The sequence below is a fragment of the Ostrinia furnacalis genome, unplaced genomic scaffold (genome assembly GCF_004193835.3).
Source record: "Ostrinia furnacalis isolate ACB-3 unplaced genomic scaffold, ASM419383v2 OfSCF7013, whole genome shotgun sequence".
In the NCBI taxonomy this organism is placed as follows: Eukaryota; Metazoa; Arthropoda; class Insecta; order Lepidoptera; family Crambidae; genus Ostrinia; species Ostrinia furnacalis.
In genome coordinates, this window is record NW_021137252.1 from 494,104 (window position 1) to 562,800 (window position 68,697).

The window sequence follows — 68,697 nt, forward strand, 5'->3', positions numbered from 1 at the left end:
TAGTAACAATAAGTATTTAGTTAAGTATTGATGGCAGGAGTCATTGATTTAATAGGGCAGTATTAAGTATACTTCACTTACTAATATTACTCGTACCTATAGATACCTATATTGATGAAATCATTTCGTAGCTTCAAGTAAGGCTTCAAATATTATTATGTTTTTTTTTAATCTATTCACCATACCTACTAAAATGACAAACGTTTCTGGTTTATGTTTTCAGGAATTTGGTTATCTGTGTAGACCATTTAAGTAGAATAAGTGTCTCGAATTAAAATATAACATTCACCAAAAATCTAATACAAACAAAACACGCTAAAATTACACATGGGATATAATGTAAACGAGACCATGAAATTAGTCAGAAGAATATTTCTCAGCGGGGTTTCCTTTTAAGCCAAATGAATGTATCTTCAAATCGTAGGTATGTTGACAATCCATCTGACGCTGAGACCCTTGGCTGGGTTCCAATCTTTGTAAGGACACAGCCTAAAGATACCAGCTAGTTTACTGAGACCAGTTTTTCTAGGAACTCCTGAGGACCCACGTACATATTACCTATCCTAGGAAGTCTGCTAACAAATCTGGGGAAACCATACTATTTTTTTCATATTCACAAACGATGCTTGTTTATGTGAAGCAGCAAATCGAACGCACAGCGTTGAAAAGAACACGTTAATATACCTTATTAATATTTAGTCGATTTTTGGGTGTGTGGGTTAGGCCGGCAATACACGGACCGCTTGAAGCAGTCAGGGTCGACAGCTTCAAGCTACGACTGCACAGTGAACTGCAGAATTCTATGGACGCACATACACAAACCGCTCGAGCAGTTGCAACTGATTCGGGCGGTCGACAGCACGGTGAATTTTCATTGTGCGGTCAAGCAGTCGCCAGCCATACACTGACTACTCGAGCTGTCGACCTCCGCCCACTTTCTTCATTCCACGGCGCGCGCGCTTGTGATTTGTTGAGCAGTTAATACCAACTGCTCGAGCAGTTATCACTGGCAGCTTCAAGCTGTTGACTCTTGACTGCAAGAGCGGTCCGTGTATGTTGATCACTGACTAACTGCTTGAGCTGTCCGTGTATTGCCGGCCTAAATGACATCGTTGATTGAAAACACATTTCATAACGAATTAAGTTACCTACATATGTTTCATTGAAAAACAATGTATTCTGCTGAGATACCATAAATTACGTACTGACCCCCTTATTAATAACAAGTTGTAACCTAGTTGAACACTGTTTTAAAGTGACATTTTCATACTAAACGTCACTTCATCACACTAATTTATTACTAACAAAAAAAATCTACCGAATTGAGTATCTCCTCCTTTTGTTGAAGTCGGTTAATAAAGTACGATAAGGTTACTTTCACTGTGATAATAATTAATATGCGCTGGCTGTCCTCATTATACTGTGTTATGACGCTAACTAATATTAAATGTGACCTTTTACATAAAGCTTTTGTTCCGTATCCGGTACAATGTTTCAGGGGAAATTATTTATTTCTCTGTCAAGGCTACATACATACATAAGTAATACATATCACTGTATAAAATCATTGATAGCTCGTTATGGGACAGAAATGCCTGTATTTTTTTTTTTGGAAATGGAAACCCTAATAAAAAGATAATACAGGGTGTTATCTAATTTGCGAAATTTTCCGACAATAATTTGTGTTTGAATGTGCGAAATAATTTCGATGGGTTTCTTTTTGTTTATTCTGATAAAAGATAAAATTACCAGGAATAGGAACAATAAAATTAATAGATGTAGATAAGTACCTACTGCTGTAAATACTTGTATTAGACACTAAGTAAGTAAGTAATATTAAGGCTGAGTTGCACCATCTAACCTAACTTTGACCGTAACTATAACGATAACCGGTATTTTTTGTATGAAGTTTGAAAGATTTTTAACATTTGTCAAAGTTAAAGTAAGTTGGTGCAACCAGCCTTAGTAAATAAACAAATAATAATTGTTTTTGTAAAATGTTTTACAGTATTAAACATATTTTTCCTTAAACGAGTATACTCCCTGTATACTACCTTTTTTGGGTCGTACTTTTTAGGGTTCCGTAGTCCTGACAAGAAACCCTTATTTCATTTTGTAAGACCTAGTTTCATTAGAAGTACTAACTTTATAAACCAATTTAATTGGTCAGCATTCAGCGTGGCATCCGCCAAGTCACGCTCAGCCCTTGTCATCCCAACCTTCAAAACGAATACCCATTTAACTTCAACCAAGACAGTAAACAAGAGTTTTAACGTAAATTGTATTATTTACAAAGATCCATTATGTACTTTCGAGTTGTACGGAAGCGAATTTTCATTAGGGCTTTTGCTTTGAAGATAATTAACTCAATGTGGCATGTTTATATTAATATTAATGGTTGTGTTTGTACGAAAAAGGGCGATTATAATAAATACTTCTACGACAGAAAGCTTTTGCAAGAAGTATCAAGCGCGTAAAATTCAATTTGTCACAGAAAGACTTATTTCATCATCATCATCATCATTTGGGCGTCCACTGCTGAACATAGGCCTCCCCCAGTGACTGCCACATCGTTTACTTTACTCTTATTGTAATTTGTGTCAGGCGCATTAACTCAATATCTTTACAAATTATATCATCTAGGTTATTCTGCTGTAGAAACAATAATGGTGCAAATTTTCAACAAAATCTTATCAGTACTTTGTGTAAAAGAGAAACAAACATCCATTCTTAAAAACTTTTACATATATAACATTACTAGCGGCCACCCGCGACTTCGTACGCGTGGATTCCGTTTTACCCCCTTAGGGGTGGAGTTTCGTAAAATCCTTTCTTAGCGGATTCCTACATCATAACATCTACCTGCTTGCCAAATTTCAGCCCGATCCGTCCAGTGGTTTGAGCTGTGCGTTGATAGATCACTATATCAGTCAGTCAGTCAGTCACCTTTGAGTTTTATATATTTAGATTAGAAACAGAATATTAATGCTACTTCTTCATAAAATAGCGCTTTATTGACAAACTGCTACGTTGTCCTTTCATAAGTAGCCACTGTAGGTATCCAGTTAATTCTGAAAGCAAACTCAGCCATCAAATAGTAACTTCAGCTTTGCTGAATCAAATATTTACTCAAACCAGTAAACAGCAGCAGGAATTTGTACCGACGAGGGTTACCACACGTTCAGAAACCTTGGAATTGATGGAGACAGCGATTTCAATAGTGTCTTAAATCCTCTTGAGGTTTGTCTAGATACTATTGTTCTCTATACAAACAGCTAGAGACTGGAATTCACTGCCTGTTACTGTCATTCCCGAGCATTATAGGTGATTCGGGCCTCTTCAAGGCGAAAATGAATAGACACTTGCAGGGAAAATAATGCAAATATGTACCATCCTAGACTGCATCTCTCTCATTTAACATCAAGTGTAATTGGCAAGCAAATACCTGCTTTGTGTTGCATAAATAATGCGTCTACTGCTTGCAAGGAGGCGCAGTGTAAAAAATATCAAAGTAAAAAAAATGCCTCATAAAGGTAGCAGGAAGGCGCTGGATGCAGGCCGCTCCAATCGGTCATTATGGAAATCATTGGGGAGGCCTATGTTCAGCAGCGGACGTCCTATGGCTGAAATGATGATGAAAAAATCTAAATCTTTATTTTGCATACATAAGTCTGTCAAAATTAACCTCTGCCACTGTCACCCTACTCTCCGGAACAGTTTATTGGCGTTTTACAGGTTATGTGGCCTATGTGTCAATCGGAGTGCCTCCATGGCCGGGTTATTACTATTATTGCCTCACAAACGAGGTGAGGTGTTGACAGTAAAATTTTACAGTCGCGTCGTGAGGCGGGAAGATAGGATCGTCAATATACAGGATGACTTTGTAAAGAGTCCTTTTTTTAATAAGCTCTATAGAACAATTTAACAATACAACTTTATCTTAATATTTTTAATTGTAGTATTTTTCGCAAAAAAAAATTAATTAAGACTTGTTTACGCGCACCATTATGTCTATTAAGCTTTGCAGTATGCAGTAGCATGAAAAACTTTCGAGTTCAAATCGTTTGCGTATTCGAATCGCCATCAAAAGATTTAGTACGAAAACTACAACAGCGCCCTTGTGAACGTGTCGTAAAATGAACTTAGTATGAGAAATGGTTTCACGAAACTTATTTTGAGAATCAAAATTGTCACGTTATCGTTTAATTCAAAGATTGAGTATCGATTTTTGTCGAATACGCAAACGATTCGAAGACGAAAGTTGTTCATGCTAGGGGTACTGTTAATTGTGTGTACTTACGTATTTTTGTATGAACGAAGTAAATGATCCACGTGTGCCAATTTTGAAATCACGCGCCGCGGATAAAAATAAAGAAAAATAAATTAAATTAACTACTGATTCTGAATCGCTCCTAAAGATTTGGACAGTGAAAAAATCACCCTGTATGGATGAACACAATCGACAATATACAGAGTTTATATTTTTTGCAATCGCACTACCTACATTATATCAAATGTGTTTAGGTTGATGTAACGTCATACTTGTGTGCCATAATGCACCATATAGATACTATTTGTTGTTTTATTGCCAGAGCCTAATCTATTAAAGTTTAATAAAATCTAAATCTTCTATATACTTATAATAAATCTGTAAGGAGGTCAATTCTGTACATGAAATATATTTACAAAATAACTATCAGGGGGTGATTAGTGATCGATACTGATGCCAAAAATGCAATCAGTAAAATTTTTGTCTGTCTGTCTGTCTGTCTGTCTGTCTGTCTGTATGTTCCTTATAGAAACAAAAACTACTCGACGGATTTTAACGAAACTTGGTACAATTATTCTTCATACTCCTGGGCAGGTTATAGGATACTTAGGAATTCCCACGGGAACGGGAATTAGCGGGAAAATCCTTTTGTATGAAAAATCCAAACCGCTTAAGTTAGACGCTTGAAATTTGGCATGCAGGTACCTTAGTAAACTTAAAGCTTAGTTACAACAGGATATTGAGGTACCTTAGTAAACCTAAAGCTTAGTTACAACAGGATATTGTAAAATTCCCACGGGAACGGGAGTTAGCGGGGAAAAAAAATTGTATGAAAAAATCTGAACCGCGTAAGATAGATGAAGGGGGGGTAAAACGAGATCCACGCGTACGAAGTCGCGGGCGGCCGCTAGTAATACATAAAATCAACGACTACAATTATTTATTTTATGAAATACAAAGTGCTTTTAATTTCAAATTTGACAACTGTTTTCCTCGGGTATATTATCCTAGAACTCTAAATTCATACGAGTTAAAAAAAACCGGCCAAGTGCGAGTCGGGCTCGCGCACAAAGGGTTCCGTAGCAGCAAATATAACCAAAATTACAGTTAAATCAACCTATCTCAAAAACTATAAGAGATACTTTGATCAAACCAAAAATCGTTGAAAGAGTTAATTAGCATGCATCACCTCTATTTTTTTTAGAATTTTATACCCCGTAGTTATAAAAATAGAGGGGGGGGGACATACTTTTTACGACTTTGAGAGCTGATATCTCAAAAACCGTTCACTTTAAGAAAAATGTTTTTTAGAAAACTTTATATCATTTTAAAAGACCTTTCCATTGATACCCCACACGGGTATGTACATCGAAAAAAAATTTTCATCCCTCAGTTACATGTATGGGGGGCCCCACCCCCAATTCTTTTTTTTACTATTTAGTGTCATAATTTTGTAGCGGTTCATACAACACATATTCCCATCAAATTTCATCACTGTAGTACTTATAGTTTCCGAGTAAATCGGCTGTGACAGACGGACAGACGGACAGACGGACAGACGGACATGACGAAACTATAAGGGTTCCGTTTTTGCCATTTTGGCTACGGAACCCTAAAAATTGTAGAGAACAAAAATTAAAGATAGTTAATTCGATTATGATATTTCATAGTAATGTAGGGGGAAGTACAGAAGCCTGGAAGTACCTACTGAACACATAGTTTTATGCTTGATTGCATTTCACATACTTTTAATATCTCAAACTAAAAAAAACGATTGCCCCTTATGGCAATTGAACCCACAACCTTTCGCTTAGCTAGCGACTGCTCTATCACTTCATACATACAATCCATTACTGTCACATATTTTCGTCATCATGCATCCTAATCTTCCATTGAAAGACACAGCTTAATCTTTCGATATCTTTTCAGATTCATATCCTCAAGAACCACCCGGTCGTTAATCTTCCGAGCCATCGCGACCAATAGCAATGGATTTATGATCGCATGCATGCATGTATGCTGTATACATTAGAAGCGAACAAGTATGTGGCAGGGAGTTAGTTGAAATTGGGCATTTGGGAAAATGTCTGACTTTCAATGTTGTTTTCTTGTTTTGCTTTTAAAAAGAACAAAAGTAGGGTTAAGTAGCTTGTTTCTGTTCTCTCCTATTTAGGTCTAAACTACAAATCAAAAAATTAAAACTCTTTTCTAAGAATGCTAGGACAGGTATCTCCCTGATCTGTCGTTTGAACACGAATAGTGTAGAAGTAGCGGAAGGGACTCAGAAAAGGACAAAGAAAAACCTCAGACTCTACTTTCGCCTTCTTTTTCTAAGGCTTACATAAATGTTAAAAGGGTCATTCTAGAAAATTAGTGCATCTTTTAAAAAAAATCTACTGCATCGTCTTTTTATTAACCCTTTAAATATCAGCTTATCGAGACAATAGAAATCAATTGTTATCGCGGTCTCAGGTGACTACTTAGGCTGGGTTGCACCATCTTATTTTAACTTTGACAAACGCCAAAAATCTGTCAATCTCCATACACAAAACACCGGTTATCTTTAAAGTTACGGTCAAAGCTAGGTGGTGCAACTCAGCCTTTGAGTTAAAGCACTTTTAACATTTGATTTTGACTTACGAATAATCTTCACAAATGTGATATAATCTCCGTTTCAACCATTACTAATTACCGGCCAGTCCAGCCCATCAGATGGTATAATTAATCCTGCAATTAAAGCATGGACAGAGATAACATATCAATGGATTATTACGACTGAATACCTCCGCTCGTGGCATTTGACATGTTGTTGCATTAGACTAATAATAATAATGGTATCTAATTAATGTTAGGTTATCTGCTAATTAAAGGGAGTCATGAAAAGGACTATGGATTTATGTACAACCAATGTCTTAATGTGTGTCAAAGCCACATTACACTAATTATTGTAAATCGAAATCAATAAATATTCGTATATTTTTTTAACATTACACCATTCGTTCGTTCGTTTCAGCCAAATGACGTCCACTGCTAGACAAAGGCCTCCTCCAAGGTTTTCCACAATGCACGGTCCAGCGCTGCCCGCATCCAGGCTCTTCCCGCGACCTTTACCAGATCCTCGGTCCACCTAGTAGGAGGCCTGCCCACGCTACGTCTTCCAGCCCGTGGTCGCCACTCGAGAACTTTTCTGCCCCAACGGCCATCGTCTCTACGAGCTATGTGCCCCGCCCACTGCCACTTGATTTTAGCAATTCTGCGAGCTATGTCGGTCACTTTGGTTCTCCTGCGGATCTCCTCATTTCTGAATCGATCACGCAGGGAAACTCCAAGCATTATTACACCATTATTGCGTTGAATTGAAGAGACTTAAAGTAAAAGAGTATTTTTCTAAAATCGGTTTTGTTTTAGAATAGTTTTTATTTGAAAGAAAGGCATACAAGCAGTCAAGACATAGATACATTAGTAATGAAAGAGATACACAAATGGACAAATAAGTAGCTGCTTGTGCCCCTCTGACAAAAAGGCAACCGCTCAGCATTCATCAAGACCTCGCCACGGCTTGTCTCGACACTGATTTAGTTTTCTACAATAACACCAAAAAATACACCATTTTTAACGGGACAACCACTTTAACCCTACATTATTGCTGAGAGTCTGTGCTCTAGCACAGATTACAATACTAGTATTAATAGGTACTACGAGTATGTATTACCCCACCGAACCGAGTTCAAGAGTCACCAAAAAATACTGGCCATTACACAAAATGCCCAATTTCCCAGTTCCGCTGTAACCCATTCGAGTGCAACACAGAAGTTCATTGGCTCTGTGCCAAACGTGTGCATTTTTTACGACGTGCAGCATCGGAGGGTGGCGTTGAGTTTGGGGTTCCATAAAAGTAGGAGTAAAGGTAAGGTGTCAGAAAAGCATTCTGAATCATCATCATCAATGACTTTGTTTGATTCTCGCCTCCGTGGTGGATATGGATTTTCGTGACTAGCGATTTGGGTTCGACTCTTCGATGTGACACACACGCTTGACGCTTGTAGATCTAGGATGCATGCTGTGATAAGCTTCTATCGCGCTATTTTATGGATTTTACGCGACAAACCCATACGTTAGTCGTCATAAATCATCCATAAGATTTTATAACGTCGCGCATCCTATCCCGACTGGTCTATGACAGTGATCACGCGCTTAATCACAGCACAAAACAGAAATTTGCATTTTATGAAAAATCTGTTTTGTTTTGGTCTGGATCTTCTATAAATCTTTTTCAGCCCCTTTAGTTTATTAATAAAGTATGCTTAATGGACTGACGACCATAGGAAGAGAAAGCATTATAAAGCTTGTAATAATGTTCAACGTCTATTTCTATGTTGTTAAGAGCTCAACAATAACTAAAAACCTCTATTTATTTCCTCACAAACCATTAAGTTTTCTACAGAACCCTTCGTGCCCAGACACGTTATTTTCAATGGGTTTTGTATGTTACGATAATCGTATAGTTCCATACAAGTTTTTACTACTATGTAACTGCTAAGAATACTGTTTGTTTGTTGAAGCGTGCTAAATGTTACACGAAAGAAATGGCGTCATATTTCTTCGCCAGTTTTGGAAATGGTCCCTGTTATGGCACATTTCGAGAACAATGGCAAAGGTCAGTCACACTAGGAGCTAGGCTAAAATTTATTTAGTTACCTTCTTTATCCTTATAGTGGATCCCTATACAAATAGAATAGAGAGAATAATAGTGACTGAGTTTCTTGCGAAACTTCTTCTCAGCACTGGCCTATTTATTGTCCTGTAGCAGTGGTAGGGTTAATACTGAGACGTGTAAAAGTGCTTTTGAAAGTCTATTGCATAAATAAATGAATTTTTATGAGAGAAGTGACAATTTCCAAAATGTCACAGACTTTAAAGAACCACTTAAGTATTCCTTGTTGTTTTTACGACCGTAGAGTCACGAATTCTAAGCGCTCCTGCAAACGACGCCGTCATGTGCAGGAGCGCTAAGGATTTTTGATTTTTAAAGGCTTTAGTAATAAAACAAGGAGCTTATTCTTCAGTTTTAGTTTCAGAACCACTAGATTGTTTCATAGCGCCTTTCTAGTCTACAACATCTATTTTCTAAATTATTTAAATTATTTCCGCCTCTAGTAGATAGTTCCAGTTTTCCGAAGTTGACTAAGTGATTTTGGTTTCAAATAAAATTAATTGTATTTCATTTCGAATAAAGCCAGTTAGTTTTTCTTACTTAATTTTAGTTCACATAAGCTACTTTAACAGACACGGGGTAATAATAGAGCCAAGTTAAACGTTGTAGTAACCGAACTATGTCACGCTCGTACACGACGTAAGCTGAGTTAAGCCGAGTTGTGTGACAAGTACGAGCATTCGTACTTACCGAATGACTCTACATAGCTTATAAGTTAGTTAAAAATGTAAGAGACAAAACCTTAAAAGAAGTCCATTGACTCAAATCTAAATAAACAAAACAAATCTCAGTCCGCCTGGCTAGCTAGGTACAACCATCTTACCTAAGTATGTCGCCATGACAACAATGTTAACAGCATTGTTGTATTCCGGCAGTTAGAGAAAGCTATTTCACCTTGCAAATGCAGGTTGTATACCATTCATTAGCTATTTAAAGTAACTAACACACAAAAATAACCATGTACAGTCAGTGTCAAAGAGTTCGTGACACCAAAGTGGCCAAAAACTTCACAAAACGTCATTGTTATACATTGTGTTGCTAACTTTGTGGCCATTTTGTGACTGTTACCATCTGGGAATTAATACAAAACTCTTTTTCCGTTACACACATAGGATTACACCCATGTTAAATAAAATTTTCTACACCATACCCCAAATTGCACATTCGTCGGCCGCTGCATCGACAAATTGGTTTCATTCGTACCAATGTCAATACAATTCAATTCATTATAAGACGTGCGTACATTGTAATAAAATGAATGAAACTCCCTTCCACTTCCCTTTCTTTCTGTCGTTCGACATGCGTTGTCAGTGCAATGCGGGACAAAATTTGTGGTCACAAGGAAAAAAAAATTTTTTTATTCTAAATAATAATATCAAAACAGTTCGCTTTTGTTATAATAAAGGTTTGATCCGATTCACACTTGGCCGGTTTTTAAAACTCTATCAATAAAGCAGTTTTTATGGTTTTGTTTTAATAATTTTTCAAATAAAAATATCAAAAATGTTTGGTTCCGATTCCGATTCACGATTCCGCTTTTTAAATTGTTTTTATTTATTCAGAAACCACAGCTCTAGAAAATATTACAAACACGCAAAACCAAATAATTTTAACAACTGAATCACCACAGCCCGCGTCAAAATCCATGCATTTCAATTCCATTATTCTATTTGATTCTGCTCATATGAAGTTTGAAAGCAAACAATATTATCTGTTTATTTATTGCGCTAGTGACGGCCTTTGTATATGAAAAATCGATATATCGAAGCTTAGCTTCCAGCTCGAAATATGGACGCAGAATATTCAGTTTCGACAACCGGCCTAGTGGTTGGCCTATTGGATTACAATATTAATACATACTTACATTTGGATTTGAACCCCGCCACAGCTTGACTATTGTGGTAAAGTCTCTCTTATCACAGGTCTGTGAGTTTTCTATGTAACCTATTATGTTTTTACCTACATATTTTCAAAAATAATTATTTAAAATAGGTCTATATCCATTGTATGGTACCCTTTTTACTGCGTAGCACGTGGAACTACAGATGACGCAATCCAAGTCAAATGTCCAATCCTAAGATTTTAATTAATTTTCTTATCTATAGTTTTAGAACTATTAGCGATTAGTCGCTCGATAAAGTGCCTGTGTTTGAGGCGACTTTAACCTGAATTTTCCTTATTTTAGTTCGTATCGCTTTAACTTTCCCTGGATACCTCTTTTAGGCATTTTTAGGAAAAATTGTTGTGCATTCGTTGCCGACGAAAAACTCAAACATGGCCGACCTAGGGAGGAGCGAGCGGCAGTGCATACTATTAAGTTAAAAGATCGGCTGTCGACCTGTAACTTTTTGCTTGCCAGGTGATGAAGGGCGAAGGGCTCTGACCACAGAACTACGGAGTCATCAAATAACTTGTCAAAATGTACATTCGTTAAGCTGTTAGCCAGTGTCGATTTTTTTCACGTAGAGTCATCAATGTATTCTTATATCGATAGTGTAACAACACTACACAAATCCATGGCTAATAATTCCGTTTCTATTATTAGGGATTATATGCACCTGACAACTGGCGTTTCAATTATGATTTATTCAGAGCTATTATTATTCCTCTCTAATCTAATGCAATAGTTAACACAACTTAGATGCAGTTATTCACGCATCAGTTGAGTTTAATTTGCAGTTTTGAGTATTCAATTCTTAAAATTCCTTAAAACCTTACCACAATATTTCATAGCCTTAAATAGACAGATGATATGGCAAAAATATTTACACCTACTTCATGTTTTTGTTCGAAATATAAATCTCTCGTATAAAGTAGCGAGAAACTTACTGCACTCTCTCGAAATGAACATTCTTATCTGTGCGAGCCTGTCTTGCTTGTCTTGTCTGAGAAAAACCATTGACTTCGGAAATTTCAATAAAAAAGCCTATAATTTCAAAACTTCATTCTAAAATATACCAAAATATATTATGAAAACGTTACAAACAAACCAACAATAAAGTTTCTCCATTAAAATGCTTATTCAGTAAGTCAGTTATAAATAGATAAGACCACATTATGACAGCCTTTCAACAGCCACGAGAGGTGGACAGTATGACACGTCTGAAATTCTGAATTGCATGAATATATGCACTGTATTGTTGGAATATTTGATGCATGCTGCTGCATTCCATCAGTCAATACTGGTATGGTAATACTATGGCGTTTGCATGACCAAATTATACACATACAATTAATGCTCTTACTTACAATAGCTATTACGTATTTACATTGTATTTTGATTTTTTTTTAAACATTGGTACTTTATCATAGGAATAGGCTAGTTGCCTTAAAAATTTTTTTNATGGTAATACTATGGCGTTTGCATGACCAAATTATACACATACAATTAATGCTCTTACTTACAATAGCTATTACGTATTTACATTGTATTTTGATTTTTTTTTAAACATTGGTACTTTATCATAGGAATAGGCTAGTTGCCTTAAAAATTTTTTTAGTCCGTAATGTTTAATATCAAAAAATATTGGACACATATATTTTTATTTGTCAATCTAACAAATAATTACATAGTTATGGTGCGTTGAAGTTGCGCACGACGTCACAACGTGCGGCATTTTTAAGCAAGCGTTGACGTCACGGGCCTCTTCTTATGAACTTTGGGGCACTTTATCTCTTTAAATTTTCATTAGTTTGAAAAAGTGAAAAATACGTGTAGAGTATTTTTTGATAAGTTAACTGACGGACTAATTAAAACTCTTGCTTTTTGACCCAGGCAACATCCCCATTACAATAAAAGAGATTAACTTTATTATTGTATTTTTTTATTTCATTAATATCATAACCAAGAAGATAACAACTGTCACGGGTTATGCATAGCTTATTTTTATTGCTTTAATACCTAGAAATAAGAATAACAACAAAAAATGTTCTGAATTTGCTTTTATGTGTAAAAAATAGAAAAAATCATATCAATGAATGTATGAAACATGAACATAGAGATGACTTAATTTGTTGCCCAACATATTTTTTTCTTTCTTTCTTTCATTCTTTCTAATTATTAAAACATACCAAACATCCATTTAAGATTCATTCGCACAAGAGAAAATTTAAAATAGAGTCCAAATATTTATTAAAAATGAAAAGTTCTTATTTCCTGTCATGATCCATAGAAGATTTTTCTCATAAAAATCTAACCCTATCGTGCTTTCAGTATACTGGCCTTCGTAACGTCGTCTCTCAAATCCCACTATATTTTGATGAAAGCGTGTCCCTTGTTCTTGCGAATAAGCCCCCATAATTGTCTTTAAATATATCCCAATGAGAATGTGACGTGCATCTTTAGAGACTATGAGACATTCTACTATGAAGATGGAAAATTCAAATCGCTATAACTTCTTAAAAAGCAAATATTTTCGATTTGTAATCGCACTTTTTTTATATAAATTTGCTTATGTAATCAGAATATAATAAGTAAAATCCATGCGCAAAAAAAAATTTTTTTTTTGTTGACCGGTGTAATATACACTAAAACAATCTTTGCAACGTTTTAAGAACTTAAACTAAGTGATTTTAAAAAAATTGCGCTGTTTCATTGCCAGCAAGTGTATCTCCTGAAAAAAAACCCATCTCACTAAAAGGTTGACAGAACAGAGTAATTTTCATTTCGAGGTGCTTGACAAAAGTGAGCACGTTCATATTATTTGTACGGGCTTTGTTTGGCTTTCCGTATAAAAAATATTACAGAAATATAATATGACTTCCGCCCCGGCTTCGCACGGGTGCTAAGTATACATGTCATAGTCAAAGGTCGATATGTAGTCTCTTCGCGGAATGACTGGTCTATCCTAGGTTTGACCAAGGCCTTCAGGCAAACCCCGAAGCGAATTCTCATTTCGGCCTTTGACTAAGTCAAACCTAGAAGTGCCTCAACTGTTCAGTCAAACGTCGAAACTATAATAATCTGTTTCGGGCTTTGCCTAGTCAATCCTAGAAACGACTAGCAGACTCGGTCAAAAGTAGACGGCAAATAGAAAACCAGCCAACTGCGAGTCGGATTCGCTCACGAAGGGTTCCGTGAGACTCTTTGTTGTATGGGAGTTGGGAGTTGTTTTTTATGTCCACAAATATTTGTTTTATTTTAATTTTATGATTTATTTTTAAAAAAGATATGCAACTAAATATTATGTGAATACTTCAAGGTTCCACCTGATTACGTTTTAATATCGAGTAGAAAACTGCAACAAGTCACGTTTGCTGCATGGGAACCCCCCCTTAAATATTTAAGTATTTTATTGAATAATTTATTTTTAAAGTGAATAAAAAACTAAATGTTTTGAGAATGATTCATGAGATACGAGCCTGCTGACAGACAACCTTTAGCGAAGTCATAGTAATAGGGTCCCGTTTTAACTCTTTATCCTTTAATTTAAGGTAACAGAACCCCTCAAAATTAGTCATTTCAAGATCGATATAGAAACACTGACAAACAAACAACCTCAGTAAATAAGTTTGGTTACTCGTACCTTCACCTAAAGAGAAACCGACCGTAACGCCTATGCAATAAGTTCGAGATCATAATGAAGTTTTAGTTTAAAGTCTTAATTGAGGTTTGACTAGTCAAACCCCGTTTTTATTAAATTGAGTTTCGACCTTTGCCTGACCAAATTAGTTACTCCTAGGTTTGACTAACATTATTTAGTCAAAGGCCGAAATGTTTGGGCTTAGACTAAGACTTCTAGTCAGACCTGAGGATTGACTAGTCAAACCTAGGAGTGCCAGAACTTCGAGGTTTGACCATAACATACATATAAACCTTCCTCTTGAATCACTCTACCTATTAAAAAAACCGCATGATAATCCGTTACGTAGTTTTAAAGATCAAAGCATACAAGGACAGACAGCGAAAAGCGTCTTTGTTTTATTACTACGTAGTGATGATACCTGTAAGAAAAAAATATCAATCATTTCAAGGTAAATTGATATGTACACTTATGTTGGTGAACTGTACGATCGTTATTCAATACAGAAGTCGGTGGAAGGTTGAAGGCCTATGTTTGAAGACGAACCCCAAAGGCTGATATAGATAGATAGATAAAAATTACATTTGACATTGATCATGTTGACATTTGTTTCAACCTAATGCCGTCCAACTACGAATACTGAAGTTCTTTGGTCACACGTCTCTAGAAATAGGAACTCGATGGAGAGACTGGTAGTTCAGGGCCAGGTGGAAGGCAAGAGAGCACGCGGTCGATCGCCAACCCGCTGGATAGACGCCATCACAAAGGCTACTGAGTCCACCACAGTCCAGTAAACTCCCGACGCCTCTAACCGTCAGAAATGGAAGCACATCGCTAGGAGAATACCCTCGAAGATGACATCGAACACCCCACCGTGTGCCTCGTCAGCGCAACCACGACCACTCTGACAAGAATGCCCGACTAAGAAGAAGATGATTAACTTTAAAAAAAAATAAAACCGACTTCAAATACGTGAACACAAAAAAAAACTAAAAATTAAAAATATTGCGTATAAAAAAGTTCATCCATAATTTTCCACCCTTGGGGGTAAAATATTTTCTTCAAATTCGCATGAAACCACCCTTTTGATAATACCTATTCAACAAAAAAATAATCGTTCAAATTGATTTATAATCGGCGGAGATATTGCGTATAAAAAAGTTCATCCCCAATTTTCCACCCTTGGGGGTTGTTTTTTCTATTATTAAATTTAAATGGGACCACCCTTGAGGTATTACCTATACGCCGAAAAAAGATTTGTTCAAATCGGTTCGTAATTGGCGGAGTTATCGCGTAACAAACATTTTTTTTTTTTTTTAATATATTAAATAATGCAATCTGTCTCCTTTATGGACATTTAGCAATATGTGTAATAAATAGTCGTCTTTTGTGGTCCAGGTCCAATGACAAGGCCACGTCAATATAAAAGGACAGATTCGCACATGTCCCTGTCCTGCTTGAAATTTGCCGTATTAGGTATTATTGACACAAATCTAGAGGCGTTCTTCTTTTCAGTCTTGAGAATACCACTCTCGGTTTCATTAGCTCCACTGCAAGCTCGTTTACGTGGTTTAGAATACGGTCTCTGTATTTAGGCATAACTTTTAATATCTCTTCCTTTACTGTGGGAATTCCTAAGTCATGGTGTAACCTCTCATTGGTTATGTACCAGGGCGAGCCAGTTATAATTCTCAGAAGCTTCGATTGAAATCTTTGCAATATCTCTAGGTTGGAACAAACATAGAAAAAAAAAACATACGGGTCGAATTGAGAACCTCCTCCTTTTTTGAAGTCGTTTGAGAAATGTTGTCCACTGCTGGACAAAGGCCTCCCCAAGGATTTCCACAGCGACCGGTCCTACGCTGTCCGCATCCAGGTGATTCCCGCGACCTTCACTAGATCATTCGTCCACCGAGTACAACACTACGTTTTCCGATTCAAACACTTAAACAAATAGTTTTCTTTCGTGACATCCAAAATACAGGGTGTTAGGTAAATGGGTATATGAGCCGACACTAGCCCATGTTAACATGGTCATATAAATGGTATGGTGAAGTCAGAAAATTGATATATTCATTTTAATTATTTAAATTTTCATACAAATCGGATTTTATAAAATTAATTTTGTATGAAAATTAAAAAAAAATTAAATGTATCAAATTTCTGACTTCACCATACCATTTCTATGACCAAATGACCATGTTAACATGGGCTAGTGTCGGTTCATATACCCATTTACCTAACACCCTGTATAAAACATACTTTCCGAAAATTATTTTTACTCGACTGCGCCAAATGACGGCTATGTTTTTTAATTCTCAGTAATCTCAGTTGCTAATTAGTGTAATAAACAGCTTTTTCGAGCAAATACTAGTACGAACACTAATCCGAAAAATGGCTGACTTTAATAAAAATACAGTACAGGCGACTGCACTTCATGCTCTACATTTTCGTAGCAAAATGATCTCTATTACAACTACATAATATCCAACTACAACTATTCTGGAAATTTTCCATAGGCCTTTAATGAAAATATGGGAAAACGGCCAATGCGTTTCAAAGGAAAAGTTTTGAGTGAATTATTTTAAAAGTTAATTAGTGAAGAAAATCTGCGGTCCCACAATCAGGATTATTCCTACATTTCACAAACATTACTATGAGGTCTCACAGTGCGGGTGAACGCACAGGGTGACACACGAACCGATCACAGAGCTCTATTCAACGCTGTCCGTTCGATTTGCTGCTTCACATAAGCAAGCATCGTTGTTAATACGGGCGAAAATCTGGAACAAGAGTTTTTTTAGCATCGAACGAGGAAGCTCTTGCCTTGCATCTCACCTGATGGAAAGTGATGATCAGGCCGAATGTGGAAACGAGCTTCACCCGGAATCCTCAACCACAGAGGAAGGCTATCTGACCTTCAACTAACGGAACACAACAATGCTATTAACATTGTTGTTATAGTGACAGACTTAGATAAGATGATGGTAGCTAGCCAGGTGAACTTAGAACAAGCCCTACCAACTAAACCAAGTAGAAAATTTTACCCCCACTGGGAATCGAACCCGGGACCTCTGGGTCTGAAGCCGGTGGTCTTGCTAGACCACAGTTACTACTTACTTTCACCACTTCGCGACAACGTGATACGTTCCTGCTTTATTAAACTTTTTAACTCATTTTGCCTAGAATTTTACGCCGCTCACAAACGATGCTTGCATAAGTAAAACAGCAAATCGAACGCAAATTCGTTGAATGGAGCTCTGTGATTGGTTCGTGTGTGACCCCGTGCGTCCACGCGCACTGTGAGACCTCATAGTAATGTTTGGGCGTCACAGCTCAATGACATGTATTAATGTTGCTCGTATTGGTCACACTTTCCTAATTCCCTTTGCCCTCTGAATTGTAACCTACAAAGTCCATTGTATTTTTACGTCTTTCACACACGAGCCGTCCGGCGCGTCCGCCCCATCAAATTTAATTTCATTGACTTCTACCCTAATATAACCGAACAAACACTCACACACTCAATATATTAATGGAATACCGTTCGGGAATCACTCAGGAGTGCTCCGAGCGATGAGCAGTAACAAATAGAGACGCATTTACCTCAATAGGCGCCTTCTAGCTTTAATAATGGCGGATATTTGTCAAGTCACAGAGCATACCTTGGGTTAGGAGCTGCGAAACGGGGTGAAGGTTCAATCAAGTTTATTATTGTTTTTTATGGGACAGGAGGGGAAACGAACAGACGGATCACCTGATGGTAAGTGATTACCGTCGCCCATAGATACCTGTAGTCCCTGGGGCGTTACAAGTGCGTTGCCGGCCTATAAGATGTAGATACGCTCTCTTCTTAAAAGTGTTCTAGAGATATCCATGCACTAAATTAAAAGGCCTTTAATGAGGTCGTCTGTCCACCTTGTAGGTGGACGTCCCATGCTGCACTTTCCGGTGTTTAGGCGATCCTAACCAACATAAGGACAATACACAAATAATCTTCAATTTGCTAGTCGCATCTTAGAATCAAACCTAGTAAGAAGGATCTAAAAAATATCAAATTCTAACTACTAGACCCTGAAGACGTTATATGTAATAATAATAATAAATAATAAATAAATCTTCGGACAATTTCACACAGCGCCAGCTAGCCCCAAAGTAAGCAACTTAATGCTTGTGTTATGGGTGCTAGCTTAACGGATATACTACTTATATACTTTTTTTTTAAATACATACATATTATACATAGTAACACCCAGACCCGTCACAGAAATTAAAATTCATAATTTCAATTTCTGCCCGGCCGGGAATCGAACCCGAGACCTCTCGGCATAGTAGTCCGCTCTGAACCACTACACCGACCGGCCGACTGTGTGTGATATGTATTTTCCATCAAAACGGAAATTCCTCAAAGACCGCAAAATTAAATAACAAACTTTAAAACCTGCAACTGCAACCAGTCTGCAACATGATTACTTTTGTATGATTTGTTACTTTAACATGCTTTTAGCATGGAGAACTTCGCAAAATGAGTTCTGAACTCGCATAGCTCGAGGCACATAAAATAAGCATAGAAAAACCTCATACGGGAAACTCGCAGCAATTCCTTCAAAGAAATGAAATTAACAGTAGCTTAAGGCTATGGAAAAGAAATTTTGTTCCTGGAAATATAATGTTATCTTCGAGTAAACTGCATTGAAATAATGATAAATATAAAGGTTCGTATAACTGGTAAGGTTGGTATTATGGTAAGGTAACGGCCGATGGGGCAGCAAGGTTCTGAAGTGGAGGCCGCGTACCGGAAAATGCAGCGTGGGACGTCCACCCACAAGGTGGACCGACGACATCGTAAAGGTAGCAGGAAGGCGCAGGACGCAAACCCGACAGCATGGAAAGCATTAGGGGAGGCCTATGTTCAGCAGTGGACGTCCTATGGCTGAGATGATGATGATGATAACTGGTATAACAAAGTAAGGACTCGATTTACTCTCAGTCATACATATATTGTCCTGTGAATAAACCTCTAAATCAGACCTGGGACAGCAAAAGTTCATCAATATTAACAGAGTTGGTTATTGTCATCATCATCTGGTAATTTAATCTCCACTCCACTACAGAAAGACCTTCTATAATCCACCATAGGCAAAGTGGAGGTTTGGCCTACAACCCCCTGCTGTCCAGCCATGTTGGGGAGGCCTGATGTTCGCATATTTATCCTTTAGTCCCCTCCTACAACATCCACGGGAAGAGTGAGAGCGGATACCCCATTGGGTATGGAATCCTAATGCCTTTTAGTTGTGCTAATCATCCTTCTATGTTTTTTGCTTTCATTAGCAGTCGAATTCAGGTGCACGTAGCAAACCTTTGAGACGATCCCGGGAGGATGCCAATGAACTTGCAAAGAAATTAATACAGTACAGTTTGAGCTGGGCGGAACATAGGCGGAGGCGATTAGCGATTTTTGAAGGTAATGCGTATCTTAGGAGGAAGATCCTACCTGGAAAACAGTGATCTGGGATATTTACCTAGCTACCAAATGCGTTGCCTACCCATAGCCAAATAAATGTGACTAAATATTTGTTGTCATTTTAATATACAAACCGTATACGATAGAAACGTAGACCAAATACGCCCAGTTGCCTCTTATTTAACACTCGAAATGAATTAATAAAACTGTTTTATGTAGTTAATCATTGAATACGTTTGTGTTGGCTAGAACAAGGATGGCTCTTCTGGTGTCGGTATCAGAAGAATATAAATAAGTCCCTCTCATCCAAACACATAATAATACATCTGCTGTTTTTGTGATCCTAATGGATCGAGGTGCACTACATTCAAGCATGACACCGTTCATGATAAGTGACGATATGTTTGTATTTAAATCGCTACCGCTACCGCCTATGCCCAGCCGTGCGTATACCTGTGACCGCTTATTATCCAGTGACGAATATTTGCTCAGATATTTTCACTAAAGTTTTGACTTTTGAGTTATCATGCGAACTGGGTATTTAATTTATTTTATTTCTGACATTTGATGAATTCAATTTGCTCCATAGAGAATGGCAAAGATAACTCACAATCATTGAATTGAATCAGTGCAAAAGTTAGGTTCATCATCATCATCATCTTCAAAGCCATCCCAAGCAGCACGCAAGCGTTGCCGACATCAAATATACAGCACTATTAGAACTTAGAGTTCTACTGGCGATCTATAAAGGTGTCAAGAAAAGATTATTTACTTATAAAAGTGATTAAACCGTTATTATACAGATAAAGCTGTACTAAGTTTTTATAAAATACTCCGTGTAAACTTAAGGCTTTAAAATAGAATATTTGAACTCCACTTTAAAACCCTAAGCATTTTTGACACTTCAATCTAATGTTATCCTTCAAGCTGCATAGTGGCTGTATTTTGCATGTGATCACTTTCTTACTACAGCTATAAGTTTTAAAATGGTATCACTTTATACTTGTTTCTGTATAATGGTATATTAAAACTCCTTTCTAAAGCTTATTATTAATGCGTAATTGTACACTCTTGTCAGTGTAATAGTTTCATAACTACTGTCAAATATGATTCTATAGAACTATATTAATAAATGAATTCTGTAATACAGCTTTGATCTGTATTACTGACAGTTGTCCTTGATTTGTAGAAACGTTGTGTGGTGAATAGAAATATGTGGAAAAAAAGAAAAACATGTGGTGGAGTAAAAAGGAAAATTCAAAGAAAATAGCAAAACATAACTAATCATCAACAAAACCAGTGATACATGTGAAGACATTGAAAAGAACAAATTCATTGATAGAACAATCTATAGTCAAGCGCAAGTTCAGTCAACGTCTAATGAAGGGTCCGTAGCAAAAACGGCATACGATAATAAAAGTGAGGATTTAGAAAAGCCCCCCTTTTACATACGAGTACAGTTTAAAATAGAAATAAAAAAACTTGTCATTGAGAAAATATATTTTTATTCATTGAAAAACCAGTCTATACGGGTTTTCAATGGCACTTCAAACATAATAGAAATATCCATCAGTGGATATCTTAAGTAACTAAAAATAATCAAAGAGTTACTTATTTACTAGATACACAAGAAAAACAGTTACATAATTAACTGAATCAATTGGTTTTATGACAAAAGCTTCATTTTCGATTGGATTGCTGGTTTTACCCAATGCGACCACATCTGTGTTTTTGGTATTGTCACACTTGGAAAATTCGTATTCTATCTGCACAGTAGACTTGCCAATTTATGAAACATTTTTTTTGGCTGTCCATTAGAGCATTTATTGTTTGTGGGTTATTAATTTCACTGTCTAAAATCAATTTTAGATAATTTTCCATCTGATTTACATCAGTGTTTTGCTGTGGAACCGTTGCTGCCACATCAGATTCATCCACATATTAAATGACGTATTGTGCTGCAGATTTTGGAACTACTGGTGTAGATGTTGTTGCTCACGTTGCTGTAGATGAAATTGACGGCTTTTCTGGTTGACTGAATGCCTGAAATCACATATACAATTAATTAATGAGATAGTACAAGTCGAAATAAACAAATTTATATTTTATAAGTTTAACCGAAAGTTTAACTTGAAAATAGTTCAAATAAGCGTCACTTGTTTGCAAAACTTATTGATAAGAAATATGCTAGAAGGTTTTTCATTTTTAACACGTAACCCTAAAGAGCTGTATAATTTATTTGCTGAAAACTGATGTACAGCCTATATAATAAAAATATTCGATTATAACGGCTATTAAAGGGTAAAAGCTGTGTAATGGTATCCAGAAAGTGCGTAGTAAAACCACGGGATCTATAATACTCTCCAGATATCTTTTAGGCTGTATGAAATCTGTCGCCATTTTCGAACAAATAACAACAAAAGAAAATGTGACTTCTTACATTATTTTGAGTATTGCTGAAGATATAGTTATGATTTTCAGAGAAAAAAATTATAAGTGGTACCTGTTGTACAGTATTATTTAACAATCTTATGATTCTAACCTCAAATTCATAAACTTACTTACTTGTTTTGGTAATATTCCTCTTGAATTCTTCAGTATTTCGCGGGCGCGTGAATATTTTTCCACAAAACAATGCACTATTTCACAGTAAAAATGTGTCGGCACGTTGAATCTGCAATTATAGTGATAGATAGTGACCTAAAGTCCAAAATTTGTTCTTGACTTATTAACTTCACAGTAAATTGGCGGCCCACCATAACTAAAAACTAAAAAGATGCGATTGTTTCATAAATTTCACTTTGTAATCTTCTTAAAAAACCAATGAAGAACTATTATCTTTTTAAGAAACTTATAAGAGAATAACTATACGCATATTGTTTTCTTCAATACCATACTACAGCTCTTCTACAGCTATAGTACAGCCAATTTTTTTACTATACAGCTACTATACAGCTATAATAACGCATTAGGCTGTATAACAATGGGCCCAATTTTTACTTACAGAGGATGTATAAGCGCTTATACAGTCCTTGTACAGCCTCACTATACAGCCTGTGGCATATAAATAAACTAAAATACAGCTTCTATACAGCCTGTCGTGCTGCTTGGGATGGGACGTCCACTGCTGAACATATGCCTCCCCCAATGCTTTCTATGTTGCCCGGTTGGTAGCGGCCTGCGTTCAGCGCCTTCCTGCTACCTTTATGATGTCGTCGGTCCACCTTGTGGTTGGGTGGATTAGCAAGCTTAAGTGGAAATGGGCAGGGCACATAATACGCAGAACTGACGGCCGATGGGGCAGCAAGGTTCTGGAGAGAAGGCTGTGTACCGGAAAACGTAGCGTGGCGTCCACCACAAGGTTAATCAATAGTTAGATTTAATATTTAATTTATTATAATTTTAGATTGCTCTTACTAGCTTTCTTATCTACTATCTAAAAATCCATCTAAAATGTCCTTCGTTCGTTCGTTCGTTTCAGCCAAATGACGTCCACTGCTGGACAAAGGCCTCCCCCAAGGTTTTCCACAATGAACGGTCCTGCGCTGCCCGCATCCAGGCTCTTCCCGCGACCTTTACCAGATCGTCGGTCCACCTAGTAGGAGGCCTGCCCACGCTACGTTTTCCAGCCCGTGGTCGCCACTCGAGAACTTTCCTGCCCCAACGGCCATCGTCTCTACGAGCTATGTGCCCCGCCCACTGCCACTTGATTTTAGCAATTCTGCGAGCTATGTCGGTTNTGATTCGATCACGCAGGGAAACTCACTCAAAATGTCCTAAATCTTCAGTATTTGAATTTAATTCCGTTTAACGACCATCATCATAGCCTCATTTTTATAAAATGCAAATTTTTCTCTCATTAAAATATGGCCGTAACTCAGCTTATCTATTTTCTAAATTCTACAATTTTACGCCTGCCTAAGCCCATAATAAAAATACCGCCGACACATCGCAGCGTCATCGCGAGCGTTAGAGTCAGCGCACACTGTCCTGCCCTTTTTAAAATCGAAAATAAATAAATAAATAAATATCCTTGGACATTTTACACTGTGCGCTTCTAGTCCCAAACTAAGCAAAGCTTGTACTATGGGTACCTACTAGACAACGGATATAAACATACTTAAATACTTTTTTTTTTTGTAAATACAAATATGTTCATGCACACAAATGTTTGTACTGTGCGGGAATCGAACCCGCTACCTCCGGAATAGTAGTCCACTTCGAACCACTACACCAAACGGCCGAAAAGTTTATATTACGAGAAAGAGGGGGAGAAGTTAAAACCTTTTTTTTCCTTTTTCCTTTACACTTAGTATGCTTTACGCCTACTAAACTAGAATTAAGAACCGAACCGAAGATTATGTGGTAGAGAACAAGCTCTACCAAACACTAGAAGGCAACAAGCCTGCGGTACACCCACAGCATTATAGTGACTATCGCCTTTCCAACGACTAACGAACGACTCTAACCTAAACATTCACATCGCATTTTATTCCCTTCAAGTTTTATTTCACGACAAAAAGTAGCCCATGTCCTAATCCAAGTCCAATATCCTTACCTATGTACCAAAATTCAACAAAAGTACAATATGTCATGGTGATGGTTAAACGACGAATTATATCAAATTCTCATTAATTCTTGAGATTAACCTACCTGCTGGTGGTCTACCCTTTACTTCTTTAATTACAAACTAAAGGGCCCACCTTTAGAGTCCACTTGTGACAACAATATCGCCATACCATGCCTATTGCAGTAAAGTGTACCGGGACCCTTATTTAAAATTTTAGTGCCAATAAACTGGCAGTATCTCAGATGGTATAGGTTTTGTTACAGTAATTTGACGTGGTTTACGCTGATGGGGCATAAAGCGGATTGTGTTATCGTGAACAGCGTGCTTTAGGAGCATAACAGACACGCTACTTTTAGCTTCGGCGATCGGCCATTTTGCGACTCTATCGATGCAGCATCGCGACTTCGCGACCTCATGCGTTCGGACATGGTATTGAAATTGAATTAATTTAAACAGGTTTTAACGCGATACGCGGATTAGGTAACATTGAAATATTACCTGTATTTGCCTGACGTTTCGACCGGGTTGCACCGGCCGCGGTCACAGGCTGACTGGAGCGTCGCGTATCGCGTTAAAACCTGTTTAAATTAATTTAAATGCAACGCAAAAGTTAAAAATTAATTATGGTATAAGAATCGCGCGTTTTAGCCACTCTTTTGATGCAACATCGCAATTTTGCAACTACATGCGGTTGAATGGTAAAGGAATCGTCCGTTTCAGCGACTCTATCGATGCAGCATCGCGAATTTGCGACTTGATGCGTTCGGACGCGGTATCGGAATCTTAGAACACACATGCAACTTTTAGCGTCTGTGTTCAATTCTGTGTTCAGTGATTTAGCTGCTTTTTAGAAGCTGAATGCAGTGATCACACGTTCCACACACTGAAAAACGCCAAACGCTTTTAAAAAGCTCGACGCAGCGACTGCAGTCGCTAAAACGCACAATCCCGATACTGCAGTACGCATGGAGTTGCAAAATTGTGTGGCTACATCGATAGAGTTGCTAAAATGCTCGATCCCGATGCCGTGTCCTAACACATGAAGTCGCAAAATCACAATGCTGCAAAGATAATAGCTAAATCGCGTGATTTCTATACCTACCGCATCGAAACGCATGATGTCGCAAAATCCGATGCTGCATTTATAGAGTCGCAAAAACCCGCGATTCCGATACCGCTTCCGAACGCATGATGTCGCAAAATCGCGATGCTGTCACGATAGAGTTGCCAAAACGCGCGATTCCGATACCACGTCCGAATCGCGAAGCTGCATAGATACAGTCGCAAAATCTAAAAGTCGCATGTCTGTTGTGACCCTTATATTGGGCCTGTTGAGTCATTGCGAGCATTATCGTTTATAAAGAGTTTACGCAATTGTTGGGTATTCATAAAAAATGATGATGGTGTTTAGGGTTACGTGGGCGTGGTTTAAATTGAAAATAATGGGAAAAATTACGAGCCTGTTTAGAGGATGGTTTGGTAAATAGATAATCCACGACGGTTTAATAAACGTCATTATCTTTTTTTTAACCTCTAGATAACTATAGGCATGACTAGCTTCTTACCACATATCCACCATGTCTAAACCATGAATTTTATTATAGACTGTTTAATCCACGAAGACGCGCCCCACAAATTTTTAGTCGAGGGAAGCGCAGGGTGCGGGGAGTTTGATCCGAGCAATCCGCGCGTCATTATTATAGTGTGCGTGTGCACTCATGGATGATTTAGCGTGTACCGATAACACTCGAACATTAGCGGGAGAATGGTGGGGCGCGTCTTCGTGGATGGAGCGATATATGCTTATGAATTTGTGTTCCAATCCATTTCTATCTATATCTATACCATCATCAGGTAATGAAGTCTCTGCTGCAGGAGCACAACCCACTCCCTACCCTAGCCAGACCGTTTAGGGAGCATAATATTATGTTGGCATATTTACAGCTTAGTCGCCTTTTACGATATCCACAGGAGTTGATTCTATTACTACGTCAACTCTTCTGGAATCACAGACACAAAATACATTATTTAGATCATCATCATCATCATTTCAGCCACAGGACGTCCACTGCTGAACATAGGCCTCCCCCAATAACTGCCACATCCACGTCTACGTGGGACTTCCACCCACAAGGTGGACCGACGACCTGATAAAGGTAGCAGGAAGGCGCTGGATGCAGGTTTCTACCAACCGTGCGATGTGGAACAACGTGCGAACAACTTCATCAAAATATTTTGTGACAAATACCGTATCCACAGCAACATGCATCCTGTACGACACATAGTAGCACGTATATCTCGGCTAATACAAGCACTACACCCGGCTCCGCCCGCGATCAGTCAAGCCGCTACCTGTTTTAGAGACAATACAATCTGAAATATAAATGTGCTCGTGATGATATCATTTCATATGTTTCGTTGTTTTACCACGAAAAAAGATAAAAACGTACACACTTTATTTCTGACTTAGTATCTCAGGCTATCAATTTTCCAAGTCAAAAGACGTGTATGTGCTCTTAAGGGCTCGTTGGTTCGACAATCCAGTTTTGCAGGACCCAGTAATGCAGGATTCCGACTCTAACGCCCGTAGTCACAAACGATGCTTGCTTAAGTGAAGCAGCAAATCGAACGCACAGCGCGCAGCGTTGAATAGAGCTCTGTGATTGGTTCTTGTGTCACCCTGTGCGTCCACGCGCACTGTGAAACCTCACAGTAATGTTTGTGAATACGGGCGTAACTTGCTGAAGAGAAAATTTTGATTTTCATACTTTAAAAGTGACATTTGCATGCTTTTACCTGCGACCACATTATTGAGAGAATACGAGTAGAATAAGAAAGTTTTAAAGAACTGAAGATACTTTATATTGCATTCGAATAAATATGGAGCTAAAGTTATCGAACCTGCGTGGCAATGCAAATATCTTTCTGCGAATCGTATACGAGTATCTATCTAAGCGACTGACTGACCACTCACTCACTAGTCACGAAATCTCAGAAACGCGTCACGGTTTCCTTTTAGAACGTAGATGCTCACTAAGACGGGATTTTGCAAAATTCAACCCCTAAGGGGGTAAAACGGGATCCACGCGTACGAAGTCGCGGGCGGCCGCTAGTTTATTTTAATTAATACCACTCACTGATTGATCACGAAATCTCAGAATCTGTAACACCTACAAACTTGAAATTCGGCAGTCCATATATTATAGGGTGCAGACATCCGTTAAGAACGGATTTTACAAAACTCTACCTCTAAAGGAGTAAAACGGGATCCACGCGAACAAAATCGCGGGCAGCCGCTAGTAATAAGTGAAATTAGTTTTTTTACGTTGGTGTTTATGTTGTCCCTTTGGAATTTCGGGTACAGGAATTTGGGCCGCGAAATTTTTCGGGAGAATGTGATTTTATCGGGCAGGGATAATTATCTGGGAGACATTTTTGAGACTGAAAAGGACTGGGGTAATGTAGAGTGAATTATGGAATAATATGCATTTAAGAACGAAGTATTATGAGATGAATATTGTATAATATTCTATGAATCAAGCTTAGGCCTGTTTCAATGCTTGAAAAAGGTGACTGTCTTAGGTAGGATTTTCATCCATGAGCTTTCATTAACTAGGTACATACGTAACATAAACGTATCTAGATAATAACAGTAATCTGTAATTAATAAGTTACTAAGCAGGCCTTCCACTTGATGGACTGATGACCTGGAGAAGGCGAAAAGCACCTGGATGCGAGCAGCGCAAGACCGGTCTTTGTGGAAATCCTTTGTCCAGCAGTGGACGTCATTTGGCTGAAAAAAACGAACGAACTTACGAACGACGGGCTATGAGGCGCAAAGCATTTACTGTCACAGTGATTTTAAAATTTTACTGTTTCTAAATACACAATCCTAGAAAGTAAGTAGCGGAAAACGAAGGCGAATCCTCAAGAATAACTGGACTTTGACTACCCAATATCGTCCTTAAGGCTTGTTCCAGAAGGATCATTTCCGGTTGAAGATGGAATCGAAGCTGTTTACCTGAAACACAGGGGATTTCAGATCAATAGCATCTAAGTGCTGATGAAACGAAAGGAGGATTTGAGAGGATTTATTTCTTTATTCAACCTATAAGTAGTGACATTTCGCTTAGGGTTCAACGGTGTAATGGTTTCTCATTATCTTGTACAGTCACCGTCAAATTCTTGACACCCAACCATCCAAAAGTTCGCAATATAGCCCAAAAGTAAGCAACACGTCTTTGTTACGATTGGAATACGATAGTGTTGTCAACTTTTCGGTCACTTTGGATATCATGAACTATTTGTAGCTGACTGTTCTAGCTTTAACCCGTTAAATTCGGCCTGTCACAGAAAATCTATAGGAAACATAGGGTTTTTTTTTCTCTCGTAAATATATTCATATGATACATGTTGGGCGCCAAGAAAAAGATGGCGCCCAACGTGGTAATTAGAAACTTTAATACTTCGCACGAAATCATATTTATTTTCAGACAATGAGGTACTTATTTGCAATATCCCGACCAAAATGGGAACAATGATGCCTCATTTGGCAATTAAAGCTAAGATGTCTAAGAAAGTCCAACTTTCTCCTACTATAAATAATTTAAAAAAAAAAGAACAGAAGCCTATGCCGTAAAATTTTACTGTTACACAAATGTATAGAATTTAGTCCCAATAATGAACACAAAACGTATTGTTTTAGTTCATTAGCCGAAAATTGATTAGCACGGAACCATCCAATATTAAATCATTTCGTACGCACCCGATTTCGCAATATCCTGTTGGTTTGAATTTAGAACGGTGTTTTCGACTGAACAGTGCGTACACTTGACCTGAAATTACAATGCTAATATGAACCTTACTGCGTTGAAATAAAGGGTATTCATTCACTCATTCTTACTGGGGTAAGTTGTTCTGAATAAAGGATTGGAATTATGATATTGCGCGTTTTCAAAGCCTACGCAAATTGAACCATATTTATTGAAGCAAAAAGGTTATTTTTCGATAAGTCACTGTACAGTCGTAGGCGTGATGATATCTTCCCATTTTTAAGCCATTTAGATTGATTTTTATCTGCAACAAAAGATATAAAGATTGCCCAAATTCTTTGCGAAAATCTTGTAAATATTTATAGCTCGCTTCGGTTTGAAGTTAAGAAAATTTGATGAATTTATAGCTATGTAAGTAAACAAATCTTTATTTATAAAAGGTTACTGACTGACTCACTTATCACAATATCTCAGAAACTGCAAGTGCTAAGTCTCAAATTTTGTATAGGAGTTCCTTTTAGAACGTATGTGCTCACTAAGACGGGATTTTGCAAAATTCAACCCCAAAGGGGGTAAAACGTGGTCCACGCGTACGAAGTCGTGGGCGGCCGCTAGTTAAGAATAATAAAGTTCAGCTGATATCACGTTTAAAAGTACATAAAAATAAGCCATTTTCCGTTTAAAACGTCTTACAAAGTGGACGACCTCAACCTATTACCGCATAATTTACCTTAAAGCCTGGGAAATTTGACACTTATTGACATTCACTTAATAAACACACCCTCAGCTTAAGTGCTTCCAAATTAGTTATTCTGTTTCGCTGACAGATTTAAAGCAGCCGTTATTTGAATCTGTTTTCTTTCCGCATACAAACGATGACGAACATTAGAAAAAATAATAATATTGTTGGTAATAAATAATAGCTGTTTCAATTTAGGGAGAATAAGCATGTTTTTTTTGAGTTTTAACAATAAACATAAAACTCAAATCCTAAAGTAAACAGGGTGTTGATTTCAATGCTCGCCATATTTATTTTGGTGATCTATTATGAATTATATAAACGCATTATCAACCAAAAAAAATTACAAATGAAAGTGGGATTTTTAGCAAATATTTTCCGTGCGACATCAATTGTACTGTGGCTCGCTATACTGCAATAAGTCTACACTGCGGCACCATCGAGCCGTAATCGAGCTACGCAGATCGCTCGCTTATTATGTCGAATAGCCTACAGCTGAAGCACGCTGAAGGAAGCCACGTAAAGTAGGTAGTGTAAATAGGTATTTTTCTTTGACTAACTATAGTTAAAGTTCAATTGAATTTTTTTCGAAGTACGAATTTTACTGATTCGTGATCAGAATAAGCGTTTGTGAAATAACAAGTTACTAATAATCTTTTTAAAAAATTATTAACGCACCTAAAATTAAAATACATTTCACTCTCATAAAAACAGTCGCGCATAAATAAAATTTCTGCTCGTTGCAGCATTGTGGTCCAAATATTCGCGCACAATTCATCGAATCCCCGAATGATTTACCTTTTCCGGCTGGGAGATCAAGAAAAAATGTTTTATTAAGCAAAGGAAATACATTTTTGCGCATCAATTTTAAAGGGTCAACATTAATATGGCGCAGGTGGGGATATAAAAACGCCGGTCTCACGGTGGGGTCCCGTAATGGTTCATTTTATGGGTCCAACTTTATGGCCCGCACTGGCCCGTTTCGATTTATGGGTGATTTAGTGTTGTGTGGGCTATGTTGACTCGGATCGTGACTCGATTGTTGACATGAGTAAATAATCGATTGATAGATGTTGCCTATTCCTATGGCGTTGACTAATGTTCTGGCTGTGTCATAAAGTAGCTAAATACCGAACATTATCTGCCTATTTTTGACAAGGATGTTTCATTATTTGAATAATAGTACTTTTTTCACCTCTACAGCTCTTGTAAAACCAAGAAAGGACTTAATTATAGAATACATATAATTTATTTCCTTTGTGGTAACAAAGCTTCTCCAAACAAAGGTTTCAAACCTTTTAAATTAAAATAAATAATTGTCATACTATTTATTATGATGTTTAGTATTAAAATAGAGTATCAAATTTTCAAATGTCGCGTTGAGACCCGTGTTTTTCTATTTTACTTGAAATGGAACGCTAAAGTTTAAGATCTTATGTCCAGAATTTTCATTTAGGTATTTTAATGGTAATTTCTCATTGTTAAAGTAGTAGTACAATTCCAGTGGGACCGATCGAGGAAAGACAGTTCAGCCTGAAGGCCTCTTTGTAATCAAAAGGTATAGGGATGAATATTAAGTAGGTATTATTGATTTATTTAAGTTATAATTTTTAGAACAGATTACTTTGGCCAATCGATCATCAAGTTATTCGAGAAGCACACCGGTCAACGGATCACATCACTACACATACAATATATGAGCGTACGTGCTCATCGGTACTATGATATTGATTCTAATGCCGACCGTATGATAATATATGTTCGTGTATCACTTCACCTTACATAACAACATCATCTACATATCCAATGTTCTAGGAATATTTAATGGATCAAATGCGTATTGATATTGAATTCTAGTAACTGGGAACATGGCAGCCCAAATAGTATACTGACAACGTTACTTCATATTATGTTAGAAGATTGATACGTACTTTTTAAAGGTTTTTATATACCTTGAACTATATGGAAGGCTTTTGGTAGAAGCATAATTTTATACAGTGTCTACAATTATAATAGACATTTAAAAGGTCATAGCAGACTTATCAACTCGGAAAGCAACGCCGTATCATCTTTCACGAGCTGTCATCACGCGCGCTGTCAACCGCGAAACGATGCGTTTACGTTAAGGTGCTGATAAGTGCGCGTTGCATACAAAGAATACTGACCGCCCCGAGTTGATACGGTTAGAAATCTTTCCAGGTTGATAAATGTTCTACGACCTTACTTCAAATAACATCTAAATGTGTATAAAGTACTTACCATAGCTCTTCTGTCAGAAGTTTTATTTGCCCTGATAGAACAAAACATATTTTACCCACCAATATCCGACTAACAAGCAACCACTCCCAAAATTGCAGCTTTGTGTCCCAAAATGAAATTGTGTAGTGCACATATGAAAATCTCTACTACAAACGTGACGGCAAACGTAAAACCGGGACTTAGCGAAATAACTAAGGATTTGCCGCCGCAACGTTGAATTTTGCAAAATAGGGTAAAAGTACTGGTTTGGGCCGTCTTTACACCGTTTTTGACAACTATTTAACTAGAATTATAAATAACTTGAAAAAATCGAAGTGCCTAAGGCGGGAATTAAACCCACGACCTTTCGCTTGTCGGGCGACTGCTCTTCCATCTGAGCTACTTAGACATTGGATGAACCCGCCGAAATTTTTAAGTGTAATACCTAAGTTATTTATAATTCAGTTTGAGAAGCGACTCTAATCGCTAAGAAATTTTATTAACTATTTAACTAAAATTACAAAATATTTTTTATCACAAAACTAGCTGACCCGGCAAACTTCGTACCGTTTATGTTCATAAAAAATAATGTAGCAATGTTCTAATGGTGAAAGAATTTTTCAAATCGGTCCAATAGTTTTGTAGTCTCTTTAGAATAATAGTGTAGATTTATTTTATATTCATCTTAATTTTCAACTACGTATGAAGTCATTTTTGGATTTTTGATACACATTTCAACTTTTAGTAAGCAAAAAAATACAGGGGGATTACTCTGAAAAACGTTATCCTAAGTTTCGAATGTTGCCATCCCTTTCAGGCAACAGATAGACACGAAACTACGACGTAAACAGCGTTTCGGAGTAGCCCGCAGTGCCCACAAACGGGGTCTCTACCCTATTCGTATTTCTATTTTTTTGCAAACGAAATAATGGTTCAACGGGAATACGCAAATGAAAATAGGGGTATAGTTTTCCATTGTATTTTAATAAGCTTTTCAGTTATCATAAACCCAATATCCTTTGCAAATAATGGCGAGAAATTATGGAGAATAATTTAACGAAAACGCAAATTTCTGCTTTAAAATCATTGTATTCTTAATAATGATACCTATGTGTGGTTTGGAATAAAAATAGTTTTAAATTACCAGTTTAAGTGTATTAATTATTTATTTAAAAAACTGGATAAGCATGAGTCGTGACCGCGCGCCGTGTAGGGTTCCGTAGTTATTCACGCGTTATAAATAAGCAGTTACTTCATCTAAGTCACTTTTACTGTTTTCTTCTAAGGATTTTTATTAAGTCGGTACGATAACATCACATTAAGTCATAGTTCTAGGGCAGGGTTTCTCAAAGTTAGGTACGCGAACCCGGGTTTCGCAATTCGATGAAACGAGGTTCGCGAATAATATTTACGTAATGGTGCCAAACTAAGGCTGAGTTGCGCCATCTTACTTTAACTTTGACAAACGTCAAAAATCTCTCAAACTCCATACAAAAAGCAAATAACGGTTAAAATGAGGTAAATAACTTAACAAAATGGTCCAAAATTAGGTAGGGGAGACTGGGTACGGTTGAAACTAAGGACGGTTGAAACAGAGCAAATATCTCGTAAACGGTTCCGCGGGGAGTGAGGGGTCCTAGGGGAAAAAGAAGCGGAAGACAGGTCCGAACACGAATTTAGTGCCTAATAACTTCCTAACGCGTTGACGTTGTGTATAAAACACCATTTTGTTTTTTACTACCCAAAGTAAGTATTTTTCTTCAGACATTAACGCTTATACTACCTGTTCCTTTTATGTGAATGTATCGAGTGTGCGTTTGCGATTATAATGAAGCTTGTAGAATAAGGGACAGTAACTATTTTTAATGTGTGATTATTAGTGTCAAAACTATAAAGTATATTTTACCAAAAGTGGGGTTGGGGACGGTTGAAACATTTTTTTTGGGTACGGTTGAAACAGAAAATGTATTAATATTTATTTTTTGTAAATGCTGAGAGTTTGGGTAAGGAAGATTTCCAGGGAGGAAATTCACTTGGTAAAGCATAAAAGCTGGAGATTCACTGCGGAAAGCGGCGGAAAAGTATGGTTTGAAAAAAAAATAAAGATTTTCGTTAACTTTATTTAGAATGTTAATATTATTTTATTATTAATGTTTATTAGATTTGGAAATATCATTTATTTTATCATATTTCTGTAATTTTTTTAAATGTTTACTACTTATCAAAGGCTAATTAATGTTTTAGAAATATTAAATACTTAGACTGATTAATGTCGTCATGTGGTACCATAATTTTAATATTCGTAGTATTAATGATAAATAAAACACGTTTTATTAGTAATTATTGTATTATTTGTATGTATTTCAACAGACCCAAATCGCTGTTTCAACCGCCCCTGGCATGGGGACGGTTGAAACAAAATTTCTTTTTTTTTAAATTTCGTATATTTCCGAAAATAGTAACCCAGGAACTATAATGATACAGCCATATCATAGCTAAAACTTCAAATTTCAATTTCACGTATCGTAATCGTCACTTGGTTATTAAACAACAAAATTATAGACAATAACAGCAAAATTGTTTCAACCGTACCCAGTCTCCCCTACTCCTAAAATTGACTCCATTTGCGACAAGAAATTAATGTGAAGACACTGCTTTGTTTCTTCACATTAATATTAAAAAGATTTTTTTTTAATTTTATTATTTTCTTTGGGGTAAAACTCCCCTTGGTTTTCATTAGCTAGTTTTAAGAGGTTCGCTGTCACCTGGAAACTTTAACAGGGGTTTGTAGACCCGAAAGTTTGAGAAACCCTGTCCTAGAGATATTAGATACTACATATTTTGTGATTTGCTCATAATATTAGTGCTTTATTTTGAATAAAAGATCTCTCCAAATCCTTCGTAGCTGTTCACGTCACCTGCCATCCAGATCACCTTAAAACAAACAAAACAAACCAATAGGAATCAAATTTAGCATCCCCTCACTCTTCTTAACAAACGACTGAACATCCACCAACAATGGACTTTCTGTTTATAAAAATAGCGTTTGAATTTGAATGTTTTGTTTGTTTTTCAGGGATCTCTTTATCGAGAATGAAATGTCAAGTTGACAAGTACAGATTGCCTCCTGATCGAGGGCCTGGAAGTGTGTATTGAATTGAAATTCACTATGGTATTTGTACGTTTGTGAAGCGCTTAGACAATCGGTTCGTGAGGTAATTTGGTGGGGTGCAATTTATTTCAGAAGTTACTTACCAGGTGATACCAAGTAGATTTGGATAGAACAAGACATCTCATTTAATTTAAACTAGTTCTTCAGTAAAGGGGTCAAGGTATAACTCATGATTTACAAAATCTAAGATAAACTTTAAGGAAGGTAGGACTAGTTTTTTTTACGACTTTTCGTCATTGATTGTAAGTATATCAAAAAATTATAATTATGTTTCTTTTGATTTGATGAGGTTTACAAATAAAGCCTTAGATTTGTATTTCTGGAGATCACATCCTAGCAAACTATTGTCTATGATAGAGCTCAGTACATTAAAAACTCGCCCCCCCTACTCCAGAAAACACGTCTACTGAAAATTTTGAAAAAAAAAATCGACTTACCTACTTTAGTACTGAAAAACCGGCAAATAAAGCGAATAAAATTAAGAAAACATCACTGGTTTATTTAAAAGAGTAGTTTTTTCAAATGAAATAGGTATATCCTAGATTACGAATGCATAAACTATAATACCTTTTGTGTGATCAGTAAATCAACGTCCAAGCACAAGTTACCTTCATAGTGTCTCCATTATTCACCTTTTCATTAGCAGATAGCAATTTTTCGCCGAATGCTTTATGAGGTTTGAAACAGCCGGGGGCATAGTAAACATTTTATATAGGCTGTCTTCATTACGTATGGCGATGGACATTTTGAAATTTGTAACAATATGTATAAATTGAAATGAGAGAGAGTACGATAAGCCAAAAAACTAGGTAGGTACTTAAGTATAGATTTTATATCATTGTTAAGTGTTTCTTAATGTTAAAGTATATTTAATGTTTATGGTGAAATGCCAATGTCATTACGTCACTGGTGACGCTCTTTTCAAGGTAGTACCTACAAAATAGTAGCGTCATGTTCTGTACACTGAGTAGGTGCCATTTTGGTAGTACAATTTTATTCCGTCAAATATCTGATATTGTGTTAAACTGTATTTGAACCAATAAATTATGTTTATTTCTTTCTTTCTTTTAAATTGTTGTTTTATAATGTTTTTGTAAATTACTTTCTACACTAATTAAATCCAAACCCGTAATCGCAGTAAGGGGGCAAACGAGCCACCGGCCATAGCCATAAAACGACGCCACCGATTTTCCTGTAGTTTTCATACATTTTCGTGTGGCGGCCACCGGGATCAACCGTGTGCGGCGAGTCCATAACACCCTAATAATCCTCTAAAATTCAACTCATGTCATCACCATATTTATTTGTAATAGGTATACAAACAGTTTACAGTCTAAGCCTGATCGTAAAGAAAAATTACCTTATTACAATACTAACGGCCCCCGCGACTTCGTATCTACGCGTGGATCCCGTTTTACCCCGTGATTCCAAAAATATAAGAATTTCCAAAAAGGTTAAAGCGACTGCATAGGAACTCGCCTTCACAACAAGTAATTCAGTCCTAAGGCCAGTTTACAGATTTCACAGTAAAATTGTTTTTACTACAACTGAATAATAAACTTTAATAACATACCGAAAAATGTCTTTTAATTTTGTATCAAGGTGTTGCCATAAACAGGGAGATTTACGAGTACCCTTGTTGCTCTGGGAGAAATAAAAGGACTTTTGGAGACGCACACTTAATACTGTCCTGGATTATTCCACTTATTATACTGGGTGAATTACCCAGGTGAACAGATGCGAAGACCTGGATGAATTAATTCCTAGTTGAACCAGGTGGATCGACGACATCGTAAAGGTAGCAGGAAGCGCTGGACACAGGCCGCTACCAATCGATCAACATGGAAAGCATTGGGGGAGGCCTATGTTCAGCAGTGGACGTCCTATGGCTGAAATGATGATGATGATGAACAAAGGCGACTGCTTTAGTCGAATCAATATACCTGGGTGCAATGGTTCCGAGGTGATATGAGGACACTAAAAATTCCACTTTCTTCACCCAGGTGATAATCAAATGAAAGGTGTCTAGGTTTTGAAACATGACTTGTACCTTCGTTCTTTATATCAAAATATATTTTCTCGTGTACTTTTTTTTCATATTGTTAAAAACCCATCGGCAGAAAATTTAGAAAATGAGAACATTGCACAGCGACGCAAATTCAAAATTGCGTTAAGTCGTCATCCCACAGTCTGAAGTGTGCGCCATTCCTATCTCCAAATAATTTGCTGAATTTATACTGACATTCCAGTACAAAATTCTTTCCTTTTCTATAGGAAATATTGTGGACCACGTGTGTTTGTAAAAGCCAGTCTTTCTGTGAAACGAGGAAAAAGCTAGTAATGTTTAACTGAAATAAAATTGAGTTCTGAGTGTTATTTAAGTTTGTTATACTTTCCTACAGATTTCGCACAGTAACCGTTCTTAAGTGCCATCTCAAGAACTGCAGTGTTTATTATTGAAACTGCTCGATGCCTTGATGGCCAAGGAAGCTTTTGAGACTCGATCAAATCAAGGATTGAGTCCGTTGGGAGGTGAGTCCTCTAATAGAGTGCCCACTCAAAATGCCCCTTCATTTTCCCTCACGTATACAGGGTGGAATTTTGTAATGCCACCTGGAGGGAAAGTAAGTACATACTCTTAATACTGTAGATAGAATATTTTACTCAAAGAAAACATTCCTTTATTTTTGAAATAAAAGAGAACTGCATTCAAAGATTTCCGAAAATTTTTCGAAACTTTACCACCATACCATACAATTTTCTGTAAATAAATAAGTAATTACAATAATTTATGATTTCATGGTTTTCCTTTCATTTGATTTATCAAGTTTGTTTGAGAAATTTCATCCTTATAGGTACTTAACCCTAACGATCGATGCAATAAAAATTCAGGTGTCATTTTTAACATTTTTTTGTTGGTTCGATTCCCGGGTGTAGCAAGCAAACTTTTGGAAATCTTTGAATGCAGTTCTATTTCTACAGTATTAAGAGTACTTTCCCTTCATGTGGCTTTACAAAATTCCACCCTGTATACTCAGACTTTATAGAGAGCTTTAGTAGTAGTAGACAGGCACTTACGTCTTACAGGGCAGGTTAAAATTTATGACAGTCAAAGGATTTAATTGCAAAATATAGGTACAACAGTGTTTACATTTGCACTTAGGCTGTATTGCACCAACTTACTTTGACGGTAACTTTAACAGTAACCAGTGTTTTTGTATAGAGTTTGACAGATAAATGACATTTATCAAAGTTAAAGTACCTAAGATGGTGCAACTTCAATGGTTGCAATGATGGTTTAACTTCAATATTATCCAAAAGAAAATTAGTGCTTAACCCTAAGTTTGGGAGAGTTTGGGATTTGGATCATTAAAGTGAACATACCGTTTCTATGTATCTATTGTAATATTATCAACCGACTTCAAAAAAAAGGAGGAGGTTCTCAATTCGACCCGTATGTTTTTTTTTTTTTTTTTTTTTTTNCGAATTTGAAGAAAATATTTCACCCCCAAGGGTGGAAAATTGGGGATGAACTTTTTTATACGCAATATTTTTAATTTTTAGTTTTTTTTTGTGTTCACGCATTTGAAGTCGGTTTTATTTTTTTAAAAAGTTAATTATTTTGATCCGTCAGCAAGCAATTAAAATAGTGCTTTAATAAGTTAAAGCACTATTTTAATTGATTTTAATCGCTTACGATTCCATATAATTTATTTAACATTGCTTTTGATTGAAACGATATTTTTGGCATTTGTAATTAATGCAAAACCTGCGAATCAATTTCTACTTTGTTTATTGTACTACAAATAAATAAGTAACAAAACCATTATCCATATTATGAATATGGAAGTAACCCTGTAGGTATGTTTGTTTTTTACGGTTTCACTGAAACTGAACGTTGATTAAAATAAAATACCCGTAATATTTGTAGTAAAACACTTGTGGGGGTGACATCATACTTTAAATAGGGTTGATGTCAATATGGTGGACAATTAATTTCTCAATTAATTAATTTACTTGTTTCTTGTAAAAAGCATGAAAAATTCGTAGAAATAACATATTAATGGACTATAATTATTATTGTGCAACACCGAAATTCAAAGATTGAAGCCGCGGGTAGAAGCTACCAGGGAATAATTGTTTCTAATAGTCTTTGTAATCTGATCAATTATCTTATTTATTTATTTTAAAAAGAAGTAAAAGAGACACGTTAATGTCATTAATGATAACGAGTTACCAGAAATAAAAACACATTCAGTTTCACACAACCACAAAATAGATTTTTATATAGGTACCTTGAAAAAACCACACGGCTCTAAATTGGCACCGTTTATTCAGCACCTGTCTTCAGCTAGATAGACAGACTGACAGACAATCTAACTAAAAGGAAGGGAGACGAAAAAAGCCGAATAAATACTATTGGTGCAATCGAAATCTATCGTGAAAAGTAATTTAGTAATATACAAGGTGTTACATAAAAATACGTTTTTATTTACATTTTTCATACGGTCAGAGCAGTCGGCAAGCGAAAAGTCGTGATTTTGATTCCCAACTGAGGCAATTAATTTTCTAACTATAACACCTCTTATAAACGTGTAATATTATAATAGCATGGGACGTCCACCCACAAGGTGGACCGACGACCTGATAAAGATAGCAGGAAGGAGCTGGACGCAGGCCGCTACCAACCGTGCGATGTGGAAGTCATTGGGGGAGGCCTATGTTCAGCAGTGGACGTCCTGTGGCTGAAATGATGATGATGATGATGAATACCTCTTACATCAAATTATTAAAAACTATTCATTATACCACAATATTCATTACCTGTCCACAAACGATATGGACTACAATTCAATAATCTAGTATCGGTTGTAGTGGTTTTATCCCAAGTTTACTTAGCCTAAGCCTAACAATAGACTATTCACTTCAGACTAGACTATCTCTCAGCCAAAATGAAATCTTGTCTAGAATGTTACTATAGAAACCGCCTAAGGGCAAACAATGACAAAATCTATCAATCAATATAAAAACATTCCTAATATCTCCTACAATAATATGTTACGACTCTCGAGGGGACTGGTTGTAATGTAGATGCCTAGAAGCAAGGATATTTATAAAAAAAAATGTTATGGGCCAAACCAGTGTATTCTCTGACAATACAAGACGTCAAGCAAAAAACAAAACAATAAAAAGTAAAAAAGAAATTCTAAAAAAGGATTGCTGGCGAAACTGCCACACATTAAAATTTAGGAGTTTTCTTCATATACCTACGGTTGTATGTAAGTACCTATTAAGAGAAGAGAATGAAGATTTTCGTAACTTTAAGAGTAGGGGCACACCGTTGATTTTTAGTTGGCCGATAGTTGTGCCCGATTTTAAATTGTATGAAGAATCGGCCAAATCGAATCGGCGTAGTGTGCGCACTCCCGTTCATGCCCATACTGATCAATTGCCCGACTAAACTATCGGCCGACGAAAAATCAACGGTGTGCGCCTACTCTAAGACAAAGCCAAAAATTCTAAATGGAGACCATGGTGAGATTTTAAATAAAAACATGTAAGATTATAAATAAGCCTTAATTTCATTGAGTCCAATGACAAATCATCTGTCTTCCACAACATCTTCAGAAGTTGCAGTGTAAAAGTTAAACGAGAGGTGCGAAGTTTTCCCGCTTTTATTAGTAAAGTCAAAACACTATCTGCTTAAATTAAAGCCAGTAACTGGCTCGTAATGTTGCTCACAAGTGGTTTTGTTTAGCTAAACCGTAGATTGAGATTAGCTAAGAAACTTAACATCGCCCCACTAGAGTTGCGCATTTGCTGTGCTATTTAATGGATGTAGCGAGCTAAAGAGGCTTTAAAGTTTGATAGCTTAGTAAGTTTGATTATATTTGAAATAACCCGAAAAATTGCCCGAAATTAGGTTTTAAGGTTTTTATTTTAACCATCTTATTATAGGGTAATTGAGTCAGTACGGCTAGCACGAAAAACTTTCGCGTTCGAATCGTTTGCGTATTCGAATCGCCATCAAAGGATTTAGTACGAAAATTAAGACTGCGCCTTTGTAAACGTGCCGTAAAGTGAACTTAGTATGAGAAATGGTTGCACGAAACTTATTTTGTCTAATATGCAAACGATTCGAAGACGAAAGTTGTTCATGCTAGAGGTACTGAACCTGCGGGACTATTCCCACCTCTCGTTCCCACCACTGCAGTTCCTACCTAACTCCTTCTAAAAACCCAACCTGTGAAGGTCAAGTTTGTCCCGATAAAAGTTAAGCTGCCATTGGACCCGCAACGAATTTAATCAGAAGAACATTAGAAGAGTTCGAAGTTAAAGTTTAACTTCCCTCCAGTGCAAAGCGGAAATCTCATCTATAAAGACATGGTCTTTATGGGACACCCTGTATTATTCTTTGTGTAAAAGCCGAACTGACCCATAAGTCTTTGTAGTCCCCAATTCATCCCAAAAACCTTTGGACGACCAAATGGTAATTCTCTGGTCATTTATTTTAATAAAGCCTCATTGCCCGGGGGATTAAAATTCATCCCCGTTATTAATGGCATTCCACACAACGGACGTCGATCAATCAAAGGCCGTTAACAATTCCACAATGATTCTCCGGGCTGGTGACACGAGGAAATATTTAACGGACAGTGCGTCCCAAACTTGTGATGTCGCCGGCCGATCGTTGAAATGGCCACATCAAGATGTGCCCGGGCACATCTTGAAACGCTGACACTTCGTGATTTGGCCGGCCATATCGCGATGTGCCCAGTATATCGGGCGGATCAAAGAGAACAACGTATTTGTCGATATTCCCAATTTAACAGTGGGCGGATCATGAGAATCGCAAACAAAGATGGCGGCGTAACAAACAGCTGATTATTGTATTTAATTATCAGTGAAAAATAAAAATATTAGAGATAGAAAAGTATAGAGCTCGCATCAATATTTATTCCATAATTTAAAAACAGGCTAACAAAGATTTCTTGCACTGTTTTTTCTCGGCACCGGCCCACTTACTGTCCCGAATTAATGGTAGGGTTATACTGAGCCGAGTAATAGCGCTTTACAAAAGCCTATTTACAGAAAATAAATTATTTTTTATAAATGTGGCAAGGCGTGATTTTGCAACAAACATAGTCTGATGTGCCAATATGTATAAGTTACCAATGATCATATTATTAAATAATGACTCAAACTAAAAATTAAGCAACTACACTCAGGAGGATTTGATGAGTGCTACTGACGACGCCACTCTTGTGGCGGAGTTTTGGGCTGACACTGTGTAGGTTTGTTGTCGACACGAAAAGAAGAACTAAAAAACTAAATATTTTTGATTACTTTTGAATCATTACTTAAGTTTGGGAACCAATCTTGAGCAGTTAAACAAGTCAGTAATATGGCCATAATGACTGACGAAATTAGGACCGTCCTATATCCCTAATGGTGATTTATTCCGCAGTAGTGTTGCCAACTTGTCCGTTTTGATGGGATAACTTCGGGACACATAATTAGTGAAGGAAAGTTTTTATGTCGGGGTTTTCTCGAAAGTATGGCTTTACGTGATCTATTAGGGGAGACCGAGGTGAGGTGTAACATGGGAGTTGTGACATTGACGATTTTTTGGAAGTTCTAGCGAGCTCGTATCAGTTCAAATTCAAAAATAGAATAGAACAGAATAGGTTTATTGACACAATAAAAAAGACACAATACAGAAAAAAACAACAAAAACACAAAATAATATGTAGGCTATAAAACAAAGAGGTAAAGGAGAAAAAAAAAACTGTGCCAATAGGACCCGCTCAGCATTTATCGGACATGCTCAAATAATACAAAATTTCTTTATTTCCTTGTAAGACACATTTACAGGGGTTGGGAGTCTCCTTTTAAGTTTTTCACAGTGCGCATTTTTCAAGTCTCGAGCTAACAAATGCGCGCTGTTGCAAGATTGCTGATAGTCAATAGTTTTCCTAAAATCGACAATGTCAAAATTCTCGTCTGTTACAACTCACCTCGGTGTCCCGTGTATGTTGTGACTTACAGAGAAATCAATTGGTAAATTAGATTTGTCGTGTGTTTTTGTAAGACATAAAATAGTAAGTAAGTACGGTAATCTGTAATTTTATTATGGTTTTCACAATAATGTATTAAGTGAAGACGTTTCTGTGATGTAGGTAGAGCAGCGTCTTTCCATTCTATACATAGCCAGAACGCAAGGGTGTGAAACTAATCGAGTATAGTTTGGATGTGACTTTTTTTACTAAGCTCCTCCAAACTATACACGACCAGTACGCATACGCTGCGTACTGCTCGCGTATACTTTGTAGTGACTTAGGTCAATTATCTTACTCCAAAATATACATCGTCAGTACGCATACGGACTAATCATGTATGTATTGTAATAAGTTCGCGATTACAATGTATACCCGAGTACTTAGTTGCATGCTCGTCATTTGGACTTATTTACCTCTCTTTCTATTACATATTAATTCATAACTGCGTGTCTACTTTAAACATTGAATCAATTTCGACACGTGCCATTGTTTTGATAAAGAGCTTTTTGGTGTTTCATATTCTGCCATAGAAAAGATATTTGTTTTGGGGCTGAATAACTCTGAAATTAATAATTATGTATGTGAAAATGATTTTTGTTCTTGAGATAAAAGCTTATAAATAAAAATGAATATCCCTGGACATTTTACACTGCGCTTCTAGTCCCAAACTAAGCAAAGCTTGTACTATGGGTACTAGATAACGGATATAAACATACTTAAATACTTTTTTTGTAAATACATACTTATTATACATAGAAGACACCCAGTCCAATACAAACAAATATCAAAATATGTTCATGCACACAAATTAATGTTTGTACTGTGCGGGAATCGAACCCGCTACCTCCGGAACAGTTATCCGTTTCGAACCACTACACCGAACGGTCGACAATTTTAGTTAATAATGCACGTTTAACTTTCTTCATTCACTCTCACTAATAAATAATTGTTATTTAATTTGAAATCTACCTAATCAATTTAATTTCAGAAACCACTTACATTAGTGTTATAAATCTAGATTTATTATAATAATATGTAGATTCAGTAAAATAATAATATTTTATGTAAAAATTAATGAATTTAAAAATGGCATCACCGTACGTGATCTACATAGGTAGTTCTTATTTCTAATCTCGAGGACAAAGCACGAGCATAATATCTAATAAATGTAATAATTTTAAATATAATTCCATATTTTATTAAATCAAATAAACTAAACACACTCTAGTCAACTGTAAGTGGTGTAGTATAGTTTGGAGCGAAGACGGAATCCATCCACGACACAAACTATACACGATCAGTACGCAAAATTCGTGTATAGTTTGTAGTGACCGACTTACAAAGAGACACTCCAAAATATACACGAGCAGTTTCCTATGGGTGCGTTCTGGCCATGTATAGAACGGAAAGACGCGGTAGAGCAACAGCTAGTTGTCTAAATACTGTTTAAACTGTTTTTTTTATAAAACTGATATCTAAATTAAGCAAAATATTTTATATCATCATCATAATTTATTTTGATTGTCATATCAGCCACAGGACATCTACTGCTGAACATAGGCCTCCCCCAATGAGTTCCTTACCACCCGGTTGGTAGCGACCTGCATCCATCGCCTTTCTGCAATCTTTGCGCCTTTCTCCAACCTTTATGAGATCATCTGTCCACCTTGTGGATGGATTTTATATGTTCTTTTGAAAGATTGTGTGTACTTAGTAGTACGTTCCCAATCATGAACTCAAAAATGAGTTCCACCATTTCTAGAGATAATAATAATTAAAATACACTCCGAATGCTTGTAATTAGAAATTACACAGCACTCAGCAGGGCCCAATTAATAAACTTGTCGACATAAACAAACGAACTAAACTCTTCGTTATTTTCGCACTCGTTAGCGAGATGAAACATTTCAGGATCAACTTTGGCCTAGCTGAAATATAATCAGCCAAATCATTGTGAGAATAGTATACAAGTACGTAAACCAGGGAATGTCTTTTTGCTAGATACTAGTTTACTAGTTACATTGTTTTGTTGTTGTTTGACTGACTGACTGACTTACTCATCACGAAATCTCAGAAACGATCCACACGTACGAAAAATGCGATCCACACGTACGAAGTCGCGGGCGGCCGCTAGTTTGTAATATTTTAAGCTCAGATCATAGCTATGAGATTTTAAGTAATCTCAAAACAAATCGCATCGTAGATGTAGAGAATATTAGTCAAACCGAAAATAAAATAAGAGTGAAAAGAAAGCGTAGTTTATCCTCTTTTTACCCGAATGCGTCAGAAGGAGGGTTGTTTTTAGCATTATTTTAAACATCTGTATGGATGGAGACCATATTTGTAGCTTACTGCAAATGGAATAAGGTTCAAAGCCACATTAAGACCTGACATGACTGAATTATTAGCCCTTAACCACCTACCTGGAGTCTCTCAGACTCCTCACTTCTCAGGACTCTAATGCGATTAGTTATGACAAGAAACAGATTTACCGGAGCCTGAGAGACTTGGTAGATGGTTAATGGTTAACCTGGCTGTTACATTTGGGCTGTGTCTGAAATTCATATAGCTAATATTAAACTGTAGCGCGGAGAACTTTAACCTCTGATTAAATTAACCAACAACGTGTGTTGATCGTAAAATTTTACTATTATTACAGCGCAATTTAGCATTGTTTTTGTTTTTTGTCTGAACCGCCAATTATTGATTTTACTATAGCCTTTATTCGCATTGCATTTTAGTACGTGGAACGAGCCAGACGTAAGGCTGTATTCACATAACACGTCAAACTGTAAAAAAAACAATATATTTTTTATTTAATTACATTTTCGCTTATTTAAAACTGACATCAACGTATTAGTACATTAGTGTCTACTTACAGTACCTCTATTACGAAAAACTTTCGAGTTCGTTTCGTTGCGTATTCAAAGTGCCATCGAAAAATTTTGTATGAAAAATTAAACAGCGCCCCCTATATTATAGCCGCCCTAGGGGGCGCTATTTAATTTTTCATACAAAATTTTTCGATGACACTTTGAATACGCAACGAAACGAACTCGAAAGTTTTTCGTAATAGAGGTACAGCTTGACTTTTTGGATGTGCTGTGTTCATAAGCAGACATTCCGTAAGTCGTTTTATTGCTTTTTTTCTTGTAAAGAGGTAGGTGCCTAATTTAGGATTTTTTTTTTCTTACTCGTGCCAGCTTGGTTCTGCCAAAAGTCCACTAGTGAATTAGTAAGGGCGAGTCTCTAAAAATATGCATCATTATCATCATCATCATTTCAGCCACAGTACGTCCACTGCTGAACATAGGCTTTCCATGTTACCCGGTTGGTAGCGGCCTGCGTCCAGCGCTTTCCTGCTACCTCTATGATGTCGTCGCTCCACCTTGTGGGTGGACGTCCCACGCTGCGTTTTCCGGTACGTGGCTTTAAAAAAATATGCATAATTAAATAGATTCCAGTTAAACCAGATTCCTTGCCTCCTCAGGCGTTTTACTACGTCAAAAGACTTATCAACAAAGTTTTTCTTTACAATTAAAAAGTATAAGCGTAACTGCTACGAGTTTGAACCAATTTCTATAGTTCTTTACGGTTAAGATTAATTTAACCGGAGTTAAATTTGCCAGTCCCAAGTTGGGTCATAATAAGATTACAATTTGAATGTTAAACGTTTTAATTTTGTTGACACTTCAGTGGCTCTTGCAAACCCTAGTTAACGTTTTATGTGAGTTATGCGTAATATTATTTATGTATTTCAGTAGGTAAAGCTTTTTATTTACATTTTTATAACCGAAAATTAATTATGTATTTAGCTATTCAAATTCAAAGTTCTGCGAAATGACGACCACTGCTGGACAAAGGCCTCTCCCAAGGGTTTCCATAACATTTGTAGGGGTGCCAATTGAACCATTATAAAAATCTCAAACAACTCAAGTTATTTTAAATGAACTATTGATAGTAGACTAGACTTATACATATAGGTACATAATAATGCAATAAATAAGGCTCTGTATTCCTTTTTAAACAGACAAAGTATCACACTTACGAATACTGAAGTTCTTTGGTCACGTCTTTAGAAATGTGAACTCGATGGACAGGGACAGGTTGAAGGCAAGAGAGCACGCGGTCGATCGCCAACCCGCTGGATGGACGCCATCACAAAGGCCACTGAGTCCACCATGGTCCAGTATACTCGCGACGCCGACGCCCCCAACCGTCAGAAATGGAAGTACATCGCCAGGAGAGCTACCCTCAGAGATGAAATTACCCCACCATGTACCTCGTCAGCGCAACCACGACCACTCTGACAAGAGTGCCCGACTAAGAAGAAGAAGTATCACACTTACGGTACGGTAGGTCTAAATGGAATGGAATGGAAAAAGAAATGTTTTAAAATACCTTTAAAATTCAAAATTATGGTCACCGTACCATTATAAGCAAATAATAAGTAATGAACACCATTCATAACAAGCTGCCTAATGGACCGAAAAAAACGTTAAACTAAACAGTATTAAGACGAAAATTATTTAGAATTATGAAGAATATTGTGAAATATCACAGCTTTTCTGGAAAATTGACTCAAATTGACAAATTATGCGGCTCTTTGTCACTTGATGAGCTGTGATTTTTGCTTTTAGCGTACTGTAACGGTATTTTTAGGGGCACATAATAATTTGGTTCTTACTAATAAAAAAGAGAAAAGGATCTAAAAACTTTAATTTTATAATACAGGATTGAAAAATGAAGAATAAAATTGTGTAATTCTTTTTTTTTCTTTCTTTCGAGCAGAAAACTTTTGGCCTGCATTTCATCTGATAAAAAGTGACGATCTGGCTGAATATGGAAGCAAGCTTCACCCAGAATCCTCCCCCATAGAGGAACTGACTATTTTACCTCTAAATGCTGAAACACAACTATGCTACCAACAGTATTAATATGGCTACGAATGGTGGTAGCTAGCCAGGTGGACTTAGAACAAGCCCTGCCACCAACCAAAGAAGCTACTAATTAATTGTTTAAAAAACTAAAAACACGCTCTTAGAGTTCTTATGGCCATCTCCCGACTGCATCATCATCAGGACCCTGTACATCATCTAGCACTAAAGTGCTCGAAAAGACAAATCCAACGAACCCAAACTCGATGCGATTCTGCCGTTTCGTTGAGGAGTTCCTATGGCCACCACCAGTCCCATCATCAGACCAGCTCGATGGTTCCATAACATTGCATTGTCATCGTACTTACATAAGTATACCAAATTTCAGCTCAATCGGTCAAGGAAAAGTGGTCTTAAATTCAGTTGCAAGATATTTTGTCCCACACATACTAACAAGTGAAGTCAATATAAAGCTTGTAACAAGTGAAGTCAATATAAAGCTTGTAAAAAGAGGAAAGATTTGATTGTTTGTATTGAATATGCTCCGAAACCATTGGACAAATTAGAAAAAATATTTCACCACTAGGATCCTCCTACATTATTTTAGATGAACTTAGGCGGTACGAAATTCGCCGAGTAAAAAAAGGGTGATTAATATGGGTATAAGTTGGTCACAACATCCCTTATCAATCGCTATCGCCATTAACATTTCTAAAACCCTACGCTTCACTACTCCAGACTCCATATTTTTGATTATCCCATTATAAATTCGGGACATTTCTCGGGGCAGTACAAAATATTTCATCGGGTTCCTTCAGAGACGTGATGCTCATTTGTTATCGACGTCACGGACACTCCAGGGTTCCGTAGGCAGTGGATAAAGCTGGAGGAAATTTTAAAATTTAAAAGATTCAGTTACGTGCCAAGTTTCAATTGATTTGAGGCCCGATATTGCTTTATGAAACGATTCTTAAGCGTAGGACTAGAATACAAATGTAGTAAAATGTCTATGCCTAGTTGAGCAATCTATTTTTAAAGAATGTTCTTATATTTTTTTATAAAAGTGTGACTATTAGGGGTTTTGAAAGTAGGATCTACAAGTCCTTGTAAATATTTGGCAAACACAACGTTTGTCAACTTTTTACATCTTACGAGTATAGCAATGAGGTGTATAAGATACCATCAGAAACTTCTAAGTTAGTAATATAGTAACTTTAAACAATCTGTTCAAAATAAAAGACCGGGAAGAAGATCTATGTAAACCTAAAATAACTTTAAATGTTATAGCAGTGTTTTATCATTAGTTGATCAACCAATTATCTTCGTAGACCTCACAACACAACTACTCCTTTGACTCTATCGCGATTGACTATGTGTTATTGATACCTCATCAACTTACTGAGCAAAATCTCAGTCCAGTACAGGCTGTCTACTATACGAATATACACATCTTTAATTAAAATAAATAAAATAATTGCAAACAAATATCTATAATTTTGTATGCATTTAAACACGACTGTCGGTTCTATAGGCTGTTGTTAGGTTGTTACCACAGTACTGTAGTGTATTATGACGTCACGGGCTCTGCGAGATTAGGTCTTATCCGGGCTTTAGCGTAAATAGTGCGGGATTCCCGCTGCCCAAGCTCATTGGATTTAGATAAGCACTTAGCAAATACTCTATCTACAAGTGCAGCTTTGGAATAATCCTTCCTAATACACATCTTTTCAGTTCCGAAGGTGGAGGGAACACTGTGACTGATTACGTATTTTTGTACTGGGAATATCAAGGCTAATTTATAACCAATATCTAAGAAACTGATATGTGGTCCTTCGAGCCGGATTTCCTCACATTCATTCGTGGAGGTTCAACACTTGTTCGACGTAAATTGAAAAAAAATGTCATAACGTTTCAGAGGGCACGTGTCTTCTGAAACATAATACGTTGCAGTTCTTTTATGCATGTAACACGATTATACACTAATTGAACATCTTAAGAATAAAAAAAAACATGTAAACAAAGACACCTAGTTACACAATGTAGTTGTTGTTTTAAAATTAACATAGGTACCCACCATTCCGAGCGTCATTTCGGTCGGCTCAGTGAAAAAGGAGGATGCAAAAAAGCTCCAATTTCATTCCCTCCTAAACTACCTTCGAGTGATCACACACATCATTTGTGCGCATGAGTGATGCGCATCGCCGGCAAGAGGACGCATTCGGAATGCAAATTAAAGGAACCCGTAATTGGAAGCGGAGGGTCGGTTTACATAGGACGACTACGATACGATTTCATTTCGACCTATGAAAGTAAGCTCACCCAACCCATAAGGTCAGCGGGGAGTCATTCTATATTTGCCTTTGGTAATTAAGTTAGAGGATAGTACTCCTGCAGTAGAAACTAAATGAACTGATGATGACGATGAAGGAAAGTTAATACTTCACCTATTTATCATTCCACCGCTTTGTCTCTTTCTCTTTAAAAAATGTGTTCCTTTTTCATGTAAAGAGAATCTACAGACCTTACATCAGCAATTGTATAGTTGCGGAAAAAATAATTGGTTACCAATAAAAGGGATTTCCAAATTTTCGATAACTGTTGTTGCTTTTGATAGATGAACTATGATAAAATATTCAAAAAAATAATATTGATCGCTAGCCTGACAGTCTTAAGTTAAATGGGAACTACAAATACTCGTATCTCTCTTTCTAAAATACTTTTTCGAATACTTGCCTCTTGCAAAATGTCGCATAATGTAAATGTTCCTTGCGTCCAAATAACCGCTGGGCAATTTTTTTAATCAACTTATAAAGTTTTCAAGGAGAATGTTTGGGTCCAAATATTTGATCAAATATTCATATAAATTATAATTCCTTTGCCCAATGGTGATAGGGTTTCCCAAGTTTTGTTAATCCACTGTATATTTTACAAAATCGGCCTACATTGGGTGAATATTTGTCGCTATTTTTGAGCATCTGTGATTCTGCTGGATTTGTAATTTGATTTATTAATCAAAATAATAATACTCTAGGGTCTAAAAAAAATATTTCCAGTATTAAATTAGCAATTCCTGACAGTTGTTATGTTCACGAATAGAAACTATTCTTTTTAATAATAATAATAAATAATTTATTTCAGACTTTCAGACTTTCATCCATAGTTTGTTAGTAGGGATTAGTAACAATTTTTCCTTATATTATGTTAGTTGAGTTAGTGCACATTACTTTTAGTTTTCATTTTATTTGGCCTATAGATAATTGTATCCAATGTGTTTGGATAGGACAGTCAGGACGTGCAATAATTGTCCTCAGAATGCTGTTGTTGCTGACCCTTATGCGGCTATTTTTGTCTATTTAAATTACGTTTAATTCTTACCTAGCTTTGAAGAATATACAATAATATACATGGCTATAAGTTCGAGAGAAAATACTTTTACAAAATTCATAAAAATACATTGACACTGATGATGACTTCTAGTAAAGTTGGCGCAACGAAAGTTGAAGCAGATCACGTCTCACACTGATGTAATATTTGAATAGAGAACAATTATAAATCAGTAATAAGTCAGTCAGAATACGCAAGTGCGACAAGTGTATAAAAATACAAAATAATCTTTGCTTGTGTTGGTCGCCTCAAGTCTTGCTGCGCGACATATAGAATGAAAATGAAAAAATATTTATTCGGTATATTTAAAGAATTATACCTACATTTTGTTTCAAGTGGCTGGGGTCTCCTTTTAAGTATAATTTTTATGTTAGGAGGCCCCGCACTTTCTAAAAGTTACAAAGATACGTGTTTCGTGTTAAACAAACCACTAAAACTATGAAACTCACAAGTACGTATTTTACTAGTGCGAGAACAACGCTAGAATTAACTTACTCATCAGAATGTTCTAAACATTATGGACTTTTTATTCAAAGACACGTTTCTCTAAGACCCGATTCCACCAAACTTTTATCCGAGATTAACTCGTGGTATAACTGGCACATTGACAGTTTCAGTATGGGAAATATGGCAAAACTGACGATTTATTCTGATATTAATAATTTTACTATTGTTTGCTCGAATCCACCCTAGGCCATAGACAGTTCGGTGTCAATATTAGTTGGCCTTATTCACATATATTTTGTAACGCAACACCGTATGCCAGCCTATGCCTGCCTCGCCAAGCCAGCGCCAAGCCAGCGCTAAGCCAGCGCTAAGCCAGCGCTAAGCCAGCGCTAAGCCAGCGCTAAGCCAGCGCCAAGCCAGCGCCAAGCCAGCGCCAAGCCAGCGCCAAGCCAACGCCTCTAAATTTGGCTAAAAAACTAATGGTCGAAAAGACTAGTATTGTTGGAACAATGCGGCGTGCAAGAAGAGAAGTACCACCGATTTGTAGAGGTATTCGTACTATAAGATATGAAACTTTCATAATGAAAACCGAGACCTATATAACCCTTACTACCTATCAAGGAAAACCAGTAAAAATTGTTATTATTTTGAGTACTCTACACCCCAACGTAAGCATAGGTACTGATAAAAAAAAGCTGCCTGAAACAGTTGAATTTTATAATGCAACAAAATTTGGTGTAGATATCATCGATCAAATGGCACGCAAATACACGGTAAGAGCTGGAAGTCGAAGATGGCCTGTTCACGTTTTTTTACAATATACTTGATTTAGCAGCTATAAACTCGTGGTTCTATATCAAAAAGTCACAGGAATAAAAATTTCTCATCATTATTTTATCCTTCAACTAGTGAGTGAACTAGGTACGTGAAGAGTATGTGTGAAAAAAATCCACTTCAACTGCGACTCGGAGACAATAAACTAATTCTGAAACAAGTGAACCATGTACTACAAACAATAAGAGGCGGCAATGTCAAATCAATAGTAATTGTAAAAAAAAATGAAACATGAAAACTGCACTATCTGTAAAAAAGATGTTTGTGGAAAATGTACAAAAGAGTCTAAAAAAACTATCACTTGTTACAAATGTTACTAACTTTAATGCTAAATTGTTTACTAATATTAAAAATAATTATGTGTTATTTTTATTTATTTTTTTTTATTTAAAATCTGTAATAATTTCATAAGTATTCTCACTTAATCTCTAGTACCGTCAAATTGACCGCTGCGGTCTTTGAAGGTATAGCATGCAGCCCGGCCCTTCTAGTGTTAACTGAATGTATGGAAGCTGGAAACATTGAATTTTCGGATAAGATCCAGTTTATTCTGTAACCTATTATTGGTACCGTTTGAAAGAGCTTGTGAAGCACTTTCAGAATCAGTAATCAGTTTTTCGATATCTTGTATATTTAGAAATAATCGAGTGAGATCACTTAACGTTTCCACCCTGTATAATCCAATACAACTTAGCTTATGTCTGCTCACGTTGGCCAAGTGACAGTTGGAGTGAAATGCTGATACACTATTCTGTACGAGTAGGTACTTTCAGGCATGTTAAAATGTATTGGCTAAGTAAAGCAAAATTAAAACAAATTGACTGTTTGTGAGACCATGTCTCAGCAAACGTGGCATAGAACATACAGCTGCTCGATGCGGATGAACCTAGGACCTCAAAATGGGTGGTGGAGTTTAGATGGAAAAGTAAAGACACATAAAAACACTGAAAAGAGACTCTCGTTCCCACCGCTACAACTCCCATGTAGGATCTACAGCTTGACCTCCAAAAACCCAACCTGTGAAGGTCAAATTTGTCCCGGGGGAAAGTTTTTTAAACTGTCATTGGACCTGCGACGAAATTAATCAAAAGAACATGGGAGGTCGATGTTAAAGCCAGTCAGTCTGTCTCGCCATAGATAAAACAAGTATTCCGTTGTCTCTCTTTTTCTCTTAATAAAAGTGTAATTCATCATCATCATCATTTCAGCCATAGGACGTCCACTGCTGAACATAGGCCTCCCCCAATGCTTTCCACGTTGATCGATTGGTAGCGGCCTGCGTCCAGCGCTTCCCTGCTACCTTTACGATGTCCACCTTGTAGGTGGACGTCCCACGCTGCGTTTTCCTGTACGCGGCCTCCATTCCAGAACCTTGTTGCCCCACCGTCCATCAGTTCTGCGTACTATGTGCCCTGCCCAGTCAAGTTGCACAGCGTGCTATGGAGAGGGCTATGCTTGGTGTTTCTTTGCGAGATCGAATCAGAAATGAGGAAATCCGTAAACGAACTATAGTCGCTGATATAGCCCGACGGATTAGCAAGCTGAAGTGGCAAAGTGTAATTAAGAGAAAGATTATTGTCACGGTGACAAAAGGTCACCATATTATACGAGTAAGTACGTGTGTACGATTTTACAATACAATGATTTGCTAAATCCCAACTCGCGAGCTAATACAGCCTTCACGAACAGAGCCACTACGATATAAGATTATATGCCTGTCTGTCTGTCGCAGCACTGCAAACTTCCAGCCGGCCCGGATATCCAACTTTACGTGTGAAATCGATTTTATCCGGATACCCGGATATAACGGATACTTGGGCGCTTGGATTAAAACTATTTGAAATGTTTTAGTGAATTTCACTTTCATGTCTTTAGATTGTTTTATTATTTACTTGTGGTGACTTTATATACGAGTAGGTATGGCATTTAAATTGAAACCTTGTTTTCTCAGCTTTTAGTTCTTTCCGCAGTCCGATTTTTAGCTTTTTTTCTGCATAGCAAACATACTTAGGCTTTGCCCACTGGACCGCAAAGAAAAAGCGTCGGTTAGAAAATAATAAAAAAATATCTGACCTAGCTTTATGAAGTAAAGAATGAATTCAAGCTTTTTATTTTTAATAAATACAAATAATAATTGCAAAATGCAAGCTTTCAAGAAGAGAGCGTATCTTCACCTTAGAGGCACCGCACCTTTAACGCCCCTGGGACTGCGGGTGTCTATGGAAAGAAAGAAAGAAAAACATTTATTTGGTTCCAACTTAAAATATAGCACACAAAATCAGATAACAAAAAAAACAGATAACAGATACAAGTTAGAACCAAAACTGGCCACCGCTCAGCATGTGTCATGCTCTGGAGTGGTAAATAAAACCCAGAACACGACGCTGTTATTCTGCGGTGACCATTTTTGGAGAGAGCTGGGCAAACATGAGACAATACACAAAAACAAACAAAAGAGAAAAAACAAAATAAAAAAATACAATATTAAAAGAAAGAAAAAAAAAAAAAGTAAATGGATTATGCCCAACATTATCCGTCATGACGCTGACAGGAGTGGGTGTGAAATCACTTATAATACCTTCAGATGATCCGTCTGCTCGTTTGCCTCCTGTCACATAAAAAAAATTGCGTAGTTTTGTTCCCGTATATTTTGTTTCATAAAGCTAAAATATCAGGTAGGTACGTATAAAGATTAGAAGATTTTTTAACCAACCCTTTTTTGCGGTCCAGTGTATTTAGAACTAAATGAAGCCGTGTAAAATTGTCCAAGGACATTCGTATAGCCAAAAAGCTTGATAATTAAATAAGGTTTCAACTAATGGACGTCAAACACCCAAAGTGTTTCTCAAACGTTTACTCTGTGTGTCTGGAATAGGGTTGCCATCTCTAAAATTTGGCAACCAGGACTAAACGCATGAAAACCCCGGATCTGGAGCCCAGAACCCGGATAATGTCGACAGGTTTTTTATAAAACCTGGTTGTATCACCCGGTATTGGCCTAAGGCTTAATTTTTTTATACCCGGCCAACAAATGAAACGCCGCCCGGACGCCCTCCAAACTAAGACGAATCCGGGGAAACCCGGACGGATGGCAACCCTAGTCTGGAATAGCCCTTCTGCCCATTACCGGTTCTTTGCTCTACCTACGTGACCTGTCCTCTACATCAACTCTTCGATCTTCCAGGAATTTAGGTAGAAATGAATAAACTATTGTTAGAGCCTTTAACTGAGCAAATTGACACAAAGTGATTTTTTTATTTCGTGTTGTTTTATGTAAAGGTAGCAGGGAAGCGCTGGATGCAGGCCACTACCAATCGATCAACGTGGAAAGCATTAGGGGAGGCCTATGTTCAGCAGTGGACGTCCTATGGCTGACATGATGATGATGATTATGTATTTTTTGTAAGTAGTGGCTTAACGCATTTAGCAAATATCTGACAAAAGAAAAAGATCTTGAAAATCTATAGTTTTAAGTTTGTATAGTAATTGTTTACCTAGTCTGCCTCTAGATATACAAATAATATACAATACTAATTTAGAAGTTTGCCTGTAAACTGTACTAGGTACTAACTGTACCTGTTTATGAAAATTCAGAGTTCACAAGAGGTGAACATTTCCAGACAGACAGATAAAATAACTCAAATCATATTAGATACAGTCGATATACCTACGTTCACGGTAAAATATGCAAAAGTTTTAAGAAACAGAAAACTAGACATGGATAAATCAGAAGCTTTTTGCATTTTATTCAGAATATTTACAATTTTCAAAAGCTTTTTAAGAACAAGCTTTTATTCGTATATACTCGTCAATACGAATCAAACCGGGCAGCGCAGGACCGTGCATTGTGGAAAACCTTGGAGGAGGCCTTTGTCCAGCAGTGGACGTCATTTGGCTGAAACGAACGAACGAACGAACGAATCAAACGGGCCGGAGCTCGATGGGGTTATGTCGTTTTATTGCGGAGTTCCTATGGCCACCTTCCAGCTCCATAATCACATCAGCTCCATGTCGTCGTAATATTGCATTACCACGCAATTAACACGCATGCCTTTCAGCTAAAAAAAACCGGAAGTGTGTCACAGGCTTGTATTGCCATACAAAATCTATGGGAGTCTCGTTTTGACAGTTTTAAAAAGTACGTCAATTGATTGGTGGTGTCAAATACTTACCCTATTGCGCCACAGCAGTACCTCTAGCATGAACAACTTTCGTCTTCGAATCGTTTGCGTATTCGATAAAATTCAACACTCCCCTCAAAATTAGTTTCGTGCAACCATTTCTGATACTAAGTTCACTTTACGACACGTTCACAAGGGCGCTGTTATAGTTTTCGTACTAAATGTTTTGATGGCGATTCGAATACGCAAACGATTCGAACTCGAAAGTTTTTCGTGCTAGCCGTACTGTGTTACATCTCTATCGAAAGTTCTACTTCAGAACTTGCAACGAAATAGATTCCAAACTTTACAAAACGATAAAACTATAAGTTTCACGATTCTTTCTGAAAGCTGAAGATGTAAAAGGATGTTCTGAAACTGATGTGACTGGTAGCAAATCATTTTGGACTTTAATACCGTGTCGTAAGATAGAAAACTAGTTTTTTAGGAATATTTAAAGTTCTTTACTTCTTTAAGTGCTTTAAGCAAGTTTTTAAGCTTCAGTTTCTCACCTCATCACATGGCATTGAAGTTCCTAGACCAATAGACCGATTTTGACTGACATGGCCCGCAGAACGCAGAATCGCTAAAATCAAGTGGCAGTGGGCGGGGCACATAGCTCGAAGAGCTGATGGCCGCTGGGGCAGGAAAGTTCTTGAGTGGCGACCACGAGCCGGAAGACGTAGCGTGAACAGGCCTCCCACTAAGTGGACCGACGATCTGGTGAAGGTGGCGGGAGGTGCCTGGATGCGAGCGGAGCAGGACCGGCCTTGGTGGAAATCCTTGGGGGAGGCCTTTGTCCAGCAGTGGACGTCTTTCGGCTGAAACGAACGAGACCGATTTTGATACGGTTTTGTTTGAAGACTGTTTTGATCGACAGTCCTCATCATCATCTAATCTCCCTGCAGCAAATGGAGGATTTGGTATCCCCACGATGGCTAAAATCAGGTCTAGCTATTTAGGGATGTTATGGATATGTAGATTCGGTTATGGATACGGTTACGGATATAGGAATAATATTATACCGGTTTCGGTTACTGTTACGGATATTTTTTATTTCGGATATCCGAAAGTTTCGGTTACGGATATCTGTGCTTTAGAGTATAATTTACAATAGTTTTCCAACACGGTTCATTTATAGCCGCATACTTTACATCGAATAAAAAGTAAAAAAAAATTAAAATTGATACTGGATGGCATTATAAAGGTGCTATAAAAAAATTAAACTGCCTACATCCGAAACTAACCGAAACTTTTGAATCGGTTACGGTAACGGATATTTTTTTATTTCGGATATCCGAAAGTTTCGGTTACGGTTACGGATATCCATAACATCCCTGTTATAAATCTCAACACACAAATCAACACTAGTGTTGATGCCTATCAACTCATGACAATATGAACACGTAACAAAGCTTCGTCCGATCCGGGAGAGCCACTAACAGAGTTAATGCCGCTATGTACGGTCTGCAAAACAAGTCATTTATTTATTTATTTATACTTCAATGCCAAAATTTTAACATTAGGCGAACATTGACGTCACGGTAATGCTATCATACAGTATTGTAACTTCATATAAACGGACGTAACGCGAGCTTTCCTTCGATTCAAATCTCGGTATGCGCTCGACATGCAAAAGTCGGGGGTGTCGCGAATGTGCCACAGTAATAACGATGTGTTGTTTTTTAAACAGTAAGCGCTCTTATTTTATATAAATAATTACAAGTACCTATTTATACAGGGTGTTAGGTAAATGGGTTTACTCGTATAAGCCGACACCCATTTACCTAACATACTGTATAATAATCAAGCATTCTGTACGAAATGAAAAAAAGAAATTCTAAGTAGGCAGATGTAATGAAAAAAGGGTCTGCAGGTGGGCAGCCCTATCGCATGTTGTCATACCGTGACGTACCGCGCGGCTGTTGACATTGATTTAAAAAATAGGCCGAGTTGGAATACTGTATAGATAGTATTACCGCGAGTCGGGTTTACCAGGTTCCAGGGGGCATAGTGTGAGTTTACGTCAAACGCATTCGATGTCGACTGCGTAAAAAAGTGACATTAAAATGTATGACGGTTTTACAGCGCCCCTAGCGGAAACTTTCGAGAACTAAAATCTTCATACGTTTTTTTAACGCACTCACTAGTGACGACGTTTGATGAAAACTCACACTAAGCCCTCTGATAAAGTTTTAGATAGAATGGGTACCTGATATAATATTATTTTAACCCTGCATCAAAATAAAGGTTGTTTATTTTACCGGTCAGGTGACTTGATCTGCCAAATACAGCTATCAAATCAGTTCCTAATTAAAGTCAAAAGTCAAAGTCAAAATTTCTTTATTTGTTTGGACTAATAAATAGTTCTTACAAATCGTCATTTTGCTCTTAAGGAGCCTCTACATTACATGTCTCATAATCTTTTTACCCTACCAGCGCTTCGAGACCAACATTTGGCAAGTGCTGAGAAGAAGCGCCGCAACAAACTCAGTCACCACTGTCTGCCGGTTAATATAAATAAATAGAAATAGTAGTAGTAGGTACATTCGATTCAGGAGCAGTTCACTGAATTTACCATGCATTCTTGTATGGTGTATCTTATAAGAATGGGTATACAAGATTGCGTGGTATATTAAACAAGGTAGTGACGTGCTAATATCTAGACTTACATAAGAAATGACTCGCATACATAAATTTGAATAACTTGGATTGACCAGTCCCCGAAAGCAGCGCCTGTTCACAGACATGACGAGTGAAACAGCCATCGCTTTACTCGACCATATTAGAGGGAATGTAACGACCCGCCTCACTACGCCACCACCCCAGAGACATTTTATTAACATAGCGAATAGTAAAACAGACCCTTAATAACATATTTGAAAGTTTAAATGTGAAGTAAGTACTTTTGTATTTGAATGTCACGTTTGTATTGTTGCAACTATTGGCTCCGTGCACGATTACAGCGCCAACTAGCGTCCACAACTTTGTGGGCTCTGTCACATTGACATTTAGGTCGTATATTTGTGAAAAAATATCGAATTGAAAAAATAACAAATATTTTCAACTAATAAATTGTTGTGATACCTACCACGATTTGGGTGGAAAAAAGGTTTTGAAATCATTTTGGTCATTCAAATCAAATGAGGTAAGTCCAAAAAGTGTGTTTAATTTTGATTGTGTCAGGGTTTGTTTACTTCATTTACAGTTGTAGTTTTACAGTAAAACACAAAGAAAAAGCTACTTTAACGGTTTCATTATATAACAGTAAATATATTTAAATGTTTCTGTATCGCTAGTAATAAATTAAATATCGTTTTCAGATCGAAATGAGTATCGTTTTGAAGACCGGGTTTGTGAGAGTTACAATATCAAATTCCAACCACAAACCGTATTTAAAGGAAAGTTGTTGGTATTGGCTGGACAAGTCCGAGATGTAGAAGAATTAAGAACAAAACAAGGGCAGAGTTCAATAATTCACGCTCTCATCATAAGGCAAACATCTGTGCACAACAACTACTGTGACTCATTTTTGTACTACCACGTTGTATAGTTTAGTTATTTCCAAATTGTAAACGGCTATTAAAACAGCCCTATCGAAATACAGTCCACTCTTTTATTTAAGTTCCCAGTAGGACCCTTTTCATGCGATTAATTAATGATATTAAAATGTATTATGTAGAATCGCTTTGCCATTGACAGATACATCTGATGACAGAGCTAACATTATTTCTACTTTTGACCACCATGAGCGCTGCGATAGATTATGTCCCCCCCCACCTAGTACTTCGCACCCAGCGAATAGGTGATGTGTGCAAATAAACGATTTATCTATCTATCTAGTAGTTATTTTATTTAATACTACATCAACAAATAAAGCTTAAACCAGGCTGAAGAAAGCGTCAACAAGCCACGGGCAAGAAGGGAAGCGTCGAATGTAATCCCGAATAATCCCATTCCCACCGTACCCCAGAATTCCCCCCATGCTACGGGTGCCGGGTGTAATCCGTGTACTGCAAGATTAATAATAATAATAAGACGTAGTATGGGCAGGTCTCCCACTAGGTGGACCAATGATCTGGTGAAGGTCGCGGGAAGCACCTGGATGCGGTCAGCGCAGGACCGGTCGTTGTAGAAAACCTTGGGGGAGGCCTTTGTCCAGCAGTGGACGTCATTCGGCTGAAACGACAACGACGAACGATATCATAGTTTTGTTTTTCACAAGTGTCTCTGACTACTTACCGAGAAGACTCGGTAAAGGTTCGGCCAAACCAACGCGATCACACGCGATCAGCCGGCGTGCAGCGATGGCGATCAATGCATTTAAGTCTGGTCGCCATCGCTGCACGCTGGCTGATCGCGTTGGTTTGGCCGAACCTTAATAACTTTGTATACATGTATTTTTAGAAATCAATGATTTTTTATTTTTTATTTTTATTTATGTCGTTTTAATTTTTTTGCTGACCCTCCTCAACGAAGTTCAGGCCGGAGTAAGTGGGTCGAATTTATTACAAACCGATACACCGCCGTGATCAACTCGTTCGCTCGGTTACTGGATGTTGATGTCCTAATTACTACTAGTAACACCTAGTAATACGAAGATGGTTGTTTAACTTTGATTTAAGTACCACTTGTGGTCTAAACTGAATAAATATTTTTGATTCTGATTTTAATTTAACAGCTTTTTTTATCCACAACGAGGAAGCTCTTGGCCTGTATCTCATGATGGTAAGTGATGATCAGGCCGAAGGTAGAAGCGAGCTTCACCCGGAATCTTCAACCACGGAGGAACTGGCTATCTTACCTCTAACTGCCGGAACACAACAATACTGTTAACATTGTTGTTATGACGACAGACTTACGTAAGATGGTGGTAGCTAGCCAGGCGGACTTAGTACAAGCCCTACCACCAACCAAACCGAACAGAAAAATCTGCCTCTGCTGAGAATCGAACCCGGGACCTCTGCATCAGAATTATTATCATCATTTCAGTCACAGGACGTCCACAGCTGAACATAGGCCTCCCCAATGATTTCCACATCGCCCGGTTGGTAGCGACTAGCGGCCTGCATCCAGCGCCTTCCTGCTACTTCATGAGATTCCTTTATGCGCAAATTGTCAAATTCGCAAAATTCCACGGCTTCTTCTCAAAACCAGCCGATATGTTTCCCCAAAGTAATGCCCCGATCTGATATCACACGAGGAAGGAATAGTGATAAAATCATAAAATAAATAAAATTATTTTACTATAACGCCAGCTATAATATTTTGTGATAACCATTGATTAAGTAGGCCGTCGAGATAGTAAACTGTGTTAATGCATTATGATGACACTTGCATGCAATAATTATTCCTTATCAATATAAAGTTCTTAAATGTCATTTAGGTGCAGTGGGGATAATTATCACATGCAACTTTAATCAACTGAAAGTATCACAGATAAATAAATGGTTTTGAGCAAGTAATTCCTGTACTTATCCGTAAGTCCACCCACAAGGTGGACCGACGACCTCATAAAGGTAGCGGGAAGGCGCTGGAACCAGGCCGCCACCAACCGGCCATTGTGGAAATGATTGGGGGAGGCCTATGTTCAGCAGTGGACGTCCTATGGCTGAGATGATGATGATAACGATGAATTCCTGTACATATTTGTATAACCCGATTGAGCTAACTGCACACTTCGCTGGAATTCGACTCTCCCTCTCACTTACCCGCACCCGCGGCGATGTGACGTCACGGCTGCCAGGTGCGCAGTTAAAGCGAAAGTTATTATTATATTTGGCCTTTGAGTATCGTACGTACAAACATTGTTTTAGAAGCTTTTAGCAACTTATTTTCTGTAGAGATTTGCATATAGTACCTACATAACTTATCAGTTTAAAAGACCCCTTAGGTAAGGACTCCAACCCCTTTATCTTACGCTTCCTAAACAAAAGAAATGTCCTAAACATTTGGGCAATATTACGTAGTCCCAATAAAATAAATCATTGATACTCTCATAAAATTATCAACCAAAACATAGCTGACATCATAACTGATTAATTTTATTAGCATATACATTACAATTTAGCCATTCATCCTCTTCATCAAATTACCTTTGTAATAATATCAGATTATAACATCACTTTAACAAGAACAGTCCTCAAGATGAAATTAACAATATTAACAATCTTCTGTGTCTTTTCTGTATCCAACTGTGGACTTCTAAAAGGTATTACTGAAACCTTAACTAATGACTTACATATAATTAGTGAGAGTGTACATAATGCTATATCTAATGAAAGTGCAGAAGACAGCAGTGACGAAGATAATCATGTTTTGACCAAAACTGTGGATTTTTTGGGTAAAGGCGCCCAAAATGTGGCTGATGAAATTGATAATACTTTAGGTATCCCGGACAGAGTCAAAAGTGATGAAAATGAAACAAATGACAATGTTGGCAATAGCATTCTTAGTGATAAATCAAAAGTCAAAAATGCTACAGCGAATGGTGCAAATACAACTACAGTTGAAGAAGCAAATGCAACTTTAACTACAGAAACTCCCATCACAAATCTTACGGAAAAAAATGACGTTCAAAATAACAAAACAGAAGAAAACCTGAAAGTCACTGACAATTCTACTGCCAACACAACTGAAATGGAACAAACAAATGTGATTTCAACTACAGAAACACCGGCCACCACTAATGAAAATAACAACGTGTCAATTAATAAAACAGAAGCAAACCTGAAAATTACCGACAATTCTACAAACACAACTGAAACGGAACAAAAAAATGTGATTTCGACTACAGAAACGCCCACCACAACTCCTACCCAAAATAACAACAAAACAGGAGAAAATCAGAAAATTGCTGTCAATTCTACCAACACCGATGTTAAGAAAGGAAGGAGTGGTAATCTCAAATCAATGACTATGTGTATACCAGAAGAATCTAACAGTTATTGTATAGAAGTCGAAGCAACCAGGCGAGCACTGTTTGAAGTTGGTTGCTTAAATGGATCTGATAGGGCTGCAGATAATTCTTGTCAGCCTATTGAAGAATAAAAGTATGTAATAAATTGATAAATAAAAAAATAAAAATCGTTTATTGCTTGCTTTACAAATAAAGGTTCCGTTTTTTGCCATTTGGCTACGGAACCCTAAAAAGGAATTACAAAAAAAAACTTATATTAAAAAGGTGGAAGGAACTGGAGGTGGCTCAGCTTGTGCTGCCAAGGACTAATTATTGTCCTAGATGGTGCTGGTTTTCAGCCATCCCCACTTCTCTTGAGGTGTTGATCGAGAAGAATTGTCACGGGGGCTTAGAAAATACGAGTAAAAAGAAAAACAATAATAAAAAAGAGAAATGCTAAAATTTTGTAGTTACACTTCTATTTGTGCCTGTGGTGTGGGTGTGGTGTGAGTGTAGTGTGGGTGTAGTGTAAGTGTGGTGTGTATATTCTATGCTAAGTGAAATACTTCATATAGGACAACATTGTAGTGTAAAACTGTTCTAACTCTGTTCGATGGGCCTACGACTTCAAGAAATAAATTCATGAATTCGTGAAAAGTTTATTTATTTTCAAAATAAACTTTAAATTAAACCATCAATAATTCGGTCTATTGACTTTCTTTTTGGTCTAATGACGTCACAAAACTGTTACGAATTCGAAAAACATCCTTTTGACCGAAGATACTCGTTATTTATAGGTTTTTAAATAAATAAATAAATAAATAAATAAATAAACCTTTATTGTCACCATAACAAAAAAATACAACTTTAACACAGCTTAACAATTAAAAATAAGGTGACAAGGGCATCCGGCTCAGCGTCGTTTTTAACGTCAATATACCAATAAAATTGAAGTATTAGCTTGTATTAGCATTCACATTCACACTCCACACTATTGATAACATAAGATTACAGTAAAAATCTGCTATGATGCCATTTTCAATTAAGATTATATTTTATAAGCACTAAAGTGTATATTTGAACACGTCACGAAACTTCTGGAGCAGGTGTCGCGATGCAGGCGGCGGCAAGTTAGATGCATTGTCGCTCTGGTTCCGAAGTTTTGCGTGCCAAGATTATAGTGTGGTGCAAAATGAGTGAGGAAGCGAGTTAAAAGGATCTTAAGTTCATAGCAGTCTTATCAATTCGAAAAGGGATCAAGACCTTTCGCGCCTTTTCAGTTTCACGAGCTGTCATGTCATCGCCTTTCGCGCGCTGTCAAACGCGAGGCGAGGTGTTTACGTTATGGTGCGGATAAGTGTGCGTTGCAGTACGGAGTTTCATACAAAGAATACTGACCGCCTCGTGTTGATACGGTTACGATCCTTTTTCGAGTTGATAAATGTGCGACGACCTTTACACTGCAAAACAATTAAAGCTAATTACGGGACTATTCCCACGTCTCGTTCCCACCGAACTCCTGTGTAGCCAGGATCAGCTTGACCGCCAATAAAAACCCAACCAGTGAAGGTCAAGTTTGTCCCTTATCAGAATAGGCTAAGGCCAATCGCCTTAGTCTAAGCCTCTATAATATAAAAGCACTCACCCACCTATAGTGCTGTGATCAACTTCATGATCAGGTTATTTAGTCTCTACCTATAGTCTATGGGATCTTCACAACCCATAATATCACTATCATCGTTAAATCATTTAGTGTCTACTGCAAGAGCACAACCCTCTTAAATTTTCCAGAGGCAGATGGTGGATTTGGCCTAACGTGTTGGGGAGGCCTGTCTCTCAGTCGCCTTTTTCGACATCCATGTAAAGAATCCTATTCTACATAGAGTTTCTAAAGGGATTATCAATTCACCTGGTTCAGAGGTGAAATGAGGACAGTAAAAAATCACCTTTCCAGGTGGAAGTTATATGACCAAGGTGAAATGTGGTATAATCCTTTTAACTAAAGAGACCATTAAACGATTGTATAACTTATTATCGAATTGAGAAACATTTAGGCCACAAATTAGGAATCGCTTCTAACTCGTCGACCTTACACATGTTCTGTTCTGTTCCAATTTAAACAACAAGTTAAGTTTATGCTTCATTAATTTTAATTAGCTACATACATCTTCGCACGATCCTCTTAGCTCGAAGAAGCTTAGTGAATATTAACAATATTATACATTCATACGGTAACGTGTTCTCCGGTAGAATTTAACAATCAGCTTTACGGTCGAATACCCCCTGTATTCGACCCTGTTTACCCTAATGACATACATTCTTTTCATAGGTTACTAAACCTTTGTTTGTCACCTGTCATCCGCTTTGCAATTGAGGGAAGTCGAACCTTATCTTCGAACTCCTTCTATGTTCTTCTGATTAATTTCTTTGCGGGTCCAATGACAGTTTAACTTTCCGCCGAGACAAACTTGACCTTCACTATTTGGATTTTATTGGCGGTCAAGCAGTAGATCCTGGCTACACAGGAGTTGCAGCGGTGGGATCGAGAGGTGGGAATAGTGTCGAAATAATATTGCCTATGGCATCAATGTTGCCAACCAAAAAAAGGTAAAAACTGTCAAAACCAGCTGTGACGAACGAAGAAACATGCCACTTGGTATGCCGCGGCCTCATGCTAGAAGAAAGTCTCTGGGTCTGACAGCAATAAATTAATTTGTGCATAATTTTGTACAGTGGGTTTTAACGACTACCTTGTTATTTTCATGTCTGGGTCTTAGGAGTACATCAGTGTGAGTATGTTTCGCCTCAACATTTGTTGCGCGACCTATACAGTATAGGCTATACTTATACTTATAGTATGTTATAATGATCAGTAATGAAAACATTTACCCCAGAAATGGGGAGGGTGCGGATAATGAAGGGACTTCTTTGATTCGTCCGAATAATGAGGGTAGGTTTAGTTTAGTGCAAAATAATGAGTGTTGACGTGAGCACACCAATGCTATTAACTTTCAAAGGAATGCAATTTGTGTGTGAACAAGATATATGTAATAATAATATCATAATCAATGATTTTGCCACAAAGTAGAGTAATCAATCAGAAGAAATAAATGAATTGCACAAAAACAAGTCTAGTCGAATTATTTTAGTAGAATACCTTAGCTTTATGGTGGTTTGGTGTGAGCTCTATGCCATCAGAAAGTAAATAATAAGCGACAATACCTACGCCCTTATTCACCAACATTACTATGAGGTCTCAGTGCGCGTGGACGCACAGGGTGACACACGAACCAATCACAGAGCTCTATTCAACGCTGTGCGTTCGATTTGCGCCTTCACTAAAGCAAACATCGTTTATGAATACGGGCGTTAGAATCCCAGAGCCTTAGTCATCGGATTACCGATTGAAGAAGAGGCTAAAGCTGGGTTGCACCATCTTATTTTAACTTTAACAAACGTCAAAGGTCTGTCAAAATTCATACAAAAACACCGGTTGTCGTCATAGTTACGGTTAAAGTTAGGTGGTGCAACTCAGCCAAAGTCGAAACACTGAACTATTGTGGTAAACTCTACTCCTAACACCATCTTTTTAGCAGACAAAAATACCTATCATCAATGTGTGCTTAATTTACGCAAAAACAAATCATTTAACATTTTATTTGTTCTTATTTTTCATTCAAAATGCATTAATTATCTCCAACCAACACTGGTGCTCACTTATTATATTGTGCCTTTATCCAGGTCTGTGGTTTTATGTGTGCAACCACGAGAAATAATTGTTTCGAACTTTATTCTCCGAGTTAAAGTTATACGGACAATAGTGTATAGTCCTAAACTTTAAAATTAGTCTTATGCCCGTTTTCACCATCAATCCCTAATTTTTAAGTGACCCCTATGAAAACAAAATGCCTGTTATGTGTTACCATAGGGGGTCACTTAAAAATTAGGGATTGATGGTGAAAACGAGCGTTAGTAACTTATTGAGGAGATAGTTGGGTCTCCTTTGAGACTTTCTATCTGTCTAAATCTAGATCTGATCTTATTTTGATTCAAGCGGAGAGGCATAAAAAATGCTTCGAATTTCTTAATTACGGGACTATTCCCACCTATCTGTAAAGCCAGGATCTACAGCTTGACCGCGAATAATAATACCACTCCTTTGCGTCCCGCAGTCGAGTTAGAACCAAACCAGTGAAGGTCAAGTCGTTAGTTCCGGGGGAAAGTTAAACTGTCATTGGATCTGCAATGATTTTTTTTCTTTTATGCAGCACAAAGCAGGTATTTGATTGCAATCACACCTGATGTTAAGCAAGATACAGTCTAGGATGGTACATACCTGCCCTGTAAGTGCCTATTCACTCTCGCCTTGAAGAGGCCCGAATTATGGTGTTAGAGAAAGACAGCAACGGGACTATTCCCACCTCTCGTTCCCACCGCTGCAACTCCTGTGTAGCCAGGATCTACAGCTTTACCGCCAATAAAAACCCAACCAGTGAAAGTCAAGTTTGTCCCGGGGGAACGTTAAACTGTCATTAGACTCGCAACGAAATTAATCATAAGAACTAGGAGGAGTTCG

At 37.3% G+C, this 68,697-nt stretch overlaps 1 long non-coding RNA gene and 1 other non-coding gene across 2 annotated transcripts; both read right to left on the reverse strand.

Annotated features, from left to right (window-relative positions):
• Positions 1-21,644: 21,644 nt before the first annotated feature.
• Positions 21,645-23,049, reverse strand: LOC114363165 (uncharacterized). Its single transcript, XR_003656755.1, has 2 exons — positions 22,536-23,049; positions 21,645-22,013 (listed from the first exon to the last, which is right to left on the reverse strand). It is a non-coding gene; the product is annotated as an uncharacterized LOC114363165 (long non-coding RNA).
• Positions 23,050-32,625: 9,576 nt separating this feature from the next.
• On the reverse strand, positions 32,626-32,698 carry TRNAV-GAC (transfer RNA valine (anticodon GAC)). Its single transcript has one exon. It is a non-coding gene; the product is annotated as a tRNA-Val (tRNA).
• Between the last annotated feature and the right edge of the window lie 35,999 nt (positions 32,699-68,697).